The sequence below is a fragment of the Salvelinus alpinus genome, chromosome 15 (genome assembly GCF_045679555.1).
Source record: "Salvelinus alpinus chromosome 15, SLU_Salpinus.1, whole genome shotgun sequence".
Taxonomy (NCBI): Eukaryota; Metazoa; Chordata; class Actinopteri; order Salmoniformes; family Salmonidae; genus Salvelinus; species Salvelinus alpinus.
The window spans coordinates 35,608,259-35,680,347 of record NC_092100.1 but is presented as its reverse complement, the minus strand read 5'-3'; the positions used below and the strand labels follow the sequence as shown (position 1 = coordinate 35,680,347).

General features: G+C 41.8%; 2 protein-coding genes across 3 annotated transcripts in view; both read right to left on the bottom strand.

Moving 5' to 3' along the window:
* Nucleotides 1-19,856: 19,856 nt before the first annotated feature.
* LOC139539973 (hepatocyte growth factor-like) lies at nucleotides 19,857-50,437 on the bottom strand. Of its 2 annotated transcripts, none has more exons than XM_071343431.1 (18): nucleotides 50,232-50,437; nucleotides 48,515-48,671; nucleotides 47,329-47,441; nucleotides 46,920-47,034; nucleotides 45,881-46,023; nucleotides 45,142-45,262; nucleotides 37,919-38,037; nucleotides 36,596-36,761; nucleotides 36,372-36,505; nucleotides 33,853-33,946; nucleotides 24,502-24,629; nucleotides 24,205-24,237; nucleotides 24,003-24,108; nucleotides 23,761-23,835; nucleotides 23,493-23,642; nucleotides 23,281-23,387; nucleotides 23,035-23,177; nucleotides 19,857-22,912 (listed from the first exon to the last, which is right to left on the bottom strand). In XM_071343431.1, exons 1-18 carry the CDS (start codon nucleotides 50,278-50,280, stop codon nucleotides 22,733-22,735), a joined length of 2,133 nt encoding a protein of 710 aa, XP_071199532.1. In that variant the 5' UTR covers nucleotides 50,281-50,437; the 3' UTR covers nucleotides 19,857-22,732. The 2 variants fall into 2 exon arrangements, with proteins under 2 accessions (XP_071199532.1, XP_071199531.1); XM_071343430.1 differs by having other exon boundaries at nucleotides 24,502-24,638; nucleotides 50,232-50,436.
* Nucleotides 50,438-66,886: 16,449 nt separating this feature from the next.
* Nucleotides 66,887-72,089, bottom strand: part of LOC139539972 (voltage-dependent calcium channel subunit alpha-2/delta-1-like) — a 114,554-nt gene continuing 109,351 nt past the window's right edge. The window contains exons 37-38 of the mRNA XM_071343429.1: nucleotides 71,738-71,820; nucleotides 66,887-70,467 (exon numbers count right to left, since the gene is read on the bottom strand). Coding sequence (XP_071199530.1) covers nucleotides 70,357-70,467; nucleotides 71,738-71,820 — 194 coding nt within the window. The 3' untranslated portion in view covers nucleotides 66,887-70,356. The remainder of the gene's footprint in view (nucleotides 70,468-71,737; nucleotides 71,821-72,089) is intronic.

Below are 72,089 nucleotides of genomic sequence, written 5' to 3'. Positions count from 1 at the left end.
CAGCTGTGATAATTACGGATGATAACTCTCTTGATAGATAAAAGCCTCTGCAGCTTTTTGAGGAACACAGGGCTCATGCCAAATATTTTCTGCCTCCTGTGGGGGAAGAGGCGCTATCATGCCATCTTAATGACTGTGCGGGTGATGGAGACAGCCATGATAATTACAGATGAGAACTCTTTTGTTAGATAAAATGGTCTGCAGCTTACCATGAGCTATTCTATATAAGGTGAGCAAAAGCTTGAGATTTCCTTCACACCGGAAGAAGCGCCCCAGTTGTTGTTTATAAAAAGTCACACCCATCCTCCTTTGTACTTGCCCGAGGACGGTTTTGTCCAATCGTGTCGCTGCATTGAGAAACCACTGAGTTCTACGTATATGGAGTCATCCAGCCACCTCTCTGCTGGGCACATAATATTGTAGCTTTTCAAGTCTCTCTGATAGGAACTTTCGAACTAAGCTCATCCATCATATTCTCAAGTGACTGGACGTTTGCCAACAGAACGGAGGGGAGTGCCGGTCAATTTTCTCTTCGCCTCAGTCTCACCAGGATGCTGGCTCATCTACCGCATCTTCGCCTATAGCGTTTTGGTAGCCCATGAAGCAAAGGAATGGGGTCTGGTATGGTAACAAAGGAACAGAGTCGGAATTGAAGTCGAAATCGAGGTTAGTAACTGTCAATCTGATGTCCAGAAGTGCTTGGTGGTCTTACGTAGCAAAACTTGAAATGTTGTTTTATACACTGGATAAAAGTACAGACTCAGAGCTAGAAAATTGTATATCACCCACTACAGTTGAGGAGCAATGGGAAAGTAATTCTGCTTTGAAAGTTGATAAACTTGTCACCCCACGTTTAAGAAAATGTCACTTCAATGTTTTGGTGCACCAACTGGAGAGACCCCCTTTGTCTACACACATTCAGCATCTTTCACATCATCTTAAGCATTAGCCCCACCCATCTCTTTAAGGATTTACATGTGAGTCCATGTGCTATACACAGTGAGTATGGTAGTGCACTTAACAACCAACACTTAACAACCAAAGATTTCAAGACTAAAACGCACAACGCATCCCTGGGGGCAAACTACCTGCCCTCCAGGACACCTACACCACCCGATGTCACAGGAAGGCCATAAAGATCATCAAGGACAACAACCACCCGAGCCACTGCCTGTTCACCCCGCTATCATCCAGAAGGCGAGGTCAGTACAGGTGCATCAAAGCGGGGACCGAGAGACTGAAAAACAGCTTCTATCTCAAGGCCATCAGACTGTTAAACAGCCACCACTAACATTTAGTGGCCGCTGCCAACATACTGACTCAACTCCAGCCACTTTAATAATGGGAATTGATGGAAATTATGTAAAAATGTACTCACTAGCCACTTTAAAGAATGCCACTTAATATAATGTTTACATATCCTACATTACTCATCTCATATGTATATGTATATACTGTACTCTATATCATCTACTGCATCTTGCCATCTTTATGTAATACATGTATCACTAGCCACTTTAAACTATGCCACTTTATGTTTACATACCCTACATTACTCATCTCATATGTATAGACTGTACACTATACCATCTACTGCATCTTGCCTATGCCGTTCTGTACCATCACTCATTCATATATCTTTATGTACATATTCTTTATCCCTTTACACTTGTGTGTATAAGGTAGTAGTTGTGGAATTGTTAGGTTAGATTACTTGTTGGTTATTACTGCATTGTCGGAACTAGAAGCACAAGCATTTCGCTACACTCGCATTAACATCTGCTAACCATGTGTATGTGACAAATAAAATTTGATTTGATTTGATTTAAAAGCTGGTTTATACTTATCGACATGTCTGTAGACAGTTGTCGCAGTGACATCATGAACATTCTATTGTCGTCCAACATCAAACTTGTCGTTGTCGTTATGAAAAAGTATAAACACAAAAACGACAGGCTGCATGACCTCAGCAGCCTGGTGGTCTAAAATAGCATAATCTAGAAGAAAAAGAAACGCACACCTATTTAGGCGAGCTGGCTAGCGGAGTAGAAAACGTAAAAATAAAGGAGAGCCGCACACTCTAGGAGCTCAGATGCATAAATGTAATTACCAACGGTCTAAAATAGCGTAACTGGTGTATTTTAACACCAATAAACCCATCAGTTTAAAAATGAATTCAGTATATATCAATCTAGCAAACCAGGCACCAAAAAGCAACTTTCTAAACAATGTTTTGGTTCATTTCTAGCTCGTTAGCTAGCTAACGTTAAGTTAGCGGGCTAGCCAGTTCAAATAATGAATATATCATTTACTTGACCAAGTGTTAACTTTAGCTCAATTATATTTTTTATTACTTGAAAATAATCTCACAACAAGATAATTATTTACAAGTTAATGGCAAGCTAATTACAGAAAATAGCTTATGTTTGTAAGTGTGATGAAATAAAAGCAGGGCATTCTACCGGAACATTTTAGAACTTGGACACGGTCTCGTTGGCCTAACGTTATATCCTAATTTGACTTTGGTCCACTACCCTGCATGCATCTGCTGGTAAATTAAGCAAACCAACTAGCGAGATTCAATGTTAGCTAGTTAGCTAACATTAGGCTATAACTAGCAATGCAAATGGCTCTGAGATAAAAAATAATATTACTACAAAGATCATACACATAACGTTAGCAAGCGAGCCATCAAGTTAACTTTAGCTAGCTAGCTAACAGTACTCTGTTTTTGCAATGAATATGACTTTCTAACAAAATTAGAAAACGTATAATATCTGAAAACTTAGCTAGCTAAACTATCTTACCTGTATACATGGATGAGCGCTTCTCTCTCTCTGTCATGGATACCATGGTTTCCCTTAGTTTGAAGATGTAATGCAGAGACAAGTGTCTTAAACAACAGACTTCTTATGTGTTTTCTCTTTTTGACTCCCATCACATTATTTGCAATAAAAAGCCAGAAATGTATCGCCTTAGCTATCTTACTCTGCTTACACCCTGCATTCCACTGATTTCAAAACGTGATCCTCAAGAAAGTGGAGAGAATTAGCAACACTTATGCAGTTCTTCGTGATATCTTTCAAAATAGCCACGTTAGAAAGAATTACCTACACATACTGAGAGAAGACCAGCCAAACTCATCTCGCAGCATCTCCAGCCCATCCATTATCTCAGCCAATCCTGGCTAGCGGAAAGGTTCCTGACTTTTTCCGTGGTTAAACCAACTAGGCTCATAATTTAACAAAATGTATTCATATTTACAGATGGCATACAAGTTTGTTATTAAGGCACATTAAATTTCACATGTTCCAGAAGGCATTTCTGCCAAAAAATGAATTTTGATAAAATATAATTTTCATGTTCAAATACCTCTCCTGTAATGTAGTAACGTGCAACATATGCCTACTTTCCGGAAACAAGATAATACTATGAACTTTTGATACAAATAAAGGAGGTGCTGAACAAATGTTTTTTCCCATGCTGGCGCTGCAGACGGCTGTATTGGTCCACTAATACAGGACTATTAAAGGCCCATTGCACTACTTTTGTGAAAAAATATTGACATTTTTTATTTTATTAATACTTTTTTTCCTTCTGATATTTTTAGGGGGTGCTACAGCACCTTCAGCAACCCTACTTCCCGCGGCTAAGCACTGCCACTTTAACACCCCTCCGGTGATCATCTCCTCATCCTACCAGGGTGCAGCTGTGGGCTCCTCTCCCTCCCAAAAGGGTCCAAATGCGGAGGCTGAATTTTCCAGTCCTCCTATTAAGAAGAAGAAGGTGCTGAAGGAGATAGAGAAAACGGATGAAGAGCAGGACAGGGTGACACAGAACGGAAGGAGGCGACACAGCAGCGTGAAGAGCGGAAGGGAGGAGAGGGAGATGGAAATGTAAGGAGGTGACTGGCACGGAGGCATGGCTTATGGCCATTTTAGAGGCCATGATTAAGAAGTTGTTTTATGTATTTTTTACGTACTTTATTTACAGTGCATTCGGAAACTATTCAGACACCTTCCCTTTTTCCACGTGTTGTTACATTACAGCCTTATTCTAAAATGGATTAAATAAATGTGTTCCCTCATCAATCTGCACACAATACCCCATAATGACAAATGAAAAATAGGTTTTTAGACATTTTTGCAAATTTCTGAAAAAATTATAAACAGAAATACCTTATTTACATAAGTATTCAGACTCTTTGCTATGAGACTCAAAATTTAGCTCAGGTGCATCCTGGTTCCATTGATAATCCTTAAGATGTTTCTACAACTTCTACAACTCCACATGTGGTAAACTAAATTGCTTGGGCATGATTTGGAAAGGCAAACACCTGTCTATATAAGGTCCCACAGTTGACAGTGCATGTCAGAGCAAAAACCAAGCCATGAGGTCGAAGGTATTTTCCGTAGAGCTCCAAGACAGGATTGTGTCGAGGCACAGATCTGGGGAAGGGTACCAAAAAATGTCTGCAGCATTGAAGGTCCCCAAGAACAAAGTGGCCTCCATCATTCTTAAATGGAAGAAGTTTGGAATCATCAAGACTCTTCCTAGAGCTGGCCACCTGACCAAAATGAGTAATCGGGGGAGAAGGGCCTTGGTCAGGAAGGTGACCAAGAACCTGATGGTCATTCTGACAGAGCTGCAGAGTTCCTCTGTGGAGATGGGAGAACCTTCCAGATGGACTTCCGGCTTGGAGTTTGCCAAAAGGCACCTAAAGGACTCTCAGCACATGAGAAAAAAGATTCTCTGGTCTGATGAAACCAAGATTTAACTTTTTGGCCTGAATGCCAAGAATCACATCTGGAGAAAACCAGGCACTGCTCATCACCTGGCCAATACCATCCATATGGTGAAGCATGGTGGTGGCAGCATCATGCTGTGGCAATGTCTTTCAGCAGCAGGGACTTGAAGACTAGTCAGGTTTGAGGAAAAGATTAACGGAGCAAAGTGCAGAGAGATCCTTGATGAAAACCTGCTCCAGAGCGCTCAGGACCTCAGACTGGGGCGAAGGTTCACCTTCCAACAGGACAACGAGCCTAAGCACACAGCCAAGACAATGCAGGAGTGGCTTCGTGACAAGTTTCTGAATGTCCTTGAGTGGCCCAGCCAGAGCCCAGGGTTGAACCCGATTGAACATCTCTGGGGAGACCTGAAAATAGCTGTGCAGCTACGCTCTCCATCCAAGCTGACAGAGCTTGAGAGGATCTGCAGAGAAGAATGGGAGTAACCCAAATACAGGTATGCCAAGCTTGAAGACTCAATGCTGTAATCGCTGCCCTTAGGTGCTTCAACAAGTACTGAGTAAAGGGTCTGAATACTTATGTAAATGTGATTTAAAAAAAAAAATATATATATATATATATAAATTAACAAACATTTCTAAAGACCTGTTTTTGCTTTGTCATTATGGGGTATTGTGTGTAGATTTTTTTAAATGCAATACATTTTAGAATAAGGCTGTAACGTAACACAATTTGGAAAAAGTCAAGGTGTCTGAATACTTTCCGAAGGCATTGTAAATAGCACTTTTCAGTAGTGCTCAAAGCATGTCATTCCATGAGCGCAGCATTTATTTTTCAACTCGAATCAATGAGCCCAATCAGTCCTCCATGACAACACAATCATAAACAAGAGAGTAGAGCTGGCTAATAAGTCCCTAGTTTTGGGGTTATGCTCAGGTAAAACAATTTGGCTAATCTATACCTCCATATTTCTAGTCACCTCATGCAAGTGAGCAACCTTCTAGAAAGCTCGCTAGCAAAACGGCTAATTTCAAAGTGGTCTAACCATACAAACAACTAATTTTCTGTTGTAAACATCTTTGCTGCTGACTAAATAACACACAGTTACATCTGTAACATTCTGACATTAACAAATACATTAGAAAATAACAAATAGATGTATGTATTTATACCCGAAAGGGTATAAATACATAAATAAATCACACGGAGATGTAGCTTCGGCTTCAATCACTTGTAATGGGTGAGCTGGGAAGCCAAGTGTGCCCCTATAGGAATTCCTACATATAACCAATCAAACTCAGATCAGACATCAATAGAACACACAGATCGTATAATCAACATTTAGATAAATGAACAGCATATTGCATACTGGTACATATTATGTTTCTGTATTATTATTTTGTTATCATTATTAATGCATTTTTAATTCTATCACACTCACTGTATATTTTTTTATTCCATATTTGTTTTATTTTGAGCTGAGAGAACAAAACATCACCATGATGCTGTGCATGGCTGCTCCTCTTGTGGAGCTGAACTACAAGTGGAAGATGGTCATGACCTGTGCCCGACCTTCCTAGGCATTGTTCACCTGTGAAAGGCCCTCTTTTACCCCTGCATTATTTGTGCCATCCTGCCCGTGGAGGAGTGAAGCATGGCTAGCCAGAGTTGAGGGCCTGGTTTTCACAGATAATTTACCAGCGTCCGGCATTGTTCGCCAGGACCCTTTCCAGGGCCACCAAAATAGGGAAAACTCATGAAACCGATGGCGGCCTTTATTGAACAGGATGAGGACTCAGACAACATGGCTAGGGAACTGCCAACTGGTATAGTGGACCCATTCAACATCAACGCTAAGGATGGTCAGAGGAGTCATTCCAAGGCTCTGATCACAGTCAGAAGAAAGCTCTGCCTCACTACATGCTGTCCTGCGTGCGGCCTTAGCTAGGCTAGAGCTAAATGATCCTCAAGCCACAGCCCCTGAAGGTGTGCCACCTTCACCAGCTTTTCTTACAGGGTTTCAGAGATGCTTGGCAGACCGGCGTGTTCTTGCCCACCACGGCAAGGATAGTTAGACTCCATCTGCCATGCGCGACGCAAAACAACATGGGCTCTACTATATGCCTAAGGTGGATGAATGCATAGCAGAGCTGATGATCTCCCTAGATGAAGTCCTGAAGTATGACGCCCGCTGCCCCAGACCTCAGTGCAGGTCCACTGATTAACTACTGTCATGGGTCTACAACACAGCAGCCTGCATGGCCCGTATTGGGAATTCTCTCTCAGTGCTCATGTTAGAAAAGAAAAAGATGCTCCAGCCAGTGCACACAGACCTGAACCTCTGCAACCTGAATGACGCGTTTGTGACTCGTCGGCAGGCCTGATTCGCTCAAGCCACCATGTCCGACCACTCCAGACGGACGCTGAGAAAGCTCCCAGTGGTCCCTGGACAGCTCTTCCGCCCCTTGACCGAGCGGGCCATCAAACGTAGAAAACAGCCGAGTCAGGCCAGAAACAAGGCATCACAGAGTTGTGGCAGAGGGAGGCCTGATGTGCGTGAACCTTGCCGCTCTCACTACACACACACCTGGCCCTATCACCAGCCTAATGCAGGTGCTTGCCAGACCCAGATGGTGATGCAGCCACAGACACTGGTAGGGGTAGAAGCTATGGCGGGGGTCGGCCAGTTTACCAAACAGCAGCAGCTGACCTACTGGGCATCTCACTCCTCAGACCCATGTGTAGTAATGAGTAGTAAAGCTGACCCATGTGTAGTAAAGCTGCTGTTCCGACACTGACCCCCACCATTCTCAGGGGTCAGAATGACCACAGACCTCCTGAAAGCTTGCACCCTCAACCAGAATATTACATCTCTCCTGAAGAAGAGTGCGGTCACAACATTAAAAGCATCATAACAGATTTTACTTAACCTATTTCCTGGTTCCAAGAAAGACAGAGGCTTCCGTCCAGTTCTGGATTTAAAATGGTTCAATGTTTTCCTAAAAGTTCTCCCCTTCCACATGTTGCGGATGGTTGACCGTAGCCACAGGGGAATGGTTCACGTCCCTGGACTTAAAGAATGCTTACTTTCACATTCCTGTGTTACCTGAACACAGACGTTTCCTGTGATTCGCCTTCCAAGCCCAGCCATACCAGTTCTCGTTATTACCCTTGGGCCTCTCCCTGGCTCCCTGGCTCCAAGATGCTTGAGTGCAGCCCTGAGCTTCCTCCAGCTAGAGGGGATCAAGATCCTTCCTTACCTCAGTGACTGGCACATCTGCGCCCCCTCTCGCTAGTGTGCGGTCGAGAGCACAATACTGACACTGACCCACGTCACCGCACTGGATCTTACCTTGAACAACAAAAACAGCAACTTCACATCACGCCAAAGGTCACCGTAATTGTCATGACTCTGAACTCCCACACCATGAGGTCCTGTATAACCCCTCAGGGCATGGACAGCATTCTTCTTCTCCTGCAACAATTTCAGTTGAACGCATTGGTGAAAATACGAACGTTCCTACAACTGATGGGCTTGCTCGAGGAGGCCTCCATTTTACCCAGTCTGTGCTCTGAGTTCCCATTGTCTAAAATGCACCAAAAGTAATATGTTACCGCCGACGTGGCATACTGCATACGTTTTTACTAAACAGTACATGCTAAATAGTATATAGCACAATTAGTACACAGTATGCAGTTCGGACATGGCCTCTGTCTGTCTCTGTGTGTGTGTGTGTTGTGCATGTCAGCACTAGCATGAAGAACATAACAGAGAAAATGTCTATTCTGTCTATTTTCTGCTGGCTTTAAATTCTTTAAAGGCCCAGTGCAGTAAAAAACATGACTGTCTGTGTTCCATATATCAACTCACTGGCTAGTTTATTAGGTACATCACACTGTTCACAAAAATGGATTGTGGCCGTGGCTTGCTATATAAAGCAGACAGACAGGTCTCGAGACATTCAGTTACTGTTCGATTGAACGTTAGAATGGGCAAAACGGGTCTCCCGACGGGCGCAGCCATCTAAGGCAATGCATCGCAGTACTAGAGGCATTTTTATAGACCCGGGTTGACCTCGGTCGCCAGTTGAACGGTGTTTCTTCTGAAACATTGGTGCAGCAGGCTTCCAGGTTAGGCTGGCGTGTGTTAAGGAGCACGATTAGGCAGCTCATGTTTCGGAGGACGCATGACTTCACCTTCGCCTCTCCCAAGCCTGTTGGGGAGTTGCAGCGATGAGACAAGATCGTAAATGAAATTGGGAGAAAAAAGGGGGTAAAATACACAAAATATATATACAGTTGAAGTCAGAAGTTTACATACACCTTAGCCAATTACCTTTAAACTCAGTTTTTCACATTTCCTGACATTTAATCTGAGTAAAATTTCCCTGTCTTTGGTCAGTTAGGATCACCACTTTATTTTAAGAATGTGAAAATGTCAGAATAATAGTAGAGAGAATGATTTATTTCAGCTTTTATTTCTTTCTTCATATTCCCAGTGGGTCAGAAGTCTACATACACTCAATTAGTATTTGGTAGCATTGCCTTTAAGTTGTTTAACTTGGGTCAAACGTTTTGGGTAGCCTTCCACAAGCTTCCCACAATAAGTTGGGTGAATTTTGGCCCATTCCTCCTGACAGAGCTGGTGTACCTGAGTCATTTTGTAGGCCTCCTTGCTCGCACATGCTTTTTCATTTCTGCCCACCAATTTTCTATAGGATTGAGTTCAGGGCTTTGTGATGGCCACTCCAATACCTTGACTTTGTTGTCCTTAAGCCATTTTGCCACAACTTTGGAAGTATGCTTGCGGTCATTGTCCATTTGGAAGACCCATTTGAGACCACGCTTTAACTTCCTGACTGATGTCTTGAGATGTTGCTTCCAAATATCCACATCATTTTCCTACGTCATGATGCCATCTATTTTGTGAAGTGCACCAGTCCCTCCTGCAGCAAAGCACCCCCACAACATGATGCTGTCACCCCCAGAGGACATTTCTCCAAAAAGTACGATCTTTGTCCCCATGTGCAGTTGCAAACCGTAGTCTGGCTTTTTTATGGCGGTTTTGGAGCAGTGGCTTCTTCCTTGCTGAGCTGCCTTTCAGGTTATGTCGATATAGGACTCGTTTTACTGTGGATATAAATACTTTTGTACATGTTTCCTCCAGAATCTTCACAAGGTCCTTTGCTGTTGTTCTGAGATTGATCTGCATTCTTCGCACCAAAATACGTTCATCTCTAGGAACGTGTCTCCTTCCTGAGCGGTATGACGGTTGTGTGGTCCCATGGTGTTTATACTTGCGTACTATTGTTTGTACAGATGAATGCGGTACCTTCAGGCATTTGGAAATTGCTCCCAAGGATGAACCAGACTTGTGGAGGTGTACAATTTGTTTTCTAAGGTCTTGGCTGATTTCTTTTGATTTTCCCATGATATCAAGCAAAGAGGCACTGAGTTTGAAGGTAAGTCTTGAAATACATCCACAGGTACCCCTCCAATTGACTCAAATGATGTCAATTAGTCTATCAGAATCTTCTAAAGCCAAGACATCATTTTCTATAATTTTCCAAGCTTTTTAAAGGCACAGTCAACTAAGTGTATGTAAACTTCTGACCCACTGGAATTGTGATACAGTGAGTTATGAGTGAAATTATATGTCTGTAAACAATTGTTGTAAAAATTACTTGTGTCATGCACAAAGTAGATGTCCTAACCCACTTGCCAAAACTATAGTTTGTTAACAAGGAATTTGTGGAGTGGTTGAAAAACGAGTTTTAATGACTCCAACCTAAGTGTATGTAAACTTCCAACTTCAACTGTATATAATAGTAATGGGCAAAAAAAGTGACCTAAGCCACTGAGTATGGTATGATCGTCGGTGCCAGGCGAGCCGGATCCAGTATCTCAGATATGGCTGCCCTTCTGGGCTTTTCATGCATGACAGTGTCTAGGTTTTTTTTTTTTTTTTTTTTTTTTCACCTTTATTTAACCAGGTAGGCTAGTTGAGAACAAGTTCTCATTTGCAACTGCGACCTGGCCAAGATAAAGCATAGCAGTGTGAACAGACAACAACACAGAGTTACACATGGAGTAAACAATAAACAAGTCAATAACATGGTAGAAAAAAAGATAATCTATATACAATGTGTGCAAAAGGCATGAGGAGGTAGGCAATAGATCGAATAATTACAATTTAGCAGATTAACACTGGAGTGATAAATCATCAGATGATCATGTGCAAGTAGAGATACTGGTGTGCAAAAGAGCAGAAAAGTAAATAAATAAAAGCAGTATGGGGGTGAGGTAGGTAAATTGGGTGGGCTATATACCGATGGACTATGTACAGCTGCAGCGATCGGTTAGCTGCTCAGATAGCAGATGTTTAAAGTTGTTGAGGGAGATAAAAGTCTCCAACTTCAGAGATTTTTGCAATTCGTTCCAGTCGCAGGCAGCAGAGAACTGGAAGGAAAGGCGGCCAAATTAGGTTTTGGCTTTAGGGATGATCAGTGAGATACACCTGCTGGAGCGCGTGCTACGGGTGGGTGTAGCCATCGTGACCAGTGAACTGAGATAAGGCGGCACTTTACCTAGCATAGCCTTGTAGATGACCTGGAGCCAGTGGGTCTGACGACGAACATGTAGCGAGGGCCAGCCGACTAGGGCATACAGGTCGCAGTGGTGGGTAGTATATGGGGCTTTGGTGACAAAACGGACGGCACTGTGATAAACTGCATCCAGTTTGCTGAGTAGAGTATTGGAAGCAATTTTGTAGATGACATCGCCGAAGTCGAGGATCGGTAGGATAGTCAGTTTTACTAGGGTAAGTTTCGCGGCGTGAGTGAAGGAGGCTTTGTTGCGAAATAGAAAGCCGACTCTAGATTTGATTTTGGATTGGAGATGTTTGATATGAGTCTGGAAGGAGAGTTTGCAGTCTAGCCAGACACCTAGGTACTTATAGATGTCCACATATTCTAGGTCGGAACCGTCCAGGGTGGTGATGCTAGTCGGGCGTGCGGGTGCAGGCAGCGACCGGTTGAAAAGCATGCATTTGGTTTTACTAGCGTTTAAGAGCAGTTGGAGGCCACGGAAGGAGTGTTGTATGGCATTGAAGCTCGTTTACCAATAATGGTGCCACAAACAAAAAACGTCCAGTCAGATGTAGTCCTGTGGGGGCGAAAACAGCATGTTGATGAGAGAGGTCAAAGAAGAATGACAAGTATTGTGCAAGCCAACAGGTGGGCCACAAACAGACAAGTAGCGGCGCAGTACAACAGTGGTGTGCAGAACGGCATTTTGGAACGCACAACTCGTCGATCCTTGTTATGGAACAGCTATTGCAGCAGATGACCACACATCAGGTAAAAACAAGTAGAGGCTCCAGTGGGCACATGATCAATAATTCTGGACAATTGAGGAGTGAAAAAACATTGCCTGGTCCGACAAATCCCGGTTTATGTTCTGCCATGCTGATGGCAGTGTCAGGATTTGGAGTAAGCAGAATTTGTCCATGGACCCATCCTGCCTGGTACAGGCTGGTGGCGGTGGTGTATCAATCAATCAATCAAATGTATTTATAAAGCCCTTCATACATCAGCTGATGTCACAAAGTGCTGTACAGATACCCAGCCTAAAACCCCAAACAGCAAGCAATGCAGGTTTAGAAGCACGGTGGCTTGGAAAAACTCCCTAGAAAGGCCAGAACCTAGGAAGAAACCTAGAGAGGAACCAGGCTATGAGGGGTGGCCAGTCCTCTTCTGGCTGTGCCGGGTGGAGATTATAACAGAACATGGCCAAGATGTTCAAATGTTCATAGATGACCAGCATGGTCAAATAATAATAATCATAGTGGTTGTCGAGGGTGCAACAGGTCAGCAACTCAGGAGTAAATGTCAGTTGGCTTTTCATAGCTGATCATTCAGAGTGTCTCTACCGCTCCTGCTGTCTCTAGAGAGTTGAAAACAGCAGGTCTGGGACAGGTAGCACGTCCGGTGAACAGGTCAGGGTTCCATAGCCGCAGGCAGAACAGTTGAAACTGGAGCAGCAGCACGGCCAGGTGGACTGGGGACAGCAAGGAGTCATCAGGCCAGGTAGTCCTGAAGCATGGTCCTAGGGCTCAGGTCCTCCGAGAGAGAGAAAGAAAGAGAGAGAGAGAAAGAGAGAATTAGAGAGAGCGTACTTAAATTCACACAGGACACCGGATAAGACAGGAGAAATACTCCAGATATAACAGACTGACCCTAGCCCCCCGACACATAAATTAATGCAGCATAAATACTGGAGGCTGAGACAGGAGGGGTCAGGGGACACTGTGACCCCATCCGACGATACCCCCGGACAGGGCAAAACAGGCAGGATATAACCCCACCCACTTTGCCAATGCACAGCCTCCACACCACTAGAGGGATACCTTCAACCACCAACTTACCATCCTGAGCCCGAGTATAGCCCACAAAGATCTCCCCCACAGCACAACCCAAGGGAGGGCCGTGGCATGGGGAATGTTTTCCTGGCACACGTTTATGTCCCTTGATACCAATTGAGCAACGAAAGTTTCCGACACCCTGTAGAATCCATTCCCTGAATAATTCAGGCTGTTCTGGATGCAAAGGGGGGTCCAATCCATACTAGGGGAGTGTTCCTAATAACCTGGCCAGGTCACAATATGAGGTTGGAATAATACTGTGAAATTGTGAAAATGACAATAATGCCCTTTTAGTGTATGACCTGGTTGGGATGGAGGTTTAATAGACCGATAAGAAAGAGAGTTCCAAACTTCTCTGCCAATAACAACTATTTTTTAGTTTTCCCCTACCCACTCAGACCACTCCCAGACAGTGCTAGCAAAATTCTTGCTTGAGAAATTTCCCTTTGCTAAGAAGCTATTTTGACAATTTTATTTTAAATCAATCACAGTGAGGTACTTAATTGTTACCCAGAAATGATTTGATATTGAGATAAAAATGGCTGCATTGGACCTTTAATGCTACATCAATGGATTCAGTATTTAATCCCCTCTCCCTCTTTCTTTCTCTATCTCTCCCTTCCCTTTCCACCCCTCCTCCCCTCTTTCTCCCTTGGGTTTCAGTGTCTCTCAGTCATGTCCCTGTTTAAGCATTTTTTTGGATGCAGAGTGGGTTATGTGGGCCATGATGTGGGTGCAGGGCTAAAAGAGCAGCCAACATTAAAAACACAGTTAGGGAGAGAACCCTGCTTTAGCTCAACATCACTGCTGTGACAAACACACAGTCCTGAGCCAAAGAGAGCCCTGAACGTGTGTTCCTGTGTGCGTGTGGCTCATAGATATTTAGGTCTTATTCATCCTCCACATATTGCCTGTACGCTAGCACAGCCCAGTGGCCACCCAGTGTCTCTACAGCAGAATTCCATAATGACTCCACACATACAGTAGTTGTTGGCCTATAAATAGCCTTTCAGTCTAACTAGCTTAGAAATAATACCTTAATTAAGGATGCATCTGAGGAGGGTTTGACCAGCTTCTGCAGCTCATCCGCCATTGAGGTAAAACATGAAATATGTAACTTCCATACTGGGAGTAGGCTAATGATGAGATACACTTCAGGCAGCTGATTCACGACCAACTGTAGACTAGCTTACTCAGACAACAACCAGCCCCAAGATACAACCAAAAGGCTCTATTATTCCTGATGTTGTTTGACCTCTGACGTCCCAACTCAGCCTGCCCAGTAGGTTACACACTCGCGTCCCCCGCGACCAGCTCGTACATAAAACATCCTCCATTCAGGGTGCAAATATGTCGGTTTTCTCCTTTACTATACTGAACAAAAGTATAAACGCAACATGTAAAGTGTCGATCCCATTTTTCATGAGCTGAAATAAAAGATTCCAGAAATAATCCACACGCACAAAAAGCTTATTTGTCTAACATTCCGTGCACAAATGTGTTTAAACCCCTTTTAGTGAGCATTACACCTTTGCCAAGATAATCCATCCACCAGACAGGTGTGTCATATCAAGAAGCTGATTAAACAGCATGATCATTACACAGTTGCACCTTGTGCTGGGGAAAATAAAAGACCAATGTAAAATGTGCAGTTTTGTCACACAACACAATGCCACAAGTTTTTTTTTTTACCTCCTTTTTCTTCCCAATTACAATCTTGTGTCATTGCTGCAACTATCCCAAAGGGCTCGGGAGAGGCGAAGGTTGAGTCATGCATCCTCCGAAACATGACCCGCCAAACCGCGCTTCTTTACATCCGCCCACTTAACCCGGAAGACAGCTGCACCAATGTGCTGGAGGAAACACCGTTCAACTGATGACTGAAGTCAGCCTGCAGGAGCCCGGGCCGCCAGAAGGACTCGCTAGAGCGCGATGAGCCAAGTAAAGCCCCCCTGGCCAAATCCTCCCTTAACCCGACACAATTGTGCATGGCGCTATGGGACTCCCGGTCACAACTGGTTGTGACACAGCCTGGGATCGAACCCGGGTCTGTAGTGACACCTCAGGCACTGCGATGCAGTACTTTAGACCACTTCGCCACTCAATGTCTCAAGTTTTGAGGGAGTGTGTAATTGGCATGGTGCCTGCAGGAATTGGCATGGTGCCTGCACATCGTGTGGGCGAGCTGTTTGCAGATGTCAACGTTGTGAAGAGAGTGCCTCATGATTGTGGTGGGGTTATGGTATGGACAGGCATAAGCTACGGATAACGAACACAATTGCATTTTATCGATGGCAATTTGAATTCACAGAGATACCGTGAATAGATACTGAGGCCCATTGTCGTGCCATTCATCCGCCTCCATCACCTCATGTTTCAGCAGGATAATGCACAGACCCATGTCGCAAGGATCTGTACACAATTCCTGGAAGCTGAAATGTCCCAGTTTGTCCATGGGCTGCATACTCACCAGACATGTCACCCATTGAGCATGTTTGGTATGCTCTGGATTGACGTGTACGAAAGCGTGTTCCATTATAGCAAATGTGAGAGCTCGGGCAGCGCCATTGAGGCTATCTCCATTTTGAAGTAGTACATTTTCTTCTTTTACTACTTCTGAGTTGGAAAACAAACTGAATGGGTACATACTGCTACCTGGAGTTTCTTATTTTACTCTGAGTTGGAAAACAAACTGAATGGGTGCATAATGCCACCTGGAGTTTCTTATTTTACTCTGAGTTGGAAAACAAACTGAACTGGTGCATAATGCCACCTGGAGTTTCTTATTTTACTCTGAGTTGGAAAACAAACTGAACTGGTGCATAATGCCACCTGGAGTTTCTTATTTTACTCTGAGTTGGAAAACAAACTGAATGAATGCATACTGCCACCTGGAGTTTCTTATTTTACTCTGAGTTGGAAAACAAACTGAATGAATGCATACTGCCACCTGGAGTTTCTTATTTTACTCTGAGTTGGAAAACAAACTGAATGGGTGCATACTGCCACCTGGAGTTTCTTATTTTACTATGGGTTGGAAAACAAACTGAATGGGTGCATACTGCCACCTGGAGTTTCTTATTTTACTCTGAGTTGGAAAACAAACTGAATGGGTGCATAATGCCACCTGGAGTTTCTTATTTTACAATGGGTTGGAAAACAAACTGAATGGGTGCATACTGCCACCTGAAGTTTCTTATTTTACTCTGAGTTGGAAAACAAACTGAATGGGTGCATACTGCCACCTGGAGTTTCTTATTTTACTATGGGTTGGAAAACAAACTGAATGGGTGCATACTGCCACCTGGAGTTTCTTATTTTACTCTGAGTTGGAAAACAAACTGAATGGGTGCATAATGCCACCTGGAGTTTCTTATTTTACAATGGGTTGGAAAACAAACTGAATGGGTGCATACTGCCACCTGAAGTTTCTTATTTTACTCTGAGTTGGAAAACAAACTGAATGGGTGCATAATGCCACCTGGAGTTTCTTATTTTACTATGGGTTGGAAAACAAACTGAATGGGTGCATACTGCCACCTGGAGTTTCTTATTTTACTCTGAGTTGGAAAACAAACTGAATGGGTGCATAATGCCACCTGGAGTTTCTTATTTTACTATGGGTTGGAAAACAAACTGAATGGGTGCATACTGCCACCTGGAGTTTCTTGTTTTACTACTTCTATGTGTTGGAAAACAAACTGAAAAGATGCATAGTGCCACCTGGAGTGTGTTGTTTGAATGGGTATAAAGCCAAGGTCGGCTGTTTACAGCCAGCTGCAGTTATGGAATATTTTCTCACGATTATAATTCATTGGCTGATCCCTCCTGGTGACCTGGATGGAATTTTATGATCCTTTCTTAACAACTAGACGGGTGGGTTGTTTAGCAACATAACCGACCTGTGCAAGAAAACCGATGCGTGCACAACTATGTGGCAAAACAGATGGGGTTGGCTTAGATTGTTGACAACATGTAAACTATATTTTGTCTCCACATATTTATTGAAAATCGAAACACATTTTCACAATGAGCACTTGTTGTCTCTCACATACATTGTTACAGTTCTTTGTTAGCTAGCTAACAATATTTTTGCCATATTAGCATAGACTTCACATGAGTCAAAACACCACAAAACAAGACATGGTATCAATGACAATGAGTTGAAACGAGCCACCATAGATTCCTCACATGGCAGCTTGTATAATTTTAGTGACGTTGTCAACCAACCCGTCGATAGGAAGTCCCACCCAGTACTTCAAAATGGTGAAAGTCCTCAATGGCGAAGCCCATGCTAAAATATGCTTTTTGGGCATTAGAGTTCTCCATCTATATCTATGGGTAAACAACAGACTGCAGCAAACTGACTGAACTCCATACGCAACCTCAGGAAGTAGAATTAGCCACTAGCATTGTGTTTTATTAAGACATATTTTCTATGTTTTTATTTTGTTGCATTGGGACATCAGAGGGCGAATGTTGTCAGGAATAATAGCGCCCTCTGACAGACCTTGAGGCTGGCCAACAATTTGCTCCCAGCCTCCCACCAGGCTTCTTCTACAGTAGGCTACAAATTCAACGCAAAAGCAAACATCCACAAAAAATCCTTAATTCCATATATACAGTGGGGAGAACAAGTATTTGATACACTGCCGATTTTGCAGGTTTTCCTACTTACAAAGCATGTAGAGGTCTGTAATTTTTTATCATAGGTACACTTCAACTGTGAGAGGCGGAATCTAAAACAAAAATCCAGAAAATCACATTGTATGATTTTTAAGTAATTAATTTGCATTTTATTGCATGACATAAGTATTTGATCACCTACCAACCAGTAAGAATTCCGGCTCTCACAGACCTGTTAGTTTTACTTTAAGAAGCCCTCCTGTTCTCCACTCATTACCTGTATTAACTGCACCTGTTTGAACTCATTACCTGTATAAAAGACACCTGTCCACACACTCAATCAAACAGACTCCAACCTCTCCACAATGGCCAAGACCAGAAAGCTGTGTAAGGACATCAGGGATAAAATTGTAGACCTGCACAAGGCTGGGATGGGCTACAGGACAATAGGCAAGCAGCTTGGTGAGAAGGCAACAACTGTTGGCGCAATTATTAGAAAATGGAAGAAGTTCAAGATGACGGTCAATCACCCTCGGTCTGGGGCTCCATGCAAGATCTCACCTCGTGGGGCATCAATGATCATGAGGAAGGTGAGGGATCAGCCCAGAACTACACGACAGGACCTGGTCAATGACCTGAAGAGAGCTGGGACCACAGTCTCAAAGAAAACCATTAGTAACACATTACGCCGTCATGGATTAAAATACTGCAGCGCACGCAAGGTCCCCCTGCTCAAGCCAGCGCATGTCCAGGCCCGTCTGAAGTTTGCCAATGACCATCTGGATGATCCAGAGGAGGAATGGGAGAAGGTCATGTGGTCTGATGAGACAAAAATAGAGCTTTTTGGTCTAAACTCCACTTGCCGTGTTTGGAGGAAGAAGAAGGATGAGTACAGCCCCAAGAACACCATCCCAATCGTGAAGCATGGAGGTGGAAACATCATTCTTTGGGGATGCTTTTCTGCAAAGGGGACAGGACGACTGCACCGTATTGAGGGGAGGATGGATGGGGCCATGTATCGCGAGATCTTGGCCAACAACCTCCTTCCCTCAGTAAGAGCATTGAAGATGGGTCGTGGCTGGGTCTTCCAGCATGACAACGACCCGCAACACACAGCCAGGGCAACTAAGGAGTGGCTCCGTAAGAAGCATCTCAAGGTCCCGGAGTGGCCTAGCCAGTCTCCAGCCCTGAACCCAATAGAAAATCTTTGGAGGGAGCTGAAAGTCCGTATTGCCCAGCGACAGCCCCGAAACCTGAAGGATCTGGAGAAGGTCTGTATGGAGGAGTGGGCCAAAATCCCTGCTCCAGTGTGTGCAAACCTGGTCAAGAACTACAGGAAACGTATGATCTCTGTAATTGCAAACAAAGGTTTCTGTACTAAATATTAAGTTCTGCTTTTCTGATGTATCAAATACTTATGTCATGCAATAAAATGCTAATTAATTACTTAAAAATCATACAATGTGATTTTCTGGATTTTTGTTTTAGATTCCGTCTCTCACAGTTGAAGTGTACCTATGATAAAAATGACAGACCTCTACATGCTTTGTAAGTAGGAAAACCTGCAAAATCGGCAGTGTATCAAATACTTGTTCTCCCCACTGTATATATTTTTTTAAATGTATTCATTTATCAGACGCTATTATCGGTGTTCAGCAAAGTCTCGGTGAAACATAAGATATTACAGTTTTTAATGTACCGTTGGTGGGATAGTCTTAATCGCAGATTGTTTAGTTTGTTTTCCAATGATAGCACATTGGCCAATAATACCGAGGGTAGAGGTGGTTTACCTACTCATCTGCAAATTTATACAAGGCACACCGCAGTCCTCACCCTTTTTCTATGTCTTTTCTTCACACTGACAGGGATTTGGGCTTTTTCTTGACAAAGCAGTATATCCTTTGCATCGGACTCATTAAAGAAAAATCTTTGTCCAGTTCGAAGTGAGTAATTGCTATTTTGATGTCCAGAAGCTCTTTTCGGTCATAAGAGACGGTAGAAGCAACATTATGTACAAAATGAGTTACAAACAATGCGAAAAAACAAAATAGCACAGTTGGTTAGAAGTCCGTAAAATGGCAGCCCTCCCCTCCGGCGCCATTATTATTGTTATTTTATTTGACTTACAGTAGTGAGTGCATACATTTTCATACTTTTTTAAAGACATTAGCGCCTACCTTTTTATTTTCTTGTCCCATGTATGTCAGCGTTGGAGTTTTCAATGTGCATTACAGACCTATGTGAGATGCGCGTCAAAGACATCTTCCTTCCATCCTTTGATGGATGCTTTCTGAATCGAATTGAATAGACACCTGTTAGAAGCCTTGGTCTACTGTTATAACGCCTGGTTGTGAACGCATCAAATTCTCGCTGAAACGTTGACATTGAAATTAGGCCTAATGATTGCACTCACAACCACCTAATGCAAATTAAATGAACAAACTCATTGTATGTGGGTATGGTACCATGACGTAATATACTGTAACACTAAAATATAAACACATTAAAACAGTATTCAATGATTAACTTACAGATACATTAAGATAGGAACACGGTGTACTACAGGTATATCATAGTACTGTAATATTGACATGGAGTATTCAAATGAAAAACAATATATGAACAGTAGCCTATAGTGTACATGTACATATAATGTAATATTTTACAACCTTGTATAGCAGCATAAAAACTTCACATCACACATATACACACAGACACAGAATGCAACTTCACTACATTTACAAATACACACACGAAATACAATTAAAGCTATAAAGTAGGGGTTAGTTCTTTGAGGGACCACTCACATTCACAGGTGAAATAGTCAGATCAATGTGTGATAGAGATAGAGGCTAATATTCTCACAATAACACTGAACATACAGTAGCCAACAGCTCCATTTTGATAACAGTTTGCGGTGACAGAGTCTGTGAAAATTCATTTCCAGAGTAGATAGTTACTGGATGTCTGCCAGAGGCTGAGGGAGGTGAGGGAATATAACTCACTCTGATAGATTTCACAGAACCCACTCGCACACACACGCACATACAAACACACACACACATTCTGTTTGATACACACACAATCAGTATGACTGATTATGTGTGTGTGTGTGTGTATCAAACAGAATACATCACTGCAGGAAGAGAGAGGGGGAGAATAGATGACAAGGAGAGTTAAAATGGATAGAAAGGAGAGGGTTAGAGGAAACTGGAAAGGCTTGTAGCTGCATACCCTTTTACCTTTACAATACATACACAGAAATAAAACATATTTACACATACATGTACTGTATATACCTTCAATGGCTTCATGTTGATCTTTCCATGTTCCTAAAAAGGCCAACGTCCCCATCCTCTCACAGGTCTATAAGACCCATATCACATTCAGCCTGTCAGATTTACACTCAGAAAACTATTTACACTGAGACACTTATAGGTATAGTACAGTAAAATGCCCTCAGATGTACAGAGCTGGGTTGTTCCACGAAAAGAGAGCCTTTTGCTTCCCTTTGACAATAAAGTAGAAATTGTGCACCAATATTGCATTTTAAAAGTCTGTTACATTAAATGAAGTGCCCTTTAATATAGACCACATGGAGAATTCAATATGTCAATATATTCAATATATCAGATTTTTATATGAATAAAGACTTGATAAAGTCAGCATTTTTACATGTTTTTTCGTGAACCCACCGTGACTTCTAGGATGATTTTAACCCACTTAACCACAACATTTCTCCATGTTTTCACCATCATTGTAAAGTCCTAGTTATTTTGTTGCTTTGTAAAGTCATTTCTGAAGATGATTATTTATTTAATGTAATTTGTGATTCATTTACCTCTGTCCCTCATTTTAAGGTCAAACCTGTTTATGTGAACTGAACTCTAATTTTAATATGGTGAAACTATTCCTACGTAAATATTTTAATCAAAAGAAACATCGAACATCTAATAGTCAAATCATAATGTAAAAGCAGGTTAGCTGGTTATACTCTTTTTGGCAATTTTCTGGTGTTTTGTGGTGGAAAACTGAGCAGGTCGAGCATAACACGTCAACCCTGTTACCCATAGATAGACAGGCTCGAAATTTTTAAACAATATAAAACATTTTGTGAAGCTGGCATTCAATTGACACTCCCTGTTGCACACAACAAGCTTCCATCCCCATTTCACAAGGGTTTTATGGCTGATTTAAGATGAAATCATAAACCATTTTTTTATTTAACCTCTTGAGATGGGGAAATTTTTTATTTTTTAAGTTGAACATGTGCTCTTTGTGGCAGAATGTTAAAATTTGGTCAAATTAAATGTTTTACACTTCTCAAAAGGCACCGAATTGGTGGAACGACCCAGCTATATTTTAGTTCCCTTGACAGTGCCCTACAGAAGCACACTACAGAAGTGGAGAGCTACTGCCTTTTGGTTTTCAGTACATTCAAGTAACGTCCGGAATCAAGTGTATTCCCACTTTTACCATCTTATCTACAGCGTCTTTCTGACTCCAAACCTTACCAGCTTCAGGACATGGTCGTTGGCCAACCACATATCCACACCTCTGTTGTCCTTAGTAGCATGTTTGTAACAATACATATTTACATTATCTAAAGATCAATCCAGCAGTTTTATCAACACAATTATGTTCCACTCCACAGACATATAGAAGCCCATGATGAGTCTTTTAGCAGTCCAGCATCAAGTCTGGAGTTGCGTCTGATATTTACAATACGGCTGGATTTTCCCCCCTTTCAAATGCACGAGGACTCAGCTGTTCCTTACTGGACTTACACAACAATGTGTCTATATCAAGGTGGTTCTAGTTGGTCAGATCAGGGTACGGGTCAGGATAGTGTCTGAAGATCTTATGGATCCACCGGTTGTAGGATGTCTCAAGGTTGGGTCTAGTCTCTAGTTGATGATGGGATAAAGGTTAGTCTCTAGTTGATCTGAGGTTCAGGGTAGTGTCTGAACACCTTGTGGATCCACTGTGTGTAGAAGGGGATGTTGATGAAGATGCCAGGGCGGTTGGCACGGGCACAGCCTCTGCCATGGACACTGACCCCCACTATGACCCTGCTCTCTCCTTCCTGGCACACCAAGGGGCCGCCATAGTCCCTCTGACGGTGAGAGACATAAAACATACATTAGTAAGGACATATAGTACTCTCCTGGTGAGGGTAAACTCTTTTCAAGTGTTTAAGTGCAGAACATTTCATTAGCAGTTCACCAGCCTCCTTACCTCACAGACCCCCTCGTCCCTCCTCCCCCCAGCGCAGATCTTGGTGTCTGTGATGTGGAGGTTCCCTCTGTGTTGTTCTCTACACCTCTCATTACTGACCATGGGTAGATGGACCACCTTCAGTACACCCTCATGACCCGTCCCTGAGAGAGAGAAGGGGGAGATTTTGATCAGTAGAGCTAATGAATAACCAGTTCCTTATCTAGATGATAAAATCCTGATGGGTATTATGGTATGTGTGTGTACCTTTGGTTTCACCCCATCCATACATGCTACACATCGTACCCTCAGCAATAGAGCACCCAGCCACCGGCAGCTGAATGGTGTGAACACTGTCTGCAGGGAGGGCAGGCCTTATAGAGACAAAGACATAATCATATCAACAAAAAGTTATTTCAGGAGTAGAACACTATGTAAAACGACCAGCTGTGTTTGTATATTTCTGTTTATGCACTCACTTGGCCAGCCGTATGAGGGCCAGGTTGGAGCCCTCAGGACCACAGACCACATGGGAGATGGAGACTTCCTGTTTGAAGGTGCCGTTAGGAGCCGAGCCACGGAGGTCTGACACACCCAACCAAACACGGTACTCACTCAGGTCTGGAACACTGGGTGGAGACAGGTGGAGACAGATGTAAGTATAGTAAAGAAATAGGTACAGAGGAAGAAAGGAGAAAGGAAAAGAGCTAAAAATAAATATTGAGAGGGAGAGAGAGGTCCAGATACCATGAGGAGAAACACTGTCTGTCAGTGAGAACCCATTCCTCCCGTATAAGAGAACCTCCACACCAGTGACTGGACCTGGTGAAGGAACACAACACACATGATATCACACACTGGCGATGAACCTTCGCTAACTCCAACACTGGGACAGATGGTCTATACATCTGCCACAAGAGCAGTTTACACCTATAGAATACAGAGATGCAAAGCCAATTGTGTGTCTATGTGTGTTTGTGTGTGTGTACCCTTTCTGTATGCTGACCATCCAGCTTCCATCTGTAATGGCAATTGGAGCTCCTCCTACTATCCTGGTCCTCTTATGGATGAAACACAACACCTTGGACACCTCCACTGACAAGTTGAGAAAGAGGAAGCTATGTTGAAAAAACATGGTTTACCCGAAGAGGTACAAGATGAATGCCAGAAGGCGTGAGTTGAAGGACTGACCTCTCTGTGGAATGGTGTTCTCTGATGGTTCACCTGTATGACAGAGGATGAAACACAAGATGGAGGTCTCAGTGACGATGCCACTACAGCAGGTGTGTGTGTGTGTGTGTGTGTGTGTGTGTGTGTGTGTGTGTGTGTGTGTGTGTGTGTGTGTGTGTGTGTGTGTGTGTGTGTGTGTGTGTGTGTGTGTGTGTGTGTGTGTGTGTGTGTGTGTGTGTGTGTGTGTGTGTGTGTGTGTGTGTGTGTGTGTGTGTGTGTGTGTGTGTGTGTGTGTGTGTGTGTGTGTGTGTGACTCACATAGTTTGATGCTGCAGTAGTCCCAGGGTATAGCAGTGCTGTTAGTGTAACACCAGGGGCCGTATGTGTCTCTGTCTGGGTTCCTACAGAAACTCCCCTCCTGTCTGACAGTCAGCACCGCCGCATCTCTGTCACCACTAAACACACGCAAAAAAGAAGCGTAGAGTTTATATAACAGTGTAAGAGATACAGTCAGCCTAGCATATTGAGCCTACCACAGGTGTGTACGGTTTCTCTCTCTCTTTTTCTCTCTCTCTCTCCCTCACATACACCCACACATCTCCACTGACAGAAAAATGATCGTAATGTTTGGAACGTGACCAACAGAATTCTTTCCCAGACATTCCTGGATGATAAGAAGAGGGGAATTCAGAGGAGGACCCATCACTGACGCACAGCGAGTGTGTGTGTGAGTTTGAGTGTGAGAGAGGGATGATCCCTCTGAGTCTCTTTAACATAAACAATAAACCGCTGATCCCTGACTAGGGTTGAATACCAGGAAACGGGTTATCGAGATTTCCTGCCCAAACCCACTTCCTTTTCACGGGATAAATAACTGCGAGAAACCGGTATATTATAATAAATTATTTCTATGAACAGCATGATGTGAAATGGAACTGTTAATTATATGCAATGTCTAAATCTGTCTTCTCTATGGACTTCTATCTGCATGCTCAATCCCCGAGTGGCACAGAGCTAGAGGCATCACTACAGACCCAAGTTCGATCCAAGGCTGTACCACAACCGGCCGTGATCGGGAGTCCCATAGGGTGGTGCACAATTGGCCCAGGTTTGCCTGGGGAGGCTTTACAAGTAGGCCGTCAGTGTAAATGAAAATGTGTTCTCATTAACTGACTTGCCTAGTTAAATAAAGGTTAGTAAATGTAAAAATCAACGTGCAGGGTGGGGACGGACAGCTCATCTCAGTAGGAGCGCAGTTTACAATGCATGTATCATCTCATCATGGTAACTTTTCTTCTGTGACAGGTAGGCCTACATTTTCTGCAGCATCAGCCACGTCACTCTTGATACAAGTTAGTATTCGACATCCATCCATGGGGGATAGGTTTCAGTTGTAGACGGGGATAGGTTTCAGTTGTAGATGGGGATAGGTTTCAGTTGTAGACGGGGATAGGTTTCGGTTGTAGACGGGGATAGGTTTCAGTTGTAGACGGGGATAGGTTTCAGTTGTAGACGGGGATAGGTTTCAGTTGTAGACGGGGATAGGTTTCAGTTATAGACGGGGATAGGTTTCAGTTGTAGACGGGGATAGGTTTCAGTTGTAGACGGGGATAGGTTTCAGTTGTAGACGGGGATAGGTTTCGGTTGTGGAAAGGGATGGTGGATCTACCTCTGATTCCAAAAGTTGGAAGTTCGAATCCAGCGAAAGAAAGCCTATCCCAAACCTTAACCCCAGTCAGAGTTAATACCTAACCTTAAGATTTCAGAGTTAATGAATAAACTTAACCCAAACCTTAAAAATGTTGAGTTAATGCCTAAACTTAACCTTAAACAGTTTGAAATTTGACGTTTGCAACAACCTCGAAATTTGACATTTGAGAAACATGGATGAACGTCTAATTCTGAAGTGAGACTTTGAGAGCTAGTTTGCAGCATAGATTATGCTACTGTAATAAGGACCGAATGCGCATCTAATTTACACATCTCCATCTGGCTTTTGGGGGTCACCTTAAATTTTTAATTGTAAATATGTTTTTTGTTCTTGTTAAAACAGCCTATCACTCGAATATCATTGCTTTAAATCAGTGCATAAGCAAGCACACTATTGCAATCTTTCTCGCAATCAATTCCTTTAAATTGCCTCCAAAACAGACAATACTGTTCAATATTCATTTAAATATGTATATATCTTTTTTATGTACCAGTCAAAAGTTGGACACACCTACTCATTCCAGGGTTTTTCTTTATTTTTGCTATTTTCTACATTGTTGAATAATAATGAAGATATCAAAACTATGAAACAACACATATGGAATCATGTAGTAACCAAAAAAGTGTTAAACAAATAAAAATATATTAGTCAGCCTTTGCCTTGATGACAGCTTTGCACACTCTTGGCATTCTCTCAACCAGCTTCATGAGGTAGTCACCTGGAATGCATTTAAATTACAGGTGTGCCTTGTTAAAAGATAATTTGAGGAATTTATTTCCGTCTTTATGCGTTTCAGCCAATCAGTTGAGTTTTTGGCCTAGGCTAGCCTAGCCTAGCCAGTCTCCAGATCTCAACCCCATAGAAAATCTTTGGAGGGAGTTGAAAGTCCGTGTTGCCCAGCAACAGCCCCAAAACATCACTGCTCTATAGGAGATCTGCATGGAGGAATGGGCCAAAATACCAGCAACAGTGTGTGAAAACCTTGTGAAGAAAAAACGTTTGACCTCTGTCATTGCCAAAAAAGGGTATATAACAAAGTATTGAGAAACTTTTGTTATTGACCAAATACTTATTTTCCACCATAATTTGCAAATAAATTCATTAAAAATCCTACAATGTGATTTTCTGGATTTTTTTTTTCTCATTTTGTCTGTCATAGTTGAAGTGTACCTATGATGAAAATTACAGGCCTCTCTCATCTTTTTAAGTGGGAGAACTTGCACAATTGGTGGCTGACTAAATACTTTTTTGACCCACTGTATATATATATATACAGTTGAAGTCGGAAGTTTACATACACCTTAGCCAAATACATCTCAGTTTTTCACAATTCCTGACATTTAATCCTAGTAAAAATTCCCTGTTTTAGGTCTGTTAGGATCAGCACTTTATTTTAAGAATGTGAAATGTCAGAATAATAGTAGAGAGAATGATTTATTTCACCTTTTATTTCCTTCATCACATTCCCAGTGGGTCAGAAGTTTACATACACTCAATTAGTATTTGCTAGCATTGCCTTTAAATTGTTTAACTTGGGTCAAACATTTGGGAAAGCCTTCCACAAGCTTCCCACAATAAGTTGGGTGAATTTTGGCCCATTCCTCCTGACAGAGCTGGTATAACTGAGTCAGGTTTGTAGGCCTCCTTGCTCGCACACTGCTTTTTCAGTTCTGCCCACAAATGTTCTATAGGATGAGGTCAGGGCTTTGTGATGGCCACTCCAATACGTTGACTTTGTTGTCCTTAAGCCATTTTGCCAAAACTTTGATAGTATCCTTGGGTTCATTGTCCATTTGGAAGACCAAGCTTTAACTTCCTGACTGATGTCTTGAGATGTTGCTTCAGTATATCCACATAATTTTCCTCCCTCATGATGCCAACTATTTTGTGAAGTGCACCAGTCCCTCCTACAGCAATGCACCACCACAACATCGACTTGCAAGCCTCCCCCTTTCTCCTCAAACATAACAATGGCCATTATTGTCACGTTCTGACCTTAGTTTCTTTTTTATGTCTCTATTTTGGTTTGGTCAGGGCGTAAGTTGGCGTGGGCATTCTATGTTTTGTTCTAGGTTTTGTATTTCTGTGTTTGGCCTGGTATGGTTCCCAATCAGAGGCAGCTGTCAATCGTTGTCTCTGATTGAGAACCATACTTAGGTAGCCTGTTTTCCCACTTTGAGTTGTGGGTTATTATTTTCTGTTTAGTGTTTGTCGTCACCTTTCAGAACTGCTCGTTTGTCGTTTTGTTAGAGTGTTCATATTTATTAAAGAAACGTATTTATGAATACTTACCACGCTGCACCTTGGTCCTCTTCTCCTTCTCCCGACGAAAATTCGTTACAATTATGGCCAAACAGTTCTATTTTTGTTTCATCAGACCAGAGGACATTACTCCAAGACGTATGATCTTTGTCCCCATGTGCAGTTGCAAACCGTAGTCTGGCTTTTTTTTGGCTGTTTTGTAGCAGTGGCTTCTTCCTTGCTATGCCGATATAGGACTCGTTTTACTGTGGATATAGATACTTTGTACCTGTTTCCTCCAGCATCTTTACAAGGTCCTTTGCTGTTGTTCTGGGATTGATTTTCACTTTTTGCACTAAAGTACGTTGATCTCTAGGAGACAGAACGCGTCTCCTTCCTGACCGGAATGACAGCTGCGTGGTCCCATGATGTTTATACTTGCGTGCTATTGTTTATACAGATGAACGTGGTACCTTCAGGCATTTGGAAATTGCTCCCAAGGATGAACCAGACTTGTGAAGGTCTACATTTTTTTCTGAGGTCTTGGCTGATTTCTTTTGATTTTCCCATGATGTCAAGCAAAAAGGCACTGAGTTTGAAGGTATGCCTTGAAATAAATCCACAAGTACACCTCCAATTGACTCAAATTATGTCAATTAGCCTATCAGGAGCTTATAAAGCCATGACATTTTCTGGAATTTTCCAAGCTGTTTAAAGGCACAGTCAATTTAGTGTATGTAAACTACTGACCCACTGGAATTGTGATACAGTGAATTATAAGTGAAATAATCTGTCTGTAAACAATTGTTGGAAAACTTACTCGTGTCATGCACAAAGTAGATGTCCTAACCACCTTGTCAAAACTGTAGTTTGTTAACAAGACATTTGTGGAGTGATTGAAAAACGAGTTTTAATGACTCCAACCTAAGTGTATGTAAACTTCCAACTTAAACTGTATATAGATCCACACACACTACATGACCAAAAGTATGTAGACACCTGCTTTTCAAACATCTCATTCCAAAATCATGGGCATTAATATTGAGTTGGTCCCCCCTTTGCTGCTATAACAGCCTCCATTCTTCTGAGAAGGATTTCCAATAGATGTTGGACCATTGTTGCGGGGACTTGCTTCAATTCAGCCAGAAGAGCATTAGGGAGGTCGGGCACTGATGTTTGGTGATTAAGCTGGCTTGCAGTTGGTGTTCCAATTCATCCCAAATGTGTTCTATGGGTTTGAGGTCAGGGCTCTGTGCAGGCCAGTCAAGTTCTTTCACACCGATCTCCACAAACCATTTCTGTATGGACCTCTCTTTTTGCACGGGGGCATTGTCATGCTGGAATAGGAAAGGGCCTTCCCCAAACTGTTGCCACAAAGTTGGAAGCACAGAATCGTATAGAATGTCATTGTATGCTATAACGCTAATATTTCCCTTCACTGGAACTAAGGGGCTTTGCCCTAACCATGAAAAACAGCCCCAGACCAATATTCCTTCTCCACCAAACTTTACAGTTGGCACAATGCATTGGGGCGGGTAGAGTTCTCCTGGCATCAGCCAAACCAAAATTAATCCATAGGGCTGCCAGATGGTGAAGCGTGATTCATCATTCCAGAGAATGCATTTCCACTGCTCCAGAGTCCAAAGACAATGAGCTTACACCACTCCATCCGACTCTTGGCATTGCACATGGTGATTATACTTCCAGACATTACTTCCAGAGGCAGTTTGAAACTCGGTAGTGAGTGTTGCAACTGAGGAGAGACGATTTTTACGCGCTACATGCCTCCGTACTCAGCGGTCCCATTCTGTAAGCTTGTGTGGCCTACCATTTTGCGGATGAGCCGTTGTTGCTCCTAGATGTTTCCTCTTCACAATAACAGCACTTACAGTTTACCAGGGCAGCTCTAGTAGGGCAGAAATATCACAAACCGACATGTTGAACACATATCCTGCACCAGCATCGCATGTTCTCTCCGAGCTTCATTGAAAGAGGTTCGTAATTCCAGTCCTATAATACAGTATAATAGAATACAATCCACACTCAAAATTATTAGCCTACTGGAGCTTAACACATTTATAAACCAAAGAGAGCATAGCTACATTTATGGCCTTTTATGTTTTTCTGGCGGTAGCATAAACAGTATATTATACAGTGCATTCGGAAAGTATTCAGACCCCTTGACCTTTTCCACATTTTGTTATGTTACAGCCTTATTCTAAAATGCTTTAAATCAAATCCAATCCTCATCAATCTACAGACAATACCCCATAATGACAAAACAAAAACAGGTTTTTAGAAATATTTGCAAATGTAAAAAAAGAAAAATGTACATAAGTATTCAGACACTTTGCTATGAGACTTAAAATTGAGCTCAGGTGCATCCTGTTTCCATTGATCATCCTTGAGATGTTTTTACAACTTGATTGGTGTTCACCTGTGGTAAATTAAAATGACTGGACATGTTTTGGAAAGGCACACACTTGTCTATATAAGATCCCACAGTAGACAGTGCATGTCAGAGCAAAAACCAAGCCATGAGGTCGAAGAAATTGTCACTCTGACAGAGCTCTAGAGTTCCTCTTTGGAGATGGGATCTCTGCAGCACAATCTCCGCAGCACTCCACCAATCAGGCGTTTATGTTAGAATGGCCAGACGGAATCCACTCCTCAGTAAAATGCACATGACAGCCCGCTTGGAGTTTGCCAAGTTGGTACCTTAAGGACTTTCAGACCATGAAAAAAGAGATTATCTGGTCTGATGAAACCAAGATTTAACTCTTTGGCCTGAATGCCAAGCGTCATGTCTGGAGGAAACCTGTCACCATCCCTGCGGTGAAGCTTGCTGGTAGCAGCATCACGCTGTGGGGATGTTTTTCAGCTGCAGAGAATAGGAAACTTGTCAGGATCGAGGGAAAGATGAACGGTGCAAAGTACAGAGAGATCCTTGATGAAAACCTGCTTCAGAGCGCTCAGGACCGCAGACTGGGGCGAGGGTTCACCTTCCAACAGGACATCGACCCTAAGCACACAGTCAAGACAACGCAGGAGTGGCTTCGGGACAAGTCTCTAAATGCCTTTGAGTGGCCCAGCCAGAGCCTGGACATAATACAAAACAGAAATCTCATCAATAAAATTTCTCAAACATACAAGTATTAGGCACCATTTTAAAGATAAAATTCTCGTTAATCCAGCCACAGTGTCTGATTTCAAAAATGCTTTACGATTATGTTAGGTCACCACCAAGTCACAGAAAAACCCAGCCATTTTTCCCGCCAAAGAGAGGAGTCACAAAAAGCACAAATAGAGATAAAATGAATCACTAACCTTTGATGATCTTCATCAGATGACACTCATAGGACTTCATGTTACACAATACATGTACAGTATGTTAGTTCGGTAAAGTTCATATTTATATCCAAAAATCTTATTTTACATTGGCGTGTTAGATTCAGTAGTTCCAAAACATGCAGTGATATTGCAGAGAGCTATATGAATTCACAGAAATACTCATAATAAATGTTGATGAAAATACAGCTATTATACATGAAACTTTAGATACACTTCTCCTTAATGCAACCGCTGTGTCAGATTTCCAAAAAACTTTACAGAAAAAGCATAATCTGAGAACGGCGCTCAGAGCCCAAACCAGCCAGAGAAATATCCGCCATGTTGGGTAGTCAACATTATTCATAAATAGCATTAGAAATATTCACTTACCTTTGATGATCTTCATCAGAATGCACTCCCAGGAATCGCAGTTCCACAATAAATGCTTGTTTTGTTCGATACTGTCCATCATTTATGTCCATTTATGTCAAATAGCTTCTTTTGTTAGGGCTTTTGGTAAACAATCCAAAAGCGCGATCTGGTCCATTCGGACGAAACGTTCAAAAAGCTATATTACAGGTCGAAGATACTTGTCAAACTAAGTATAGTATCAATCTTTAGGATGTTTTTACCATAAAAGTTCAATAATGTTCCAACCGTAGAATTCCATTGTCTGTAGAAATGCACTGGAACGAGAGCAACCTCTCAAGTGAAAGCGCGTGACTGAGAACGAGGCTGTAGGCAGACCCCTTACTCAAGCATCTCCCATCCAGCCCCCCTTCACATGAGAAGCCTGAAACCACGTTCTAAAGACGGTTGACATCTAGTGGAAGCCTTAAGAAGTGAAAAATAACCCATATCCCACTGTGTATTCGATAGGGGTGAGTTCAAAAACTATAAACCTCAGATTTCCCACTTCCTGTTTGGATTTTTTCTCAGGTTTTTGCCTGCCATATGAGTTCTGTTATACTCACAGACATCATTCAAACAGTTTTAGAAACTTCAGAGTGTTTTATATCCAATACTACTAATAATATGCATATATTAGCATCTGGGACTGAGTAGGAGGCATTTCAAAATGCTGCCCCCTATCCCAAACAAGTTCCTGATCGAACATCTCTGGAAAGACCTGAAAATAGCTGTGTAGCAACGCTCCACATCCAACCTAACAGAGCTTGAGAGGATCTCGAGACTGTAATTGCTGCCATAGGTGCTTCAACAAAGTACTGAGTTAAGTGGCTGAATACTGATGTAAATATGTAAATTCCATTATTTTTTTTTATACATTTGCAAAAATGTCTTAAAACCTGTTTTTGCTTTGTCACTATGGGCTATTGTGTGTAGATTGATGAGGAGAAAAAACTATTTCATCCATTTTAGAATAACGCTGTAACTTAACAAATTGTGGAAAAGGTCAAGGTGTCTGAATACTTTCCGAATGCACTGTATATGCTGTCTTGGATAACTGCACAATCTTTTACACTTTTTTAGGCATGGACTCATAAAATGTCTTTAATGTATGGCTCATCAGGCTCAGGTAGCATCATGCTTGAATTTTATCGCAGATTCATGCTATAATCAAATCGAGACATATTAATATGCTTTATATGTTTTAGAATGACACTTCTGGTTTTGACTGGAAATACCAGGTCGCCGGGGGAAAAGTGATTCATTCTCGGGATGAAACATTTGTAAATTACCGGGAAAATATTCAACTCTATCCCTGACCTCTGACGTCTAACCCCTGGGTGGGAGCCAAGCAGAGGAGCTATTTGGCTTTGAAGTGAGAAGTGTTCCCGAAAACACTTCAGGTTCAGAGGTGAGGCTTGAATCATGTTCCCCAGATGCTTTTACACACACACACACACACACACACACACACACACACACACACACACACACACACACACACACACACACACACACACACACACACACACACACACACACACACACACACACACACACACACACACACACACACACACAGCATATGTTTTCCCTAACCCCTACCCCTAATTCTAACCCTAACTGTAACCCTAACCCTAAGCCTAACACCTACTGTAAGCTTAAAATAGCCTTTGTCTTTTTGGGGACGTGGGGAATGTCCCAACGAGGGGGTCAACTACAGGTTAAAGATGCACTCTCAAACTTTTGTATGATTTCAGACAGTAGTTTTCAAAGTGGTGCTCACATTTTTTGTTTACTATGTCATCAAATTGTGTACTACGTCATCCATTTTGTATGATATGTCAGGTCATGCAAAAAAACAAACACTTCATCCGTTTACATGCGAAATTCATGTGGCTTTTCCGTATAGGTAGGGCACTCCCTCTGGCATCCACCCACACACAAACACAAAGAAGTGTAGCGTGTGGTTTTGTTACCTGTTGCTGTGGTCACTCCAGAGGGAACAGGGAAGACCTGACCTGGTCCTGGAAACCTCGCCTCTGTAGTTCTCTCCACTACCCGTGTAGCAGTCTGGAACACATACATGAGACCAAGCTAATGAAATATGAAAACATATTTATGTTAATGTAATAGAGTACTACAAACCAGCCCCAGGGAAATATATTAGGAAAACTATCCTGATCTCTGTTGTCCTGACTGGTAGACCACAACATGACTGTTCTGGACCTGTTAGTTGTTTAGCACCCCCTAGTGGCAGTTTAAGTGCAGCAGTGTAGACGTGACCTGTTTGTGTCATGTGACAGGAAGCAGTTTCAGATGTGAAGCAATGTGTAAGTGTGACAGAGTAGTTACAATCCTTCAACATCATTCTTTATAAGCTTCATATGACACAATGTCTGTAAGTACATGTGTTTATTAACACAAAATAAATGTGTATCACATATAATGTTCATGTTTCTGTAAAAGATGAATAATTGAGTTAGCTGTTAGCTACTTTGCATTAGCTTCACTGCTATTTCTCTCTAGGGACACCTAGCTGAGCAATATCAAACATACAGTTGCATTCTAGTAACTTTATTTTATATGTGTCTAGATTGAGTACTCTTATTCCTTATTTCATACATTTAGTACAGTTATTGTGGATGACATTCTGTGCTCTATACTGCTGTAACTGAAAACATGTATGTTGTATAGCACACTGTACAACTAATATAAGGACAGGACATGAGACGGGAGTAGAAATTAACGTGGGCATTGTTTAATGCGTTTCACAGGAAGAACATTCCAAGCATTTCAACGTAGGGGGGGGTTACAGGTGCCCTAAAGGGACAAAATTAGAATATCAATACACAACAATGTACTTTTGTGTTTGTTGCAGTATCACACTGTGATTCAAGTAAACTTCCAAACCGGCACCCTGCTTCTCACTGAGTTATTTGAATGAATGCTTAGCTAACTGGATAGCTGGCTAAGGGCTACTATACATTTAGCGAGTCCAGTATAGTGAAAAGACAGGCACGGCTACCAGTAAGAGAGGAACCTCCACGTTTAGCAGTAAGGATTAAAGATTTAACGGGCTGTCATCTCGGCGCAGAGCAAGCCATCACGACATCGACAGCTTAAGTCTTCACCTACATGCCATGCTTACCTCACATCATGGAGGAAAGTAGTAAGGAAAATTCTACGCAGAAAGATGAAAACATTAAAGAGAAACATGGAGCATTCGATTCACAGTCTATAAGTTCGCGCTCTTACAAATCATCAGTGAGTTCGAGGTCGTCAGCCAGTTCAAGGGCTAGTATAGTCATTGCCAAAGCGAAAAAAGTGAAGTTGGCTTTGTCTTTGGAAAGGCCAAGCTGGCTCCCCAGCCAGAACTCACTATCCCTAGACTGGAACTATGCGCAGCCGTGGTGGCAGTCCAGATCGCAGAGTTGATAGTTGAGGAGATGGATCTGAAGTTTGACAGCATCATATACTATTCGGACAGCAAAGTGGTGCTTGGGTACATCCACAACCAAACAAGGCAGTTCTACGTCTACGTGAGCAACAGAGTTCAGCGTATCTGGCAATCCATGTCCCCAGACCAATGGATGTACGTGCCCACAGATCTCAACCCAGCTGACCATGAGTTTAGATCCGTAACAGTAGCCCTCCTCAGCAACACGACATGGCTGTCTGGACCAGTTTTTCTTCAGAATCCTGCCCTGCACTCCTCCAAATCTCTAGAGTTGTTTGGCCTTATCAACTCTGCTTCCGACTCTGAGATACGGCCACAGGTGACTTCTAATGTCACTCAAGTCTCCAAGAACCTGCTGAGCTCCAAATGCTGTGAGCGTTTCTCCAAATGGAACAGAAGAAGGAAGCTATGAACCATTGGATAGAGAGGAGAAAGAAGCTAATGTCCAATGGGACATTATACTTCTCCTCTCTATCCAATGGTTCATAGCTTCCTTCTTCTCTCTATCCGATGGGACAGAGCCTCACCTCACTGTCCAATGTGTCAGAGCTAGTTTGTTTATGTGTAGTGGTCTGTCATTAGTCCTACAGATGTACAGATGTGAGTCCTACAGATGTGGGATCTTAACTTGACCTATATTGTTACAGCAAAATAATTCACAGTGGTGGAAAAAGTAGCCAATTGTCATACCTGAGTAAAAGTAAAGATAACTTAATAGAAAATGACTCAAGTGAAAGTTACCCAGTAAAATACTACTTCAGTAAAAGTCTACTCATCTACTCATTCCAGGGTTTTTCTTTATTTTTACTATTTTCTACATTATAGAATAATAGTGAAGACATCAAAACTATGAAATAACACATATGGAATCATGTAGTAACCAAAAAAGTGTTAAACAAATCAAAATAGATTCTTCAAATTAGCCACCTGTTGTCTTGATGACAGCTTTGCACACTCTACAGCACTCATTGAGCTATGATTGTCTGAGACCTGAAGACTTGTATCATCTCCTGGAGCTATGTTACAATAGGCTCTCACCTTGAGGTTCAGTGTTCTGTTTGCCACAGCGGGGGATGTTAGTGCAGAACGCTGTGCGAACGTTAGGGTCTGAAGTGAAGCACCATGGGAGGTCACGTCCATCTGGGTTCCTGCAGTTGTTCTCCCTCAGGTCTCTGAAACACACACACACACAATAAAGATAGATTCACACAAAGACAAACATATTGTGTGTAGGGCTGTCGATACAAGTGTGGTTCACTCACTTGCAGCGGTAGTTCTGTGGAACGTATGAGTGGTTGTGGGGGTACTGCGAGTCCCAGCGTTGACAGATCACCCCACTGGGTGTTACTGCTACTGACCCTCTGTAGCCCTCACCTTGACCCCGGAAACACCTAGTAGTCACATCCACCTCTACCACACTGTCTGTGGCTGAGAGAGGGAGAGAGAGAAAGTGACAGAGATTAAACATAGCCATATCTATACCCTATCTATACCTATACCCTCTGTTATACTGAAATAGTTTCTCCTTGAGGCCAACGTGCCACTTAGACACTGTAACAAGGACAAGGCTGACTTGGACTGCTCTATACAATACATTGTACCCATTTAGCTGATGAATTAAGTTGCAATAAGAAGGAAATAATTCTGACTCAATTTTCCCAGAAATATACTGTAGCCTATTAGCTGTCCAGAATCTAAACTGACAGTTTTCTGTGGATCTGTCTGAAAATAGACTGCTACTAGTAAGGATAATGAAGACAGGTACAGGGAATATAACAGACCAAAACAATATAACTCTTTGTTTCTATGTCTTTTTTTCTGCCTTGGTTTCAATAACACAACGTTTAAGGGTTAGACCATAAAACTAGACTGGGTTGACTTCCAAGGCCTGTATCAGATTCTACAATGAGACAAAGAAAGAGTCCAACTGAAAAGACGGCATCTTGTAAAGACCCAGTTCCAGAGCTCCTGATTACTCGAACAGAGCAGAGAAGAGCCAGACAGAGAAAAACAAAACACACTTGCAGCGTTTAAGTGCTGTTTTCTGTCAACCTTCTATAGACTCTCTTCACTTCAGCCCTCAACAAGCAGAAATATGATGACTATAGAGATGCATTTCTCTCTCTTCCTCTCTTGCATAAACAGGTACACACACACCCCTCATCTTGTAACTGGAGCATAATGTGTGTGACACTGTGTGTCTGACATGAGGTTTATATAGCAGAGTACCTGAGCTTTCTAAAGTGTGTGTGCATACACGTTTGTGTTTGTGTACACATGTACTGTATGTGTGTGTCTTTGTGTGAGTGTGTGCATGCATGTGTGTGTGCTTGTGCGTGCGTGTGTGTTTCTGTGTGTGAAAAGCACTAGAATTACAGGACAGTCGCAAGGGCCTGTTTAGAACAATAAACAGTGAATGAAGCAGGACACCAGAGTAAAATGAGAGGGTGTGTGTTCCTTCAAACAGCATTCCTCATCCTTAGCCAATCAGAGAGAGAGGAGGGGGCGGAATGACAGGTAAAGGAAGCTGTAAATTTGGAGTAGTTACTCACACCACACACAGACATGCACACACAGACACTCACAGCAGGCTGTGATGTTGCAGTACTCCCAGAGTGTGTGTGGGTTTGTGGTGAAACACCACGGTCGTTGACGTCCATCTGGGTTCCTACAGTAGTTATCAACCAGGCCTTTATCAGGATACCTGCAACACAACACACAGAGGGAAGAGTAGGATTTCAACAAGTCATTGGGACAGATGGAGATACACATGAGCAATGAGGTTAACTGGTTAACTGACTTGTTCACGGGCAGAAAGACAGATTTTTACCTTATCAGCTCCGGGATTCGATCCAGCAACCTTTCAGTTACTGGCCCAATGCTCTAACTACTAGGCTACCTGCCGCCCCGTGGGTGATTGAAAGATGAACTGAGGTCCACACTCCAGTCCAGTTGGTGGCGGTAATGCAGTTTAAGTTGGTTGCCAATCAACATAAAAAGTCCACAGAAGAAGAAGAAAAAGACTGAAGGAGGAAAGATTACTAGAAACTAACTAGGTTTCCCTTAAATTTGTGGATTAATTGTCTGAGTAGAGAACACACAATTTTGTATGACTCAAAATGGGCCCAATTTCTACAAAGACCCAGAGAAAAAGGACCTTGTGCATGTCAGTTAAAATGTGACTAATTTCAGGAAACTAGGCATATGTCACTGGTCACTACTTCACAGCAGAGCCATTTGAACGTAAACTTTTTTTTAAATCAAAATGTGTTTTTTGGCAGAAATGACTTCTGGAACAGGTAAACTTTCCTGTGCCTTAATAACAAACCCGTATGTCATCTGTAAATATGAGTAAAATTGTTACATTACGAGCCTAGTTGTTTTAACCACAGAAAAAGACAGCAATGATTGGCTGAGATAATGAGTGGGCTGGACATGATGAAAGATGAGTTTGGATTGGTCTGCCATATACTGTAGCACGCTTCTGTCTATTTGAGCTGGTCAGTATGCGTGGATAATCCTGTCTAACGCAGCGTTTAGAACTGCATAAGTGTTGCTCTCCACTTTCTGGAGGACCGAGTTTTGAGATCAGTGGAATTAGAGTATGATAGCTAAGGAGATGGAGAAAACACCTGTCTATGGATTACATCTTCAAACTAAGGGCAACATTGGCATCTGTGACAGGGATGATGTATACGGGTAAGATAGTCTATCAAGCTACATTTTTAGATATTACACATTTCTAATTTTGGCAGAAAATTGTATTTATTTCAAGTTAAAGTATACTGTTAGCTAGCTAGCTAACGTTAGCTGGCTGGCTCGCCAGCTAACATTACGTGCATGATCTTATTATTCGTATCTCAAAGCCAATTGCTTTGGTAGTTATAGCCTAATGTTAGCTAGCTAACATTGAACCTGGTTGGTTAGCTACCTGCAAATTCATGCAAGGTGGTAATGTCATGAGTTGGGATTATGGTTCATTGTTTAGCTAGCTAGCTACATGTCTTAACAAAAGACTCCACTGTGCAAATATCCATTTCAATAGAATGTCACTGCAACAACTGTTGATAGACGTAGCTGGTAAAGTCGCTCTGGCTATCTTCTCCAATTTCAGTGCACTCTCGTCTGATTGTGCCAGAGTGCAGAATAACTGACAAATCTATGAACGATCAACACCCATTGAATATGGCCGGTGTCAGTAAACGTTGGGAAAAAAGTGTTAATTGTTGCCAGGAGCACAGCTGCAGTCACCAACTCTCTGGATAACATAAAAATAGCCTAACCAGCTCTGCTAGGGCAAGTAAAATGGTCAATGAGCTCTCATTAGTGTCTGGAAAAAGCCAACGTTAGCTAGTTAGCTTGGGTGCTTGACTGCTGTTTTTAGGACAGAACGCTTGGATCAACCCTTAAAGAGATGGGTGGGGCTAAAGCTTAAGAGGGTGTAAACAATGCTGAATGGGTGTAGACAACTATGAGGTCTCCAGTGCATACCAAAACATTCATAGGCCATTTTCTCAAAAGTGAGGTTACAAGGATGTGACCATAAAAAAAAGGCCTAAAATTACATACCCAAATCCAACTGCCTGTTGCTCAGGACCTGAAGCAAGGATATGCATAATCTTGATACCATTTGAAAGGAAACACATTGACGTTTGTGGAAATGTGAAATTAATGTAGGATAATATAACACATTAGATCTGGTAAAAGACAATACAAACAAAATAACATGCGTTTTCTATTTTTTTTCTCCATCATCTTTGAAATGCAAGAGAAAGGACATAATATAATATTGCAGTTTAGGCACAATTTAGATTTAGGTCACTAGATGGCAGCAGTGTGTGTGCAAAGTTTCAGATTGATCCAGTGGATCATTGCAATACTGCACAGTATTTTGTATCAAGTCTGCCCAAATGTGCCGAATTGGTCAATTGATACATTTTCAAGTACATAACTACAGAGAACATACAAAAATGATATGGTAATACAACATGTAAGTTTACACACTCCCAGGAATGTCTTACATTATGGATCATTAGCTTACACACTAACTTTCACACATCTAGATGGCCGGGCGGGGTGGGTGTGGAGCCAAAGACAGCAGGTGTTCAAACTGTAGAACCCAGTTCCTACATTTGAATATAAAAATGTATTTTATCAAACAAAACTATGCTACATTTTATCGCTGGGACCCTCAGGATGACAAATCAGAGCAAGATTACTGAATGTAAGTACATTATATACCTTCAGAGGTGAATGTATCAAACCAGTTGCCGTGATAAAAGGTTTTTGTTGTTGTGCACTCTCCTCAAACAATAGCATGGCATTTTTTCACTGTAATAGCTACTGTAAATTGGACACTGCAGTTAGATTAATAAGAATTTAAGCGTTCTGCCCATATAAGACATGTCTATGTCCTGGAAAGTTTACTGTTACTTACAAAATCATGCTAATCACATTAGCGCACGTTAGCTCAACAGTCCTGGTATAGGGACACAAATCCTGTAGAGGTTATCAACTTTCAAAGCAGAATTACTTTCCCATTGGTCCTCAAATGTAGTGTATGATATACCAGTTTGTAGCTCTGTGTCTCTGCTTTTATCCCATGTAAAAAACCACTATTAACATTTTTGCTACATATGACCGAATCAAGGCGGCCGGTCACAAATAACAACCCAATGTTTATATCCCAGGACAAATTAGCTAGAATCAGCAAGCTATCTAGCTAAATGTCCATGACGGTTTTATGTGTTTCGACCTGTCCCCAAATTAATATAGTTGGTTCAGAGTTCGTTTTGATATTTCAACCTCTGTGTCCTGATGATCGTGTCTAGTGTGAATGAACAAAATCAATATGTGGGTGTTGGCGCACGCAGACGCATGCGCGTGCCCGGTCTAGTCAGCATGTAAGAGCTTTCGAAACCTGGTGCAACATTTGCCCATTATTCTTTTAAATAATCTTCAAGCTCTATCAAATTTGTTGTTGATTATTGCTAGACATCCATTTTCAGGTCTTGCCATAATTATTATTTTTTTTTTTTAACAAGAGCAAGGTATTGTGTTTCATTTGAAAACAGCATAAACATTTTTAAAAGCAGAATATTTCAGATCATCAAAAGTATTAATGAACAAAAACAAATGTTACATGCAACAATTTTTTTTACTGATTTACAGTTCATATAAGGAAATCAGCCAATTGAAAAACAATTATAAGGCCCTAATTTATGGATTTCACTTGACTGGGAATACAGATATGCATCTGTTGATCACAGAAACCAAGAGCTAGGATCGTGTATCAAATAACCAGTCAGTATCGGGTGTGACCACCATTTACCTAATGCATCTCTTTTGCATCGAGTTAATCAGGCTGTTGATTGTGGCCTGTGGAATGTTGTCCCACTCCTCTTCAACGGCTGTGCGAAGTTACTGGATATTGGCGGGAACTGGAACACGTTCTCGTACACGTCGATTCAGAGCATCCCTAACATGCTCAATGGGTGACATGTTCAGTGAATATGCAGGCCATGGAAGAATTGGGACATTTTAAGCTTCCAGGAATTGTTTCCAGATACTTGTGACATGGGGCCGTGCATTATCATGCTAAAACATGAGGTGATGGCGGCGGATTAATGACACGACAATGGGCCTCAGGATTTCGTCATGGTATCTCTGTGCATTTAAATTGCCATAGATGAAAATGCAATTGTGTTCGTTGTCCGTAGCTTATGCCTGCCTGCCCATACCATAACCACACCGCCACCATGGGGCACTGTGTTCACAATGTGGACATCAGCAAACCGTTCGCCCACACGACTTCATACACGTGGTCTGAGGTTCTGAGGCCGGTTGGACGTACTGACAAATTCTCTAAAATGCAGTAATCATGACAATTGCACGCTCCCTCAAAACTTGAGACATCTGTGGCATTGTGTTGTGTGACAAAACTGCACATTTTAGCGTGGCCTTTTATCCTCCCCAGCAAAAGGTATACCTTGTGTAATGATTACGCTCTTGATATGCCACACATGTCAGGTAGATGGCAAAGGATCAATGCTCACTAAAAGGGATGTAAACAAATTTGTGCACAACATTTGAGAGAAATAAGCTTTTTGTGCGTATTGAACATTTCTGGGATCTTTTATTTCAGCTCATGAAACATTGGACCAACATTTTACATGTTCCATTCATATTTTTGTTCAGTGTAGATTTAAGTCAAAACTTTAACTCTGCCACTCAGGAACATTCACTGTCTTCTTGATAAGCCAGTCCAGTGTACATGTGGCCTTGTGTTTTAGGTTATTGTCCAGCTGAAAGGTGAATTCATCTCCCAGTGTCTGGTGGAAAGCAGACTGAACAATGTTTTCCTCAGGGACTATGCCTGTGCTTAGCTCCATTCTGTTTCTTTTTTTATCTTGAACAACTCCCTTAGCATTTACAAGCATACCCATAACATGATGCAGCCACTATGCTTGAAAATATGGAGAGTAGTACTCACTAATGTGTTGTATTAGATTTGCACCAACATAACACTTAGTTTTCAGGACATAAGGATTTGAAGTGTTACTATAGTGCCTTGTTGCAAACAGGATGCATGTTTTGGAATATTTGTATCTACAGGCTTCCTTCTTTTCACGCTGTCAATATTGTGAAATAAATACAGTTTTGTGGATCCATCCCCAGTTTTTATTCTATCACAGCCAATTCTATCACAGCCAATTCTATCACAGCCAATTCTATCACAGCCAATTATACTTTAACATTATGGAGTATTGTGTATGTAGGCCAGTGACCAAACATCTACATTTAAACCATTTTAAATGTTTCCACAACAAAATGTGGAAAAAGCAAAGGGTGTGAATATTTTCTAAAGGCACTGTAAGTGTGTGTGTGTGTACACTGAGTGTACAAAACATTAAGAACACCTGCTCTTTCCATGACACAGACTGTCCAGGTGAAAGCTATGATCTCTTATTGATGTCACTTGTTAAATCCACTTCAGTCAGTGTAGATAAAGGGGAGAAGACAGGTTAAAGAAAGCTTTTCAAACCTTGAAGCAATTGAGATATGGATTGTGTATATGTGCCATTCAGGGGGTGAATGGGTAAGACAAAATATTTAAGTGCCTTTGAATGGGGTTTGTTTCAAGAAATTATTGAGTAAATATACATTTATGTATTTGTGTTCTGCTAATCTAAAGTCATTGAGTTTTTACAAGTTATTATTATCAATTTTTTTTGTCAATTTAACATTTATTAAATAAATTGTTCTTACTTGACTATTATTTTTTGCGTCTTTACTTAAAATAATAAAGTATTAGTCAGACACATGGATTTTGGGGTAAAAACACGTGATTTATTTATATGTGTTGTATGTTTTTGGAAGTTATGAATACTTATTAGTGCCTTGTGACTGTTTTTAGAAGATTGTGGGTAATTCAATTTTTTTGGACTTCATGATACTTTTACACAATGTTGTATTGCATGTTTGAAGAAAGAAAAGTAGATTTATAAAATAGTATTAAACAGTTTGCTGTGCAATTAGTGGGTAATTGATCATGATGAATGGATATCAAAACCATCGGTCAAATGCACGTGCAATAAAAAGACAAGCCATTCCCACCATCAACAAGATCATGTGAGCCACTCTTAATGACAGGGGCTAATGCATTATCATGGAATGCTTACAGCTCTTCTTCCAGTTACTGCTAGAGGAATGAGCACTGTGCTCAACAATTCCTGCACAGGTGGGTTAAAATGACAAATCTTCAAATATATAAAACAATGAAGACACAATCACTGAAAATGTGTAATCAGAACTACTTACTACTTACACTTGAAAATAAAATGGTAATGAAGGTTAATCCTTTAAGAACGGACCCTACATTTCTATGTTCACTACAGCACATATTCATGTTCGAGCAACTTCAATCTTTATAGTTCAGATTAGATTTTGTATTTGTAAACTTAAAAAGATAACCATAATATTCATCATATAGCTACTTTATGTATTGAACACTGAAATACATTGAGTTGGGTTACTTGAATGGTTCTAGGCAACTGGTTTCCACCCAAAAATGTTGTTAGCAGAACTAATTACTTTTTATAGTGCAGGTGTTCTCCATCTCATTCCTCCTGGTGATAGATTTAATACTCACCACTGCATCCTGTATCAAAAGGTTGGCTGGCCCTCATTAAAGTCCCTTAGATCAATGCATTACTCCATTTGTGTTTACAAAGCCCTACTACACAAGCTTCCAACTTACCTAACTTCATTGCTAACGTATAAAAGAATGAGATAACCAACCCCGTGAACGGGTTTGGTAACTATTCAGATTCCTTGAGTCTCCATGGAATTTGGCAAGTCAGCTTTTAGTTTTCATGCGCCACATTTTTGGAATCACTTATACAATGAATTACATCTGGATTCCCTGGTGCCACTAGGGCATTTTAAACCCCGGAGGATAAATGACTTCACCGAGGTGTGCATTTGTTTTGAAACATTGATGTAATAACTTGTTTATGATGGCTGTGATGTTGGTGATGTTATATCTATATATCTATATATATAATAATAATAAATAAATAAAAATAATACTAACAGAGATTCAGAGGTGCTGAGGGCATCTTCATCACAGAGGTGAAGGGTGTGTGCGTGTGTGTGATTGTGTGTGTGTCCTGCCCCAGCAGCAGGTGGTGTGGATTAGTGTTAGACTTGTTAACACGTCTTTAATCATCCCTTTGTTTCTGTAATGAAGAGGCCCCAGAGCCTCATACTGAGAGAAAGTGAGAGTGTGTGTGTTGGTGTGTGTTACCTCTTGGGGTGGAAGAGGTGTTTGTGTGGTTCCTCCAGGTCCCAGCGCTGACACTCCCACCCTGTCTCTGTGTGATCCATGGGACCTCTGTAGCTCTCCCCGTTACAGCTCACACACTCCACTGGACACACACAAGGGTGATATTTTAATCTTCTCACATGCCATGGACATTATTTTTGCATATACTGTACTTCATAAACAACATGAGGTGCTGTACCACAAATGTTTCCAGATAATTGTCCTGTCTATCTATTTAGAATGTAATGTAAAATGAGTCAACAATCAGTGTGTGTGTGTGTCCGTCCGTCCGTCCGTCCGTCCGTGGGTTTGGTTGTCTTATGTTCCAGTGTTCGTCATTGCTGGAAACTTATTTTGAAATCAACCTAAGCAGTCATTTTTCCTTTGACCAGAATAAACACTCTCTCTGGACAGACCCACTACATTTCCTCAGACTCTGACAAAAACCCAGTAGATTCCTCACTCACTCACACACATCCCTGATAGTCTTGTATATTCTCATACACACCTAATCACATCACTGTCAGCTGTTTATTAACTATACAGACAGAAAAAAATATCCACAGAGGATCATTTATCCTGTGACAGTTTGCATCCTTCAGTTGTAGATACCACAGCAGGCTATGGTCCAGTGCCACAGGGAGAAGGGAGAGCTCATATCTAACAGTACACTTAAATGGTGTTCGGTAAAAGGAAATGGACATGTGTGTATGTGTCCTACCTTGTGAGCATTGAGGTACTCCACAGTCCTGGTGTCTGACATTGGGGTCTGTAGTGAAACACCATGGTCCTGAGGTAGCATTGTCAGGGTTACGACAGTAGTTCTCTCTCAGGTCCTTCTTCCTGTTCCTCCTCGGTAGGAAACTGGAGCGAGAGAAGGACTTCAGTTAGTGTTAATCAATATCTCCCAACATCAGGACAATATTCCCTTTCTATCTGGTGCAGAAAGTTGAGAAGCAGAAGGGAAATCTCCATTGCGTAGTGTAGATCAGGCTTGCTCCATGTGTTGTGAAACATGTGGTAGTTAAACAACACTGAGTCATACACATCTACGTACTGACTGAGGTCCTCACTAGATTGTGGTTTTGTTTGCCGAGTCACATGATCATTTGGTTTATATGGGTCACAGCTGAAACAGTTTGGAAGGCACAGAGTTAGGCAACATAATGCAACATATGGTAACGGTGTGATGGAGGTGTGTGTGCTTTCCCCAGTGTGAGCTCACTGGAGAGGAGGAAGGAGAAGAGGAGAAAATATGAGAATGGGGAGGAAAGAGAGGAACACGAGAAGACATGGGAGGAAGAGTAAGGATGAGGAAGGTGGGGGTTGTTATGGTTGGTTGTCCTCTGGTTGTGCAGCTCTAATGAACTTCTGGCACGAGACGTCTCTGTTATCTCTCTCTTGCTGTCCTCTCCTCCCTGTCCCTCTCTATCTCGCTCACTTTCTCTCTCTCTGTTCCCGTAACAAGGCTGCATGTCATCATCCTCTGCTACTATCTCTGTATCAGGGCTGCTGTTTGTCACAGGTTGTATACTTTATCACTAAATTAATTAGGTTTTACTACAGTGTAAACTCTCTCTCTCTCACACACACACATACAGTATATAAACAGTGTGACTACAACAGGAAATGATCCCTGACTGTGTAGTGTTAGAGTGAGGTCAGAGAGGACTAGTACTGATGAATAACTGGTCCCTTAGGACTAATCACCATCCTATGTATACACACACACGCACACACAAACACAGGCTCTAGCTTACTTGTGTTCGTGAGGGATAGGAGAGGCCCATGCCTGGCACTTTATTCCACTGGCTGTTACTGACCTCCTCCCTCTGTAGTTCACTCCTGTCCCTACTATGCACTCCTGCACATAGGCTACAGAGAGAGAGAAAGAGTCAACAAAAGGAATGGAAAAAGTGTTTGCAAGAACGGAATCTGAAAAAATATGTTTTTCTGTTTTACTCATCTGACAGAGCATATTAAGACAGGTCTCACATCTACCATAATGCTCCATTTCACTGTTCCAATATGTGAGAATACTAACCCGGCTACCAAACTCTGACGATACAAGGAGAAAGAGATGCAGTCCTGCTTTAGACACATAGTGTGAGCACTGCAGTGCCTTTCTACTGAGAGAGAGAGAGAGAGAGAGAATATATAGTACAATACATTTCTTGTGGTAGAGTTGGTAGTTGAAGTCGTGTTGGCTATGGACTCCTGGTGAGTTCCTGTCGAATGAAAGCCACTGGCATTTCCTGTTTTTCTGATCGTACAGAAATGCTCTAGAGAGAGAGAAACAGAGAGAGAAAGAGAGAGATATTGATCGATTTACGTAATATAATAATTTAGCAGGCATGTTTATCTAAAGCAACTTACAATTAACATGCAGATAGTAGACTATTAACATGGTCTCAGTCTCACTGAAGAAACGTCAAATTTCGAAGGCTAAGTTTAAGCATTCATTCTGAATGGTTAAATTAAGGGTTAAGGTTTGGGATAAGGAAAAAAAATTGACATAACAGTTTAGTTTAGGCATTCATTTGGAATGGTAAAGGTAAGGGTTAAGTTTTGGGATAGGTTTTAAACAAACAAATTAAAAAACGAGTGCCTAGCACTGGCATTGAACACGTGACCCTTGGAGCCGGAGCAAGTTCACGGTTAAGTTTAAGCATTAATTCGGAATGGTTGAGGTAAGGGTTAAGGGTTAAGGTTTGGGATAGGGTTAAAAGCCCCCCCCCCAAAATGAGTGCCTAGCAATGAGATTGAACATGCGAACCTCAGAGCCGGAACTCATGGCTTGCCATCCGCGTCCAGAACACCCTAGCAAACCCCAAGCTACTTCATGATAATAGCGCTCACCGTTGGCCCTAGTGGCCAGTTTTGAAGTCATGTTTCAACGTCCTGCTTACCTGGCCGGACGTCGGATTTCGAAGTGGATCTTGAGCAACCTGGCTGAGACTATACTATGTGTCCTGAATTGAAATAGGATTGACCCCGAGCCTGCTACTGCTGAGAAGAGATATCAGAGAGGACTCAGTCTGCCAGGGGAAACCTAGTCCTGCACACCAGACTCAAGCTTGCTGCTGCTGAACGACACTAAGAGAAAGCAGACTTCTCATTAGAGAATGGGAGGGTACTAGACTATAGTAAGCGTTAGAGCTGCCATATTTACAATGGAGAGTTTGTACTGCTGCCAAGGAAAGCCAGGGGACAATAAATATATTTACCTACAGGTGAAAAACAATCCCCAGAGAAGCCAAAACATCATACGGAGATGGGAAAGTTATAGAAACACAGCAGGTGAAGCTACAGGCACAGAACCACAGGAGTTTTTTCACAGATGCACCACACGTACCTGCAGGTGAAGAGTAGTCGCTTGTTGCGGCTGCAGCCCCGGGCACACTTCACTACGCTCAACTTCCTGCTTATAGTCTGGAGGGCGGAGTCTGGCAGCTGGACCAATCGCACACTATCGCTTCTCTGGTAGTCCTGCAATGCATTCCTCCTGCACTCTAGTGTACACACACACACACACACACACACACACACACACACACACACACACACACACACACACACACACACACACACACACACACACACACACACACACACACACACACACACACACACACACACACACACACACACACACACACACACACACACACACACACACACACACACACACACACACACACAGCATAAAGGTGTTGAATGCAGTGTCCACCCCCTAGCCAGTGAGGCTGCGTTGATGTTCCCACCAGGACTGAGACAAAACCAGCAGCATTATGATGTGTCAATTAGCCTGGTTCCACTACCTCATGACTTAATGGGATGCATTCCCTCTCTCTGTCTCTCTCTTTCACGTTCACACACACACACACACACACACACACACACACACACACACACACACACACACACACACACACACACACACACACACACACACACACACACACACACACACACACACACACACACACACACACACACACACACACACACACACACATACACACACACACACACACAGTTTCTCTCAAACCCCCACCCTCTCCAGCAGGGATTGATAGATGAATTATGTTGTTTCTCATCACCACACCATGCTGTGTTGACTCATATGTGAATACATAAACAGCCCAGTAGCAGACAGTCAGGCTATGTGTATGTTTCTTAATACTCCGGTATTTTCCTCAATAAAAGTAATTGAGAAAAAAGTGCGTAACTTAATATGAACCATATTATGGATAAATACCTAGCCTACACAAGTATTATCAATAGCCTATAACAAACATTATATACTTTTCTTCTAAATAGTGAAAGCACTGGGATCAGAGAGTCCATGTCAGACTCGTCTAGAAGCTTTAGAATGAGTGATTATCGTGAGAAAAAACTGCAAATTTACATCGTCTATAGTTCCACCAGCACATCTATAGCTGAATGGAGATGTGAGAGCTGGAGCTGGTGCACATGCTTCTACCTGAGAGGCTGCATCTGGTGCTACAGATCGTTAGACGCAGTTTAATATATATATAAAAATAGGCGGGCAGCCAAGCACACAGGGTTCTCTGGGCTTTTCAAAAATAATGTTATGCAAGTTTGCTGTAGAATCATCACAGAAAGTCTATAGAGATGGGGTTCACAATTTCTCCATTCCCCACAGAGAGCATCGCAAAATGTTTTTGTTGTTTATGTTTACAGTTAAATTTTGTAGGATGACAGTCTTTTTTATCTAATCAAAGCTCTTCTGCCCTGACATGTTACATTTGCAAGATCGAGAGATGGTAGTCAGTTAGAATGGAAAACTTGCTCAGCTGACTGCAAGGTAACAGATTTTAGGTTATTGTGCTGTGTCTGCAAAAAAAAATACAAATCAATAAACTCCACCATTCGACATTAGGCTAAGGGCCTACCTTCGTAATATAAGATTTTATTAAATCACAAATGCAATGTAGGCTGAGCTAAGTTTTGGTGGGACCAGGCTGGAGAAAAGTTAAACAACTATGCTGAATCTCAATAACAAGCTGCAAGGCTGAATTCCTATTACGACTGTCTCCTCAACTTACCAGAATAGTGGACAATTAAGAGCATAAAAATAATGTTGTAAATCCACATGGTTGCTTCAAAGGCTGTTCACGATATCCAAACTATTACCGATATGATATCCCAATAATAGTAAAGGTATTGCCGTCCGTTGATAAAGTCCAGACGACGGTACGAAGAGACTGGAGATTTTCACTCAGCTACAGCAGAGATGCCTCTGAGCAGAAACACACCGTGTGGACCTCTCTCTCTCTCTCTCTCTCTCTCTCTCTCTCTCAGCGCCAGCCATATTACACACTGTCAGTTCTCCTCCCACTTTACTCCTCTACCCCACTCACTCACTCTTGAACAATATGTTGGGTAGGTATATCAGTGGAAAATCAGTGGAAAAGTCCCAGTGATGACAGCATGATACACATGAGCTAAAGTATCAGAGTTTATCTCAGCTTCTATAAACAGCTCTGTCTTCATGGGTGACACACAGCATCCTCAACCAGGATGAACTACCTCCTCTCCTCCATATCTCCTGGGACTTAGGGAATCACCTCTCCTCCTTTATAATCGATCACACACACACACACACACACACACACACACACACACACACACACACACACACACACACACACACACACACACACACACACACACACACACACACACACACACACACACACACACACACACACACACACACACACACACACACACACACACACACACACACTATGCATCTTCATTTTTATCTCTCTCTTTTTCTAGATGACTAACAGGAGGTTTTTTGTTACTCAGAAAGAAACCGCAGAGTCACTCTCCATGATAATAAACAATCCCTGCCAATGAATCAGGGACTTTCACTCTCATAACCACACACACACGTGCACGCACACACACACACCCCTGTAACTAGAAGCAGATGTGTACAGATCACTCACATGCTTTGGGTTGAGTAAAACTCCATTAGTTCAATCTAACAATCTGATAGAAGCATGTGTGTGTGTGCTTTCAGATATTAGACTGAGATTAGAGCTCTGGTAGCGCTCTGTTACATACCACTGGAACCATTTAAGACTGCACGATTTAGTGTTCAGCACCTTGGTTTGTTTGGCTTCTGTAAGATATGGCTAAGAATGTCCACTTAACAGGTCCTCCACATGCACTCTGTAACCATCCAGTTCAACCTGCCACATTTAGGAGTTAATAAAGGTGCAGGCACATTCTATTATTTTTAATTTATTTTGTATCTTCATCTTTACTACGCGTTGTTGGACCTGTATGTAAGTATTTCACTGTTACTCTACACCTGTTGTTTACGAAGCATGTGACAAATAACATTTTATTTGATTCTTAAAAGGTTGGTTTGGAACTGGGAATCATTTGCAGAGAAGGGGTGCAGGGTGCTAGGGCAGAGGGGTCCATTTAATTTCCTCCAGATTTGCAGGCACCAGGGCAGAATATCGCACACACACAAAGGTCATGTTTCATCTGCTATAAATTATCTGGACCTCAAGCTGACCCTTACCCTTCCTCCCTTTCTGTTTCTTTCACTCTCTTCCTTCCTCTTTTCTCTTCTCTCTCTTCAGACCTGGAGTGACCCACCAGGCCTGAGGAGAAAGGAAAGGAAGGTAGATGAGAAATGAGGGAGCAAGAGAAGAGGGGCGTGAGATGGCGATATTCTGGAGGATGAGGGGTTCGTCCTCAAACAAATACAATGTGTGTGCATGTGTGTGCATGTGGGTGCGTGTAGAGGGTGTAATCACAGACACAGTGTCAGAAGATAATCCTGTAAACAAACACACAGATCCTGTTGTCAGACCTCTACTGCTAATTAAGACGTGCTGACAGGGACAGTCGACTCTATACACACACACACACACGGACAGGACAGTGGAGTCAGGGATACCGAGAGGGGGAGGGGTTGGCCTCTTCATCAATAACAACTGGCGAGCTGACTCGAAAGTGGTGCAAGTGTCAACCCATTGTTCACCCGCCTTGGAATACCTGATGGTCAAATGCCGACCCTTCTACCTCCAGAGGGAATTTTCAGCTGTTATTGACTGTTGTATACATTCCACCTCAGGACAATAAAAATAACAAACTGACACAGGAGGCTATAAACAAGCAGGAAACCTTACATACAGAGGCTGCTTTTCTGGTTGCCGGCGATTTTAATTCAACACGTCTCCCTCGCCACTATGGGCGACAAAGTCCTAGACCACTGTTACTCTACCGACAAACAAGCATGCAAGGCCCTCCCTCGTCCGCCATTTGGCAAAACAGATTATGACTCTGTACTCCTGCTTCCTGTTTACAAGCAGAAGCTCAAACAGGAAGTACCTATGACTCGCTCCATCGAGAAATGGTCACCAGAATCAGAGATTATGCTACAGGACTGCTATGCTATCGCTGATAGGAAGATGTTTTAAGACTCTGCCGATAACATCGACCAGCTAACCACCTCCTTCATCGGCTTCATTAGGAAATGCATCAGCAACTTTGTCCCCATAGTGAAGGTTCGCTGCTTCCCAAATCAAAAGCCCTGGATTAACACAGAGGTTGGTGCTAAACTAAAGGACATGGCTACTGCACACAGGGCTATAGCAGACAACCGTGAGGCTACAGCTGAGGACAGGAACAAGTGCAAGAAGTCCCACTATGACCTTAGCAAAGTCATCAAATGAGCAAAAGGACAACATAGGAATAAGGTGGAATCATATTACACAGGCTCCGACGCCCGCCATATGTGGCAGGGACTACCATCCATTATGGATTACAAAGGAAGACACAGCCTTTAGCTGCCCCACGATGCCTCCCTACCATATGAACTAAATGCATTTTATGCATACTTCGACAATAACAACATCACGCCTGGTGTTAGGGCCGCCACCGACCCAGAGTATTGGGTGATCTCAATGTCCAAGGCTGATGTGAGTAAAGTCTTTAATCAGGTCATCACCATGCGCAGAACAGCTGGCAGGCATATTCACTGTAATTGTCAACCTCTTCCTGTCCAACATGTTTTAAAATGACCACCATCTATCAGGTACGAAGGTAAGACCCAGATGCAGACAACGTCGTATTAACAATGGTTTAATAATCCAACAGGGGCAGGCAATAGACAGGTCAAGGCAGGCAGGGGTCAGTAAACCAGAGGTGGGGCAACGGTACCGGACGGCAGGTAGGCTCAGGGTCAGGGTAGGCAGAGGTCAATATTCCAGAGGTGGGGCAAAGGTACAGGTCGGCAGGCTCAGGGTCAGGGGCAGGCAGAATGGTCAGGCAGGCGGGCTCAGAGTCAGGACAGGCAAGGGTCAAAACCAGGAGGGCGAGAAAAAGAGAGACTGGAAAAAATAAGAGCTGAGACACAAAAACGCTGGTTGACTTGACAAACAAGACGAACTGGCAACAGACAAACAGAGAACACAGGTATAAATACACAGGGGATAATGGGAAAGAGGGGCGACACCTGGAGGCGGGTGGAGACAATCACAAAGACAGGTTCTTCTTAATAGGGGGGCGCTGTTTTCACTTTGGAAAAAATCGTGCCCAAATTAAACGGCCTCGTACTCTGTTCTAGATCATACAATATGCATATTATTATTACTATTGGATAGAAAACACTGAAGTTTCTAAAACTGTTTGAATTATATCTGTGAGTAAAACAGAACTCATTTGGCAGCAAACTTCCAGACAGGAAGTGAAAATTCTGAAAAAGGGGCTCTGTGTCAGGGCCTGCCTATTCAACTGGCTTATATTTATGGATCTGTATGCAATTCATACGCCTTCCACTAGATGTCAACAGGCAGTAGAAGGTTGAATGGGGTGTCTAGCTTGATGTGAGGCCGAATGAGAGCTTTTGGAGTGACAGGTCTGCTCTTTTGTCAGTTTTCATCTGCGCGCCGGGGAACCTCACATTGTCTTCTGAAAATCGTTCGGTATACACGACGAATTGGTCCGGCTCTGATTTTATTGGATACATATGAGAAAAACATCATAAAGTAGGATTTTTCAACCGAGTTTGACCAGTTTATTCAACGTTTATTGGGACTTTTGGAATTTTTCGTTCCAGGCGCAACGATTTTTTGGCCAAAGTTGCTAATTCTACAGAAGAAATGGACATTCTAAAACCAAACAACGATTTATTCTGGAACTAGGACTCCTTGCACAACATTCTGATGGAAGAAGATCAAAAGTAAGAGAATATTTATGATGTTCGTATTTTTGTGTAATATGTTGGCTCCAACAAGGCGGAGAATAGGTGAGCGCTGTCTCACAATAATGCATGCTGTATGTTGTAGTAAAGTTATTTTTTTAAATCTAACACAGCGGTTGCATTAAGAACCAGTGTATCTTTCATTTGCTGTACAACATGTATTTTTTAGTAAAGTTTATGATGAGTTCTTTGGTTAGATTAGGTGACTGTCCAAAATATCTCCAGACATTTTGGTGCATTGTTGCTACGTATTCACAATGTAAAACCACGGTTTGCACCTCTAAATATGCACATTTTCGAACAAAACATAAATGTATTGTATAACATGATGTTATAAGACTGTCATCTGATGAAGTTGTCCAAAGGTTAGTGATTAATTTTATCTCTATTGCTGGTTTTTGTGAAAGCTATGTTGGCGGTGAATAAATGGCTTTGTGTGTTTGGCTATTGTGGTGAGCTAATATAATTATATATTGTGTTTTCGCTGTAAAACACTTAAAAAATTGCAAATATTGGCTGGATTCACAAGATGTTTATCTTTCATTTGCTGTACACCATGTATTTTTCATACATTTTTTATGATGAGTATTTATGTATTTAACGTTGCTCTCTGTAATTATTCTGGCTGTTTTGGTGCTATTTGTGATCGTGGCTGCAATGTAAAACTACGATTTATACCTCAAATATGCAAATTTTCAAACAAAACATAAATGTATTGTATAACATGATGTTATAAGACTGTCATCTGATGAAGTTGTTCAAGGTTAGTGATTAATTTTATCTCTATTTGTGGGTTTTGTGAAAGCTACCTATGCGGTGGAAACATGGTGAAAACATGGCGTTGTGTGTTTGGCTATTGTGGAGAGCTAATATAAATACATAGTGTTTTCGCTGTAAAACATTAAAAAAATCGGAAAAGATGGCTGGATTCACAAGATGTTTATCTTTCATTTGCTGTATTGGACTTGTGATTTCATGAAATTATATTATATGATATCCCTGTCCCGTTAGGCTAGGCTATGCTAGTCAGCTTTTTTGATGAGGAGGATCCCGGATCCGGGAGGGAGACTCGTTAGAGGTTAAACAGATCAGGGTGTGACACCATCATTCCTTTTCCCAATAACTCTAAGGTTTCATGCCACAATGACAACCGCTCTGTAGCACTCACATCTGTAGTAATGAAGTGCTTTGAGAGGCTGGTTACATAATCCCAGACACGCTAGACCCATTCCAAATTGCATTCTGGCCCAACAGATCCATAGACGACGTAATCTCAATTGCACTCCACACTGCCCTCACCGACCTAGATAAAAGGAATTTCTACGCGAGAATGCTGTTCATTGACTATAGCTCAGCGTTTAACACCAGGATCCCTCTGCAACTGGATCATGGACTTCCTTAAGGGCCGACCCCAGGTGGTGAGGGTAGGCAACATCGCACAAATCCAACACCATCACTATGTTTTCTGACGTCACGACGGTGGTAGGCCTTATCACCGGCTACAATGAGATAGCCTACAGGGAGGAAATCAGTGACCTGTCAGTGTGGTGCCGGAACAACAACCTCAAATCCTCAAAAGGTTATACAGCTGTACCATTGAAAGCATCTTGACTGGCTGTATCACTGCATGGTATGGCAATAGCACCACACTCGATCTAGTGCGGACAGCCGAGTACATCACTGGTGCCGAGCTCCCTGCCACCCAGGACCTCTATATCAGGCGGTGTGAATGAAAAGCCTGGAAAATTGTTAAAGACTCCAGCCACCCAAGCCATACACTGTTCTCTCTGCCTCTGCATGGCAAGCGGCACCGATGCATAAAGTCTGACACCAACAGGATCCTAAACAGTTTCACTTCCCAGGCCATAAAACTACTAAATAGCTAACTGAATATATAACAACATTTCTACACGGACTATGTGAGTTGACCCTTCTATTTTATTTCCATTTTTGCGCACTGACAGGGCCCTACACACTCACACACACTGACACTCCAACACACACAAACGCTCACGCCATAATTTGTCACACACACATAGTATGCATTTATTCAGATTCTAGACACATGCAGACCAACTTACATATATCATATATGATGCTGCTACTGAAAGTACAACACATTAGAAATCGTTCCTAATATTAAGTTGCACCAGCTTTTGCCATGAGAACAGCCACAATTCGACGGGGTATGGACTCTACAAAGTGTCGAAAGCATTCCTCAGGGATGCTGGCACATGTTGACTCCAATGCATCCCACAGTTGTGTCAAGTTTGCTGGATTTCCTTTAGGTGGTGGACCATTCTTGACAAACACGCAAAACTGTTGAGCGTTAAAAACCCAGCAGCGTTGCAGTTCTTGACACACTCAAACCGGTGAACCTGGCACCTATTACCATACCTCGTTCAAAGGCACTTCTTTTGTCTTGCATTCACCCTCTGAATGGCACACACTCAATCCATGTCTTTGTTGTATGAAGGTTTAAACACGTTTTTTTTTTACCTGTCTCCTACCCTTCATCTACAATGATTGAAGTGGATTTAACTTTGGAATGTATTCAGACACCTTGACTTTTTCCACATTTTGTTACGTTACAGCCTTGTTCTAAAATGTATTTTAAAATAAAGAATCCTCAGAAATCTATACACTATACCCCATAATGGCAAAGGAAAAACGGGTTATTTAAATTTTTGCTAATTCATTAAAATAAAAAAACAGAAATACCTTATTTACATAAATCTATAGACCCTGTGAGACTCCAAATTCAGCTCAGGTACATCCTGTTTCCATTGATCATCCTTGAGATGTTTCTACAACCTGTGGTAAATTCAATTGATTGGACATGATTTGTAAAGGCACACACCTGTCTATATAAGGTCCCACAGTTAACAGTGCATGTCAGAGCAAAAACCAAGCAATGAGATCAAAGGAATTGTCTGTAGAGCTCCGAGACTTAGAATTATGTCAAAGAACAGATCTGGGGAAGGGTACCAAAACATTTCTGCAATATTGAAAGTCCCCAAGAATGCAGTGGCCTCCATCATTCTTAAATTAAAGAAGTTTGGAACCACCAAGACTCTTCCTAGATCTGGCCACCCGGCCAAACTGAGCAATCAGAGGAGAAAGGCCTTGGTTACCAAGAACCTGATGGTCACTCTGACAGAACTCCAGAGTTCCTCTGTGGAGATGGGAAAACCTTCCAGAAGGACAACTACAGTATCTCTACAGCATTCTACCAATCAGGCATTTATGGTAGAGTGGCCAGACCAAAGCCCCTCCTCAACCCGATTGGAGTTTGCAAAAAGGCACCTTAAGGACTCTCAGACCATGACATACTAGATTCTCTGGTCTGATGAAAAAAAGATTAAACGCAGAACGAGGAAGAGCTCGGTTTTGTTTGTTTGGAAAGTTTGTTGTTAAATAGTATATTGGAAAGTTCTTGGTAGCTACCTAGCTTCATATGTTGGATCCCGCAACGCAGTTGCATCAGTTGCTGGGACTGCTTGTATCTTTCCAGTGATTCTGCCAACCAAGGATGGGTCTGAGGAGCAGACAGCCTAGCTGCTAGCTAGCTGGACATCAAGCTAGCGAGGTGTTCTTGAATGCAGCCCGCGACACGGTTAGCCATTTTGGCTGGGACCGCAGATTGTCGCGGGTTTGTGGCTGTCTAGATCCCTGCTGTTTGTTGTTTTAAAATTTCCCTGTGACCTGCCCTGTCTGGAACTGCGAGGAGTAAGAGCTTAACATACGTTGCTAGCTACCATGACAAAGACCAAATCTGGCGGGAGTACCTTTGAGGACAGTGCCAGTGGTGTCGCTCTATCACATGTGAAGGATCTTTTAAATGAACAAAAAGAGACCTATAAGCAGTTGTTACAACAAGAAGAAAATAGTTTAAAGTGTTTTGTCCAAATACTCGTGGATTCTACTAAAAAAAGAATGGACGACCTGACCAGAGAGGTCCAGGACCTGAAGAACAGTTTGCAGTTCTCCCAGGGTCAGCTCAATGAGTTGAAACAGGAGAACGGCAAGATGACAGCAATCTGTAAGTCATTGAGAGAGGACATCAGTTCTGTGTGTGAATCTATGATAACAATGACAGATAAATCAGACGAGGGATGATCTCGAGGGACAATCAAGGCGAAACAACATGGTTATGGACGGAATTGCAGAATCTCCACATGAGACCTGGATGGAGTCTGAGGACAATGTGAGGGAAGTGATCTCTGAGAAACTGAAGATGGACCACAGGAAGGTTGAGGTGGAGCGCGCCCAAAGGACTGGAAAACCCACCACCATCCCAGGTGACAGGCCCAGGTGATAGGCCCAGGTGATAGTGGTTAAGTTCCTGAGGTTCAAGGACAAGGTAGCTGTTCTGGAAAGAGCCAAGAACTTGAGAGGAACGTATATCTTCCTCAACGAGGACTACCCTGAAGCTGTGCGCCAGAAGTGGAAAGAACTGATCCCAGGCATGAAAGCTGCCAGAGCGCATGGGGACATTGCGTACGTCCGCTACGACAGGCTCATTGTCCACCCTCCCTCCCAGAAGCCTGGAATGGATGAGAGAGCCAACCTTATGGGTTCGTAGCCTAAACCCCGCAGCACACACACACACCAATTGATTAATGGATTGCTGAATGTAAAAAAAGTATCTTGCTTTGTCTGCGCTTTTCAAAATGATGTCTATCTCTGATAAGCTACCCAAGAAAGGGCTGAAAACAGCCCATATTAATATATGTAGCCTTAGAAATAAGGTTCATGAAATCAATAACTTGCTAACATCAGATAAGTCATATATTAGCCATTTCTGAGACTCACTTAGATAATTAATTTGATGAAACATCAGTAGCAATACAAGGATAGAACATCTATAGAAGAGACAGACATGCTTATGGGGGAGGAGTTGCAGTGTATATTCAGAGCCATATCCCTGTAATGCTTAGAAGATCTTATGCCAAGTGTTATTGAAGTGGTTGCAGGTTCATTTGGCACATCTAAAGCCTTTTCTTTTGGGGTGTTGCTATAGGCGACCAAGTACTAACAGTCAGTATCTAAATAATGTGTGAAATTCTTGATAGTGTATGTGATGTAAACAGAGAGGTCTACTTTCTTGGGGACCTGAATATTAACTGGTTTTCATCAAGCTGTCCACTCAAGAGGAAGCTTCTTACTGTAACCAGTGCCTGTAATCTTGTTCAGGTTATTAATCAATCTACCAGAATTTATGAAATTGCTTCTTCCAGTTATTCATAAACATGCATCTGTTAAGAAACTGACTGTTAGAACTGTTAAGGCTCCATGGATTGATGAGGAATTAAAAAACAGTATGGTTGAAAGAGATGGGGCAAAAGGAGTGGCTAATAAGTCTGGCTGTACATCTGGCTGTACTTTAACTGAAATGATGTGCAGAAAGACTAATTCAACTCCATCTTTCATCGAATCAGATGACTTATTCATCACAAAACCATTTGATGTTGCCAATTATTTTTATTATTTTTTCATTGGCAAAGTGGGCAAACTTAGGCAGGAAATGCCCACGACAAACAGTGAAAAATGATATTAATGCATAATTTTTTTTTTTTTTAAAGCAGTGAAGTTTGAATTTTGTAAAGTTAGTGTGGGAGAGGTGGGAAAATTATTGTTACCGATCAATAATGACAAACCTCCTGGCATTGACAACTTAGATGGAAAGCTACTGAGTATGGTAGCTGACTCTATAGCCACTCCTATCTGTCATATTTTTAATCTGAGCCTAGAGGGGAAGCCAAAGTAATTCCGCTACCCAAGAGTGGTAAAGCGACCTTTACTGGTTCTAACAGCAGACCTATAAGCTTGCTACCAGCTCTTAGCAAACTGTTGGAAAAAATGGTGTTTTACCAAATACAATGCTATTTCTGTCACGTTCGTTGGAATGAGTGGACCAAGGTGCCACTGAGGCTAGATGCCCACCCGGACCCTCCCCCATAGAGTCAGGTTTTGCGGCCGGACTCCGCACCTTTGGGGTGCGGACAGGGGGGGTACTGTTACGCTCTGACCGTAGAGATCCTTTTATTTCTCTATTTGGTTAGGTCAGGGTGTGATTAAGGTGGGCATTCTAGTTTTTTGTTTCTATGTTGGCCTGGTATGGTTCCCAATCAGAGGAAGCTGTCTATCGTTGTCTCTGATTGGGAATCATACTTAGGTAGCCTTTTACCCACCTGTGTTTTGTGGGTAGTTATTTTCTGTTTAGTCTCTGTTACCTGACAGAACTGTTCGCTTTCGTTTTGTTACTTTGTTTGAGTGTTTTTTGATAATAAATAAAATCATGAACACTTTTCACGCTGCGCTTTGGTCCACTCCTTCCGACAACAGGCATTACACAAGCGCTATAATGAAATTGGCTCTCATGAGGACCACAGGAAATGATGACCCAGAGTTACCTCTGCTGCAGAGGAGTTACGAGCCTCAGAAATTGCAGCCCTAATAAATGCTTCACAGACTTCAAGTAACAGACACATCTCAGCATCAACTGTTCACAGGAGACTGTGTGAATCAGGCCTTCATGGTCAAATTGCTACAAAGAAATTACTACTTCTTAAGGACATCCAATAAGAAGAGGAGACTTTCTTGGGCCAAGAAACACGAGCAATGGACATTAGACCACTGGAAATCTGTCCTTTGGTCTGATGAGTCAAATTTGAGATTTTCGGTTCCAACCACTGTCTTTGTGAGATATTTTGATTTGTTTAACACTTTTTTGGTTAATGCATGAATACATATGTGTTATTTCATAGTTTTGATGCCTTCACTATTATTCTACAATGTAGAAAATAGTCAAAATAAAGAAAAAAACCTGGAATGAGTAGGTGTCCAAACTTTTGACTGGTACTGTGGTTATCCTAGAGCAAAACATGTACGTGTTCATAATAGTCTTGCCTTTGGGATTGAGACGCAGCCAATGTGCAGACATCGACCTTAGGTGGTTCTGTTGTCAGACACACACACACTCCCCAATGAAATACAGCAGCTCCTTTTCAATCTGCCAGATACACACATGCACGCAAGCATACACGTGTACACACCCAATGACACACCTTATCTGTCTTTCAGACTAGTGTTTGTCCTTCATCTCCTGTGTTTATGGGTGTTGATGTGAAACAATCCCTGAGTAGAATACCATGTCCTTTTGTATATCACACTAACCATAACTGTTTAAGACACACATCCTTCAATATACAATACATATACGTCACACACACACACAGATTAGGGTCCCATTTGACATAAAAGACCATTACACTTGAAGAGGAAAGAAATCTTTTTTTCCACTATTGTTTTGCTGGCTGATAAAGATTGTGTTGTAACATTTCAAATGGGTGTGGTCTATACCTACAGTCTCCTCAAAATGTGACTTTGGTGACTAATAACTAGGATCACTTCTACCAATACTTCCTTACTTCTATTTCACAATGGCCTGTTCTTATGAGTGTGTTTTTCTGGTTTATAACCACGTACACAACTAGTAACAATCAGCTTATGTTGTCTGGTGGACACTGCTGTGGAGGGAGTTAGAGAGAGAGAAATAGCTCTATCTGCTCACCATGTGTGTGTGTGTGTGTGTGTGTGCATGTGTGTGTTTGTGGTTTTGCTTGTGTCAGAGCTGATATGTGTATTTAGCATGTTGAAGCTTAACATTGTGCATGCCAAGCCAGACAAGGTGCAGCTGGGGTCTCACACATACCTGCTTTTGGTTGTGCACCCCTCTCTTATGTCCCTGTGTGTGTGTGTGTGTGTGTGTGTGTGTGTGTGTGTGTGTGTGTGTGTGTGTGTGTGTGTGTGTGTGTGTGTGTGTGTGTGTGTGTGTGTGTGTGTGTGTGTGTGTGTGTGTGTGTGTGTGTGTGTGTGTGTGTGTGTGTGTAATATTACCATTTGATGAAGCAGGGACCCAATAGCTGGGAAAGATCTAGCTACTACTTACGCTTGCACCCCCCTCTACACAAGCATTGTTCAGTCTCATGTTTGTGTGTGTTCGGTGGGAGGGGGGAATCTAATTGGCCTTTACAGGTTGGTAGCCAGAGGCAGACCACTACACTATGATGACTGCCATGTACCTTAAACCATCAACAGATCACTCATTATAGTGCGTGTGTTTTTGTATAGTAATAGCCAAACTACAGCTAGTCATCACGTAGTACAGAGAGTGCTTGGGCCCCATTCCAAACAGATTGGAAATGCAGAGATCAACTCCACTCATTGTGCCACTGAGAATACTCACCTGGAGAGAGTTCTCTGTTTTCCACTGACAAGGGGAAGACGCATGCGCACACACCTGGGGACCCTGTGTCCCGCTGGTCAAGTTGGGAATGTTGACTGTAATTCCAGCCCTCATAGAAGGATAGAAGGAATGCTGGGGAATGTTGGGATTTATTGTTGACTGATTGTAAATTAATGCTGGGACATCCAGGATGTGGCTAAATTCTGGGTTAGGAGAGGGAGGAAGAGGGTGAGAAGAAAGCAAGGACGAATCAAAAGAGAGTAAGAGCAAGTGATTATGTGGTCAGGTTTAAGGTTTTGGCAAAGCCTGTGGTCTCTGAATGTGTGCAGAGGCTTAAGCTGAACCATAAATTCCTAAAGGGATGGTGTTAGGGATAATAGATGGAGACAGCTCACCTCACACGTAGCAATGTGAAGGGAGCCCTCTGATTAAAGTAGAGGGCAAAATGCCTTTACATTTAATGTTAACAGTGTTCAATAAGTGGTGTTCCATTCTATTCTATTATTTTCTATTCTGTCCTGTTCTGGACCCTGCTTACGGGAAAAACTCCCCCCACCCCCCTCTTTGCTCTGACTGGAAGAACTAATCTACAACCAATTTGAATGAAGGTCAGAGGTCAACTAAATTAGGGCCACTTGATAAGAGATGTTTATACAGGCTAGGTCTAATGGCCGTATGGTTACAGTTAGGTTCATGTTAGTTTTGGCCTTAGGGTGGTTGTGGCCTGTTTTACTAATGAGGATCAAATTACAATATCAATGGTCAATGCTTAGTGCGGAGATTGAGCTTGTCTTTCTCTCAGTTGAACATCGTAGTTCCTACATTCAGTATATCACAACTCAGATACACATAGCAGTGTGCTGACTCTTTATGTGGAAACTTTTTATTTGGGCTATTGTGACTCCATTCAGAAAGAAGTGTTTTTTACTGTGACCATTTGTGAAGTTGATGAGGTAATTCCTTCACCCCCCCTCTCTCTTTATCCCTTTTTCTCATTCTCTGTTAATGCTTAGCACTGGCATGTGAGAAGATGGCAGCCATGGAAACAGCTAAGACCCCCATCACTACAGACAAGGATATCACATTACACACAGACCCCCCCCAGGCGACACTGTAAAACCAAGTGTTTGGGATCTGAACACATAACTAAACACTTTTCTGAAACGGCTTAGACTTTAAGAGGTGAAACGCGTCAAGGCATTTAGAATTTCAATGAAAATGCGTCAGTATTTAGATTTTAAACACCATAACATGTTTATCCGCTGTAACACTTTTTAAACACATTATTAACATGTTTTTCTAACACAAGGCATTTAGGTTTGAAAGGTAATAAACAGTCAAAAACATGTTTGTCATGAAATTGGATGATATATGGAGGAAACATGATAAAAGTATGATGACCAAAGTATGAAAAATTACTGTTGCTTCTACGTTTCATCACAAAGTTACTGTGTGGCTAAAGGCTGATTTGCATAAAGGCCTACTGTAGCTCTGATTGACTATGGCGCAACGGTCTGCGTAGACTCTGGTCCTGGATGAGACAGATGTTTTTATTAGGTTTTATTTACTGCAGTGTCTATTAATTGTACAAACGCACAGTCGATTTCTCGCTCTATTTTGCTATAGAATTCTCACAAATGCCTTAGAATGTTTGAGAATTCCGTATCTCAAAAAAAAAATATGTAAGTGCCAAATTTCTCCTGGGGGTGTATATAAATAGATTAAATAAGATTTCACGTTTCTAAAATGTTGTCAGTTCTACTTTAACTTCTTATGGCTGCAGGGGCAGTATTGAGTAGCTTGGATGAAAGGTGCACAGAGGTGCCCAGAGTAAACGGCCTGCGTCCTCAGTCATATTTGCTAATATATGCATATTATTATTAGTATTGGATAGAAAACACCCTGACGTTTCTAAAACTGTTTGAATTATGTATGTGAGTATAACAGAACTCATATGGCAGGCAAAAACCTGAGAAAAAATCCAAACAGGAAGTGGAAACTCTGAGGCTGGTAGATATAGATGAGTTTTCACTTCCTACGGCTTTCACTAGATGTCAACAGTCTGTAGAACTTTGTCTGATGACTCTACTGTGAAGGGGGGCCGGATGAGAGGATAATTAGTCAGGTCTGCCATGAGGTGACCATTCTTTGACCATACGCGTTCACATGAGGGAGCTCCGTTCCATCGCTCATCTGAAGTCAATGTAATTCTCCGGTTGGAACGTTATTCAAAATTTATGTTAACAACATTCTAATGATTGATTCAATACATCGTTTGACATGTTTCTACGGACTGTTACAGAACTTTTGGACATTTCGTCAGGTTTTAGTGAACGCGCTTCCCTGACGTTGGATTTGTATACCAAACACGCGACAAAAATAGCTATTTGGACATTATCGAAAATAACGAACATTTCTTGTGGAAGTGGGAGTCCTGGGAGTGCATTCCGAAGAAGATCAGCAAAGGTAAGTGAAGATTTATAATGCTTTTTATGAGTTTTGTTGACTGCACAATTTGGGCGGGTAACTGTATGGCTTGCTTTTGTGGCTGAACGCTGTTTTCAGATTATTGAATATTGTGTTTTGCCGTAAAGCTTTTTGAAAACTGACACAGCGGTTGCATTAAGAACAAGTGTATCTTTAATTCTATGTAAAACATAGTATTTTATTGTCTTCAAATAATGTTCTATTTGGCCAAAATTATAATGAAATGAATTATATACAAAAATATTTATATCGTAGGTAAAGAATCCAAGTAGTACATCTCTCCATGATAGGGTAAAATCTTCATAAATATGATCAGCTGTGTTTGTTAGTGACAGACATATGAATATTGCATTTAATAACTTTCTGTTAATTTAGTTGTCACCAAGTGACTGCCTAAGCGAATGTGTTTCAATTAAAAGTAAACCCTTTATGAAAACATATTACACATTTCATAAGGCCTTCAGTTACAGCCTAGTTGTCCTCAACAATGTGGTCTGTAATCACTGGCTCACCTTCAAGTCACAGGTCCGTGAAGTGATTAATAGTTCCCATCAGAATCCAGCAAGAAGGAGAATATTCAACAATTTGAATATCTTATCACCCATAACTTGCACTAGGCATGACTGCTGTGGTAAAATAATTAACTATAAAGACTATCTAAATCATATAAACTGGAACAACCATCTTAGTAACAAGTGCAATAAATCCAACCCCTTACGGATTAAATTAGCGTTCGAAAAAAAAGTTATTTATTTATCTTTGTATAGTATAAGATAAATGAATCAATCAAGATGCATGAACAACTATAGATATTAAAACAAAATATTTAAAAATCTACCTGCAGTAAAGCATGCTGGGAAATATGATAATAGCACCCCTACCACATCTTTTTCACTGGAATGGAAATTGGAAATTAACTCAGAGTAACAACAACACCATGTATTGAAAATATTTATTGAATCAAATGTCCTGTTCAGTTGTGCAGAAATGTAGGTAAAGTGACTAACATTCCTAACTCTAATCTGAATAAAAGGCATGGGAAGTCACATATATTTTCATGACTAAATGCACTCTAAATAGGACGATGGGAAAGTTAACACTAGCGTTTAAAATCTGAACACCTAGGAGATATACAGTTGAAGTCAGAAGTTTACACATTTAAGTTGGAGTCATTAAAACTCGTTTTTCAACCACTCCAGAAATGTCTTGATAAAAAAACTCTAGTTTTGGCAAATTGGTTAGGATATCTACTTTGTGCATGACACAAGTCATTTTTCCAACAATTGTTTACAGACAGATTATTTCACTTAGTGTGCTGGAGAGCACAAGAACATGTCATATTTGTTTTGTCTATTAGCTAGACCGCCATGGTCATTTCATGTCTGTCAGTACCGTATGATACTAAACCAAACACTGCTAGATGGCAGAGATTAGTGATTATAATTGCATACAGTGACCTTCATTATTAACTGACAGGTAGTCTAGCGGTTAAGCGCATTGGGCCAGTAACCAAAAGGTCGCTGGTTGAAATCCCTGAGCTGACTGTGTGAAAAACCTGTTGATGTGCCCTTGAGCAAGGCACTTAACCCCAGTTGCGCTGGATAAGAGTGTCTACTAAAATGTAAAAATTATTATTTCATTGCTTGTGAGAACAGGGGAGCCTCAAACAGTAAGCAGTCATTTAATGCTAAGTTGGATATCCAGAAAATAGTCTCTTGTATGAACAGACCATAACAATAATACACTTTTATTGTGAATATATCATATTTGCACAAGAATCAACACCATGTTATGAACATTATTTTCACATTTTTTCTGTTTCTTTTTTATACACTAAATGTAATTATTGTACAAATATATACAAAATTGTATCAGGCTAGTCAAGTTCCACAAAATAGTAAGTAATATATTAAAGCACAATCAGAGATACTCCAGGGACATGCCCATACCATGGCTACATCATGCCGTTGGCATTATACACACATCAACACGCTACTCCAATAAACAGGCATGATCCTGAACGCTCCAAATCAGGTGGTCACTAGATGGCCATGGCAGAAGGGACAGTATTGGCAACAATCATACAATAAGTACTTCATTTTGGGATAGGGTTACAGTGCTGCGGCTTTGTAATGTGTAACTGAGAACTTAACTCTCGTTTACAGATTTTAGAAAGCAACACAAAGAAGAAACAAGCAGAAGAGGAACAAGAAGAAGATGAAAAAGAAAAAGTCTTTAGATATGCTGATATCATTCTCCAGTTGTCCGCTCACCAGGGTCTGTGATACAACTTAAGCCTTTTGGAAAGCTTTTCTGTCTTTCACGTTCCTGATGTCCTGAGTCTGGAGATACAGTAGGAAACTAACTTCAGGAGCATATTGTTCAAGCCTAGCTGCCAGTCTGAAGCTGAAACAGACTGCCACCCAGGCTAGGTAGATACCAGCTAGCTACGGAACATAAGAAACATATCTCTGAGCTACTGCTCCTGCTCTACTACTACACATAGCATACAGTACGGCATGCAACTGGGACACTTTGGGACATAATTCCAATGACTATCCATCAAAGAATAACTTTGGATAAATTTAATTGTATGTTGGAGCTACATAGGCACTGGGAATCTGATGCATCAAATGAAGTTATACTGTATCAGTATCTATACTGTATCTATACAGACCTGGGTCATATGCATACTGCACTTTCAAAGACTTAAGTTGCACTAGATATAGCTTGCCTGGTGCAATGGAACAAATTGAATAGTCCCAAAAGTGCAAACGCCTGCCTACTCTGTATGTGAAGCTAAACAAAGCACACCAAAAGTATTAGAAAGTATTTGGCCTAGGTCATTGATTAGTACGCCAGGAATGCTAACGTGACCATAAAGATATTAAAGTATGATTTGACCCTGAATGTTAGCAGAGAAAGATCTATCATGGGTCAACTATCCACATTCCTGGAATGGTGTCATATTGTTCTTCAGCTCTCTATTGAGTAAACCCTACTCTAGTCTACTGGATCTATTCACATACTGCTGTTTGACCGGCATGAATAAATAAATACTGTTGAAGTCAGAAGTTTACATACACTTAGGTTGGAGTCATTAAAACTAGTTTTTTAACCACTCCACAAATTTCTTGTTAACAAACTATAGTTTTGGCAAGTCGGTTAGGGCATCTACTTTATACATGACACAAGTAAGTTTTCCAACAATTGTTTACAGACAGATTATTTCACTTATAATTCACTGTATCACAATTCCAGTGGGTCAGAAGATTACATACACTTAGTTGACTGTGCCTTTCAACAGCTTGGAACATGTCAGAAAAGATGTCATGGATTTAGAAGCTTCTGATAGGCTAATTGACATAATTTGAGTGGATTGGAGGTGTACCTGTGGATGTATGTCAAGGCCTACCTTCAAACTCAGTGCATCTTTGCTTGACATCATGGGAAAATCAAAAGAAATCAGCCAAGACCTCAGATTTTGTTTTGTAGACCTCGATAAGTCTAGTTCATCCTTGGGAGCAATTTCCAAATGCCTGAAGGTACCACGTTTATCTGTACAAACAATAGTACGCAAGTATAAACACCATGGGACCACGCAGCCATCATACCCCTCAGGAAGGAGACGCATTATGTCTCCTAGAGATGAGCGTACTTTGGTGCGAAAAGTGCAAATCAATCCCAGAACAACAGCAAAGGACCTTGTGAAGACTCTGGAGGAAACAGGTACAAAAGTATCTATATCCACAGTAAAACGATTCCTATATCGACATAACCTGAAATGCTGCTCAGCAAGGAAGAAGCCACTGCTCCAAAACCGCCATAAAAAAGCTAGACTACGGTTTGCAACTGCACATGGGGACAAAGATCGTACTTTTTGTAGAAATGTCCTCTGGTCTGATGAAATAAAAATAAAACTGTTTGGCCTTAATGATCATCGTTATGTTTGGAGGAAAAAGGGGGAGGCTTGCAAGCCGAAGAACACCATCCCAACCGTGAAGGACGAGGGTGGCAGCATCATGTTGTGGGGGTGCTTTTCTGCAGGAGGGACTGATGCACTTCACAAAATAGATGGCATCATGAGGGAGGAAAATTATGTGGATATATTGAAGCAACATCTCAAGACATCAGTCAGGAAGTTAAAGCTTGGTCTCAAATTGGTATTCCAAATGGATAATGACCCAAAGCATACTTCCAAAGTTGTGGCAAAATGGCTGAAGGACAACAAAGTCAAGGAATTGGAGTGACCATCACAAAGCCCTGACCTCAATCCCATAGAAAATGTGTGGGCAGAACTGAAAAAGCGTGTGCGAGCAAGGAGTCCTACAAACCTGACTCAGTTACACCAGCTCTGTCAGGAGGAATGGGCCAAAATTCACCCAACTTATTGTGTGAAGCTTGTGGAAGGCTACCCGAAACGTTTGATCCAAGTTAAACAATTTAGAGGCAATGCTACCAAATACTAATTGAGTGTATGTAAACTTCTGACCCACTGGGATTGTGATGAAAGAAAGAAAATCTGAAAAAAATCATTCTCAACTATTATTCTGACATTTCACATTCTTAAAATAAAGTGCTGATCCTAACGACCTAAAACAGGGAATTTTTACTCGGATTAAATGTCAGGAATTGTGAAAAACTGAGTTTAAATGTATTTGGCAAAGGTGTATGTAAACTTCCGACTTCAACTGTAAATCAAAACTGTTGGATTATCAATAACTTTGCTTTCCATTTCAGTTACAGGTTTCGTTGTCTTCATAATTATATTTTTTTCTGTACTGTACAGTATAATAAATATCCTAAACAACAGAAACTAAGCCTGTAGAAATCATTCGTATCAGTGAATTATAATATTATGGTTGCATGAAAGGACAGACACTCAACCTCCCTCTTACTCCAACCAAAACATATACGTACATTTATGATGAAGAATTAAAGGGTTTGGTTAGCTCCATAGAATACACCATATAATAGAATAGATCAGTCAACATGGTGGAGAAGAGATGAGAGGGAGGAAAGAGCACCCCTTTGGCTTTGGAGAATGATTGGAGAGTAGGAGAGTGACTCCTCTTCCATATTGGCAGCGCGTTAACAGATCAGTGATGACATTCAGGAGATGGAGCATCAGAAAACAGTCCAATTTAAAACACTGTCTGATTGAGATGTGTGTGTGTGTGTGTGTGTGTGTGTGTAGGGGTCATGAGTGTCGGGGACCAGTGAGGAGCCACAGCAGCAGTAGTTGGAGTCCCAACATGGGCCAGGGGGAGGGGCTTAGTGAGGTCCCGCCCCCACAGTCAGAATCATCCTCCTGTTGGTCACAACATCCGTTAATCAGACAAGCACCAATCAGACAATTCAAACTCAGATTACGCTGGCAAATAATAGATAACACACATTTTTGCGTTCAGAAGGGTGCCACATTATAGAATGTTCAGTGTGTGTGTGTGTAGCCTCCTGTTGTTTGATGCCAGTGTTCAGGATATCCGTGCGTGCCCTTGGCCTTCGTGTGTGTGTGTTTGTGTTTGTGTCGTACAGTACTGCACACCGTCAAAGGCAGGAAACCCATCTGGCACTTCCTCTATTTAGAGGGAATATAGACTGCAGAGCAACTTCCATAGTTCAGCTGTAGGGAGAGAGTCCTACTTTCACTCTCCATAGAGGATCTACATTTGCTGTACAATACCCGTACCTTCCATTCCCAGGCCACCCTAAACATACTACCGACCTGTGTGTGTGACAGGTCTATAACAGGTAGTACATCCCTTTTACTCTACAGTACACTATTTACCTGGTAGAGAATTACATGATATACTGTATTGGTACCTTATTTTCCTTTTGCTCTGGGATTATCCAAGTGTGTTTAATTATTTGAAGGAAGTAGCTACAGTGCTAGAAGCCAGGTCATCATTATTACCACAGATATTAGTGGTTGTGTTTAAGGCCTATCAGTAGATTTCCGGTCAGTTAGTAGTTGCTGTGTGTAACACCTGACTATCAACAGTGGTGGAGAGACACAGGTCTCAGTTCAGTTTTTATTGACAGGCACTGTCCCTGGGCCCAGCATCAACTCCTGCAGCAACATGAGGAAGGGGACAGGACTCAGACCAGAGACACCGCTGATTGAACACAGTGGCTCATCCTACCATGACAGACATGAGCAGCAGCCAATGGAGATGCAAAATGAAGGATGAATTATGGAAATAGAAGGATAGAGACAAGGAGAAAGAAAGCATGTAAAAGAAAGATGAGATTGAGGCTGTCATGCTAAAACACAAAATGACAGTCAGTAACAGTTAATGAAAGTCAGTATAAAGGGTATAAAATGCAGGATAATATAACTTCATGAATTATATGAGAGAATTAACATGAGAACACCTGTCATGCAAGCAATCAGTTCGTTAGTTTTCACACAAAAATATCCCTGAGACCAAAGTATAAATTAACAAAAAGATACAAACCAATTCATGCAATCAGGCAATGAAGAACATCCAAACCAAGAGATGGAAAGAGAGAGATCAAGAGAGAGAGAGCAAGAGATAGAGAAAAATAAAATATTTGTGCGCACGTGTTTGACTTACGTCTACGTTGTTGTCGAAACACACGTCAGGTCCTTTCCTGTACCTGGGGTTCTGAGCTAGCTCACAGCGATCTGGACCTTGGGCTGCACACACACACACTAAGGAAATACTAACGCACAAACAAATCTGCAACACAAACCTCAACAATACACACACGCACACTCTGATCTTAAATACAGACGCATCTTGGTCAAACATACATCTCTAAATCACATCTTTAACACACTCCCTTACAAACTCACATGTATCACCGGCAGGTTGAAGTTTATTGGGATGAGTCTTGTTGTCACGTCCTGACCATAGAGAGTCCTTATTTTCTATGGTGGAGTAGGTCAGGGCGTGACTGGGGGGT

Bases quoted from the DNA above. Each gene is read 5' to 3' on its own strand.
- LOC139539973 (XM_071343430.1), bottom strand. From the start codon at position 50,280: ATGTGGATTTACAACATTATTTTTATGCTCTTAATTGTCCACTATTCT. The intron at 23,643-23,760 runs GTATCTGGACCT...GTCTCCACCCAG, and splicing joins AGACAGTGTTTCTCCTCATG to TGTTCCAGACCTGAGTGAGT. The intron at 23,178-23,280 runs GTACACACACAT...TCTCTCTCTCAG, and splicing joins TGGATGGGGTGAAACCAAAG to GGACGGGTCATGAGGGTGTA.